This window comes from Lynx rufus, unplaced genomic scaffold, assembly GCF_022079265.1.
Source record: "Lynx rufus isolate CCGP_SWC_20201006 ecotype Redwood Valley unplaced genomic scaffold, mLynRuf1.p SCAF_14, whole genome shotgun sequence".
NCBI lineage: Eukaryota > Metazoa > Chordata > Mammalia > Carnivora > Felidae > Lynx > Lynx rufus.
The window spans coordinates 41,843,922-41,916,010 of NW_025814828.1; the positions used below are offsets into that span (position 1 = coordinate 41,843,922).

General features: G+C 41.5%; 2 protein-coding genes across 5 annotated transcripts; one reads left to right on the forward strand and one right to left on the reverse strand.

Moving 5' to 3' along the window:
• Positions 1-13,260: 13,260 nt before the first annotated feature.
• Positions 13,261-49,102, reverse strand: ZNF182 (zinc finger protein 182). 4 transcript variants are annotated; one of them, XM_047076160.1, is made up of 6 exons: positions 48,945-49,102; positions 48,521-48,603; positions 47,589-47,647; positions 20,207-20,333; positions 19,800-19,895; positions 13,261-15,310 (listed from the first exon to the last, which is right to left on the reverse strand). In XM_047076160.1, exons 3-6 carry the CDS (start codon positions 47,601-47,603, stop codon positions 13,680-13,682), a joined length of 1,869 nt encoding a protein of 622 aa, XP_046932116.1. In that variant the 5' UTR covers positions 47,604-47,647; positions 48,521-48,603; positions 48,945-49,102; the 3' UTR covers positions 13,261-13,679. The 4 variants fall into 4 exon arrangements, with proteins under 4 accessions (XP_046932116.1, XP_046932119.1, XP_046932115.1 ...); XM_047076163.1 differs by having other exon boundaries at positions 19,800-19,892; positions 48,521-48,608; XM_047076159.1 differs by having other exon boundaries at positions 48,521-48,608.
• A 5,653-nt stretch (positions 49,103-54,755) lies between these two features.
• LOC124509194 (sperm acrosome-associated protein 5-like) lies at positions 54,756-57,231 on the forward strand. The gene is made up of 4 exons (XM_047075756.1): positions 54,756-54,900; positions 55,322-55,480; positions 56,950-57,028; positions 57,132-57,231. The coding sequence occupies exons 1-4, from the start codon at positions 54,756-54,758 to the stop codon at positions 57,229-57,231; spliced, it is 483 nt and encodes a 160-aa protein (XP_046931712.1).
• The last annotated feature ends 14,858 nt before the right edge of the window (positions 57,232-72,089 follow it).

The window sequence follows — 72,089 nt, forward strand, 5'->3', positions numbered from 1 at the left end:
CTCACATTTAGGTCCTTTATCCATTTTGAGTTTATTTTTGTAAATGGTGTGAGAAAGTGGTCTAGTTTCAACCTTCTGCATGTTGCTGTCCAGTTCTCCCAGCACCATTTGTTAAAGAGGCTGTCTTTTTTCCATTGGATGTTCTTTCCTGCTTTGTCAAAGATGAGTTGGCCATACGTTTGTGGGTCGAGTTCTGGGGTTTCTATTCTATTCCATTGGTCTGTGTGTCTGTTTTTGTGCCAATACCATGCTGTCTTGATGATGACAGCTTTGTAGTAGAGGCTAAAGTCTGGGATTGTGATGCCTCCTGCTTTGGTCTTCTTCAAAATTCCTTTGGCTATTCGGGGCCTTTTGTGGTTCCATATGAATTTTAGGATTGCTTGTTCTAGTTTCGAGAAGAATGCTGGTGCAATTTTGATTGGGATTGCATTGAATGTGTAGATAGCTTTGGGTAGTATTGACATTTTGACAATATTTATTTTTCCAATCCATGAGCAGGGAATGTCTTTCCATTTAAATCTTCTTCAATTACCTTCATAAGCTTTCTATAGTTTTCAGCATACAGATCCTTTACATCTTTGGTTAGATTTATTCCTAGGTATTTTATGCTTCTTGGTGCAATTGTGAATGGGATCAGTTTCTTTATTTGTCTTTCTGTTGCTTCATTGTTAGTGTATAAGAATGCAACTGATTTCTGTACATTGATTTTGTATCCTGCAACTTTGCTGAATTCATGTATCAGTTCTAGCAGACTTTTGGTGGAGTCTATCGGATTTTCCATGTATAATATCATGTCATCTGCAAAAAGCGAAAGCTTGACTTCATCTTTGCCAATTTTGATGCCTTTGATTTCCTTTTGTTGTCTGATTGATGCTAGAACTTCCAGCACTATGTTAAACAACAGCGGTGAGAGTGGGCATCCCTGTCGTGTTCCTGATCTCAGGGAAAAAGCTCTCAGTTTTTCCCCGTTGAGGATGATGTTAGCTGTGGGCTTTTCATAAATGGCTTTGATGATCTTTAAGTATGTTCCTTCTATCCCGACTTTCTCAAGGGTTTTTATTAAGAAAGGGTGCTGGATTTTGTCAAAGGCCTTTTCTGCATCGATTGACAGGATCATATGGTTCTTCTCTTTTTTTTTTTGTTAATGTGATGTATCACGTTGATTGATTTGCGAATGTTGAACCAGCCCTGCATCCCAGGAATGAATCCCACTTGATCATGGTGAATAATTCTTTTTATATGCTGTTGAATTCGATTTGCTAGTATCTTATTGAGAATTTTGGCATCCATATTCATCAGGGATATTGGCCTGTAGTTCTCTTTTTTTACTGGGTCTCTGTCTGGTTTAGGAATCAAAGTAATACTGGCTTCATAGAATGAGTCTGGAAGTTTTCCTTCCCTTTCTATTTCTTGGAATAGCTTGAGAAGGATAGGTATTATCTCTGCTTTAAACGTCTGGTAGAACTCCCCTGGGAAGCCATCTGGTCCTGGACTCTTATTTGTTGGGAGATTTTTGATAACCGATTCAATTTCTTCGCTGGTTATGGGTCTGTTCAAGCTTTCTATTTCCTCCTGATTGAGTTTTGGAAGAGTGTGGGTGTTTAGGAAATTGTCCATTTCTTCCAGGTTGTCCAATTTGTTGGCATATAATTTTTCATAGTATTCCCTGATAATTGTTTGTATCTCTGAGGGATTGGTTGTAATAGTTCCATTTTCATTCATGATTTTATCTATTGGGTCATCTCCCTTTTCTTTTTGAGAAGCCTGGCTAGAGGTTTGTCAATTTTGTTTATTTTTTCAAAAAACCAACTCTTGGTTTCGTTGATCTGCTCTACAGTTTTTTTAGATTCTATATTGTTTATTTCTGCTCTGATCTTTATTATTTCTCTTCTTCTGCTGGGTTTGGGGTGTCTTTGCTGTTCTGCTTCTATTTCCTTTAGGTGTGCTGTTAGATTTTGTATTTGGGATTTTTCTTGTTTCTTCAGATAGGCCTGGATTGCAATGTATTTTCCTCTCAGGACTGCCTTCGCTGCGTCCCAGAGCGGTTGGATTGTTGTATTTTCATTTTCGTTTGTTTCCATATATTTTTTAATTTCTTCTCTAATTGCCTGGTTGACCCACTCATTCGTTAGTAGGGTGTTCTTTAACCTCCATGCTTTTGGAGGTTTTCCAGACTTTTTCCTGTGGTTGATGTCAAGCTTCATAGCATTGTGGTCTGAAAGTATGCATGGTATAATTTCAATTCTTGTAAACTTATGAAGGGCTGTTTTGTGACCCAGTATATGATCTATCTTGGAGAATGTTCCATGTGCACTCGAGAAGAAAGTATATTCTGTTGCTTTGGGATGCAGAGTTCTAAATATATCTGTCAAGTCCATCTGATCCAATGTCTCATTCAGGGCCCTTGTTTCTTTATTGACCGTGTGTCTAGATGATCTATCCATTTCTGTAAGTGGGGTGTTAAAGTCCCCTGCAATTACCACATTCTTATCAATAAGGTTGCTTATGTGTATGAGTAATTGTTTTATATATTTGGGGGCTCCGGTATTCGGCGCATAGACATTTATAATTGTTAGCTCTTCCTGATGGATAGACCCTGTAACTATTATATAATGTCCTTCTTCATCGCTTGTTACAGCCTTTAATTTAAAGTCTAGTTTGTCTGATATAAGTATGGCTACTCCAGCTTTCTTTTGGCTTCCAGTAGCATGATAAATAGTTCTCCATCCCCTCACTCTGAATCTAAAGGTGTCCTCAGGTCTAAAATGAGTCTCTTGTAGACAGCAAATAGATGGGTCTTGTTTTTTCAATGTTTATTTATTTTTGGGACAGAGAGAGACAGAGCATGAACGGGGGAGGGGCAGAGAGAGAGGGAGACACAGAATCGGAAACAGGCTCCAGGCTCTGAGCCATCAGCCCAGAGCCTGACGCGGGGCTCAAACTCACGGACCGCAAGATCGTGACCTGGCTGAAGTCGGACGCTTAACCAACTGCGCCACCCGGGCGCCCCATGGGTCTTGTTTTTTTTATCCATTCTGATACCCTATGTCTTTTGGTTGGCGCATTTAATCCATTTACATTCAGTGTTATTATAGAAAGATACGGGTTTAGAGTCATTGTGATGTCTGTATGTTTTATGCTTGTAGTGATGTCTCTGGTACTTTGTCTCACAGGGTCCCCCTTAGGATCTCTTGTAGGGCTGGTTTAGTGGTGACAAATTCCTTCAGTTTTTGTTTGTTTGGGAAGACCTTTATCTCTCCTTCTATTCTAAATGACAGACTTGCTGGATAAAGGATTCTCGGCTGCATATTTTTTCTGTCTAGCACACTGAAAATCTCGTGCCAATTCTTTCTGGCCTGCCAAGTTTCAAAAGAGAGATCAGTCACGAGTCTTATAGGTCTCCCTTTATATGTGAGGGCACGTTTACCCCTTGCTGCTTTCAGAATTTTCTCTTTATCCTTGTATTTTGCCAGTTTCACTATGATATGTCGTGCAGAAGATCGATTCAAGTTACGTCTGAAGGGAGTTCTCTGTGCCTCTTGGATTTCAATGCCTTTTTCCTTCCCCAGTTCAGGGAAGTTCTCAGCTATAATTTCTTCAAGTACCCCTTCAGCACCTTTCCCTCTCTCTTCCTCCTCTGGGATACCAATTATGCGTATATTATTTCTTTTTAGTGTATCACTTAGTTCTCTAATTTTCCCCTCATACTCCTGGATTTTTTTATCTCTCTTTTTCTCAGCTTCCTCTTTTTCCATAACTTTATCTTCTAGTTCACCTATTCTCTCCTCTGCCTCTTCCATCCGAGCCATGGTGGTTTCCATTTTGTTTTGCATTTCATTTAAAGCGTTTTTCAGCTCCTCGTGACTGCTCCTTAGTCCCTTGATCTCTGTAGCAAGAGATTCTCTGCTGTCCTGTATACTGTTTTCAAGCCCAGCGATTAATTTTATGACTATTATTCTAAATTCACTTTCTGTTATATTATTTAAATCCTTTTTGATCAGCTCATTAGCTGTTGTTATTTCCTGGAGATTCTTCTGAGGGGAATTCTTCCGCTTGGTCATTTTGGATAGTCCCTGGTGTGGTGAGGACCTGCAGGGCACTTCCCCTGTGCTGTGGTGTATAACTGGAGTTGGTGGGCGGGGCCGCAGTCAGTCCTGATGTCTGCCCCCAGCCCACCGCTGGGGCCACAGTCAGACTGGTGTGTGCCTCCTCTTCCCCTCTCCTAGGGGCGGGATTCACTGTGGGGTGGTGTGGCCCGTCTGGGCTACTTGCACACTGCCAGGCTTGTGATGCTGGGGATCTGGTGTATTAGCTGGGGTGGGAAGGCAAGGTGCACGGCGGTAGGGGGGGCAGGCTTAGCTCGCTTCTCCTTAGGTGATCCACTTCAGGAGGGGCCCTGTGGCAGCCGGAGGGAGTCAGATCCGCTGCCGGAGGTTTGGCTCCGCAGAAGCAGAGAGTTGGGTGTTTGCGCGGAGCGAGCAATTTCCCTGGCCGGAACTGGTTCCCTTTGGGATTTTGGCTGGGGGATGGGCGGGGGAGATGGCGCTGGCGAGCGCCTTTGTTCCCCACCAAACTGAGCTCTGTCGTCCGGGGGCTCCGCAGCTCACCCTCCCTTTGTCCTCCAGCCTTCCCGCTTTCCAAGCAGAGCTGTTAACTTATGACCTCCCAGACGCTAAGTCGCGCTTGCTGTCGGAACACAGTCCGTCAGGCCCCTCCGCTTTTGCAAGCCGGACTCGGGGGCTCTGCTTGGCTGGCGAGCTGCCCCTCCGCCCCGGCTCCCTCCCGCCAGTCCGTGGAGCGTGCACCGCCTCGCCGCCCTTCCTACCCTCTTCCGTGGGCCTCTCGTCTGCGCTTGGGTCTGGTGACTCCGTTCTGCTAATCCTCTGGCGGTTTTCTGGGTTATTTAGGCAGGTGTAGGTGGAATCTAAGTGATCAGCAGGACGCGCGGTGAGCCCAGCGTCCTCCTACGCCGCCATCTTCCCTTCACTCTCCGAGTGACAGCTTCTAAAGGTATACACAGCACTCCTTCAGGTAGAGCCTCTCATGAAGAAAAACATATCATGGTAAGAACTTGCCTCCCTATCGAAGGGTAGGTTGAGAGTATGCTCCATCTACCCACCTCCGCCATGGTTCAAACCCCCACTTTGACTAAGTCACATGCCTATTTGTGACAGAAGAGTATCCCGTCTCTCAGCCCACTGGTTCTAGAAATGCAGGTGCTACTAGGCCCTTTAGAGTATGTAGATCCTCCAAATGCCCATGCCCCTACTCCTGTGGCAACTCTGCAGCCTGTAGAGTGGGAGTGTGGGTAATTCCTGTCGATGCCTGGTATACAGATGCCTAAAAACAGGACCAAGCCACAGAAGCCATAAGGCTGAACTCAGAGTAGTTTGGTGATTGCTCATGAGCCCCAGCTGTTAACCCTTGGCACTGACAGTTGGGCTGTTCTAAAGGGGTTAACCCTATGACTTGGACAATGGGAAGCCAAGTAGTGGATGATCATGAATAACCCTCTTGGGGTCAGGATAGGTGGAAAGGCATTTAGATTCACCTTTGAGAACCTGAGGCAGTCTTTTCAGTCTTCTACATCCTAGGTCATAAGGCACTGACACCCCCTGGCATTCAGGCAGCTGATGCCCCAGCTTGAGTACAAGCTCTAACAACAGGCTCTTCAATAGATATAACAGATTAGGTGCATAGCAAGAGTGGCCACCATAGCACCCATGTGGGGTGGCATATTGCCCTTGAAATGCAGTGACTTGGTCAATGCAATAGCAGCATGTCCCTGTATGTTCTAAACAGTGCCCAAGGCAGCTGCTGATAAAAGTCTGAGAACATCCATGGGAGTTTTCAACTGGTGAGAGATTAGCAAATTGATTATATTGGTCTCCCTTCCTCTGAGTGAAGGTTCTAAATATGCCTTTGTTTGTATGGACACTGCATCTGGCCTAAGATTTCCCCCATCACTGTGCAAACCAGGCTGCCACCATTAGGGGATTAGAAAAGCTGCATAAGTACAGATACCCTCATTGACTAGACAGTTATGGGGGTCACAGTCCAAAGGTCATAATGTGCAAGATTGGGCAAAAGAATGTGTCATTCAACAGAGGTTCCATCTCCCCTGATGGAAGCAGCAGGACTGATAGGAAGAATGGAATATTAAAGCAGCAGATTAAATTACTAACAAGTAGGGGTGTGCCTGGCTGTCTCAGTTGGTGGAACATGCAACTCTTGATCTTGGGGTCATGAGTTCAAGCCCCACATTGGGCATGAAACCTACTTGAAATTAAAAAATTTTAAGTGAAATAAATTACTAACAGGTAAAACCACATTGACCAGGTGAACTAAAGTACTGTTGTAGCCTTTAAAACATTAATGATCAACCAGTAGGGCCTGTTGCCCCCTATGCCAGTCAGGGGACAATTTCTGAGGTACCCAACACTAATAAGGTATGGAAGTCATAGGAGACAGCCATTGCCCTAACTTTCACCATAGATCAGCATGCTGTGCTGCTCAGAACACACCTAGGAAAGGCATTACCTACTGGAATTTGCGATGGGACATTTCACCAGGATGGTCAAGTTCCTAAAATTTCCAATCTACCTTTCCTCAAGGCCAGGTGGGCACATTCTGTTTTCCACTAGTATGATCATCTGGCCACCATCCTTGTCCCCTCCATTGGTCTGGAGGGTGTTATAGCATGTATAGAAACCTTACTAAATTCACCCAACAAAATGATAGCAAAGTCTTCATTTTATTTAATACTGCAATGTCTCTAATGAAAAAACTGTCCTCCAGAAAAAGATTGCCTTGGACATTACTGCTTTGCAAAGAGGCACCTGTGCCATTATCCAGTGTTGTGTGTTCATACCTGATGAGTCTGCTAATGTATCACCCTTATTAAATCACATGAGTGTACAAGTGAATGTCTTGAGTGACCCATCCCCAAGCCCATAGGAATTAATAACTCAGTGGCTTGGGTCATGGGGTTCTTGGTGGAAAAAACTTGAGGAATTATCTTAATCTGGGTTTCCTTTTGCATGTGCCCATACTGTTGCTGTGGGTGTCTGCCTACAATGCAGCCAGATAGCCTCCAAAGGAGCCTCTTCCATGCTAGTGATACCTCTTGCTGACTGATCAGGGCCCATTTCAGAAGAGGGGCATGTGTAAGATTATAAGAGCCAGTCACAAGGGCTGGAATGTTGGAGGAGGTCATCAAGAGGACATGACTTCCAGTTGATTCGTGAGCTGGACCCAGGCAATGAGAGGCTCCTCACCTCTCCTGTCCTTGGAATGTACACTCTGTCCACCATTCTCACAGTGGGAGCCATTTTCAAGGATGCAGAATTCAGAGTAGTGTGTCAATATATGGCTGGTATATGTGACTGAACCTAGTTAAGGCCTCTGTAAACTTAAGATCCTGGCTGGCAGGTGTGGAGATCTACTCATCTTGCAGTCACCCAAGACAAGCCTCATAGGTAATTTCCCTTGCTTATTAAACTTACCACCTACCATTCAGAAATAGTCTGCCTCTTTCTTTGGTCTCTCCTTGCCCTCTGTGTACAGGGGCCAGCTAGCAAACCAAAATCATCCCTAAGTGATGAAAAGATATATGGGACCTTCTTGCCTGTAAAGTGCTGAAAATGTTCAGGGGTGAAAAGGTCCTGATCCCTTTTGGACGCTGGAGGTGCTTGTTCTCTCACCTCCCAAGAGAAATGGCTAGACTTCACCAGGATATATATAATTGGGCAGCTTTGTTATGTAGTCCATGAAGCTACCCCTTTCTCAGTATTCAGAGGCCCCCAAGTCCAAGCAGGTGCCGTAAATTCTGAATCATGTCCTCTTACAATTGATCAAGTTACCAAACCAGACCTGATCTTCACATTTGAGAAAGAAGAGCCTTGGATGGCAGAAAAACCTAAAGTTGCATAGGTAAGTGAGAACTAGGAAGACTAGGGATGGTGCATGGAAGGTTCCAGCTGGTGAGGGAGGTTTCTTCGACATGCCATCAACATACCTTTGGTCTTCCTTAAAGGAGAGGAGGTAGGCCTCCAATGATTGTAGGACGTGGGTGTGAACCCCTCACAGATTAAATGACCTTTCCACATCCATCCCTCCCCCCTCCCCCATATTCCTTACTTAGCTTTGAGAAAGAACCATGCCTGCCTTATTTGTCCTCAGAATCTTGTAGCTGCCTCTTTCAGCTGGAACAAGCCCTTCTAGGTCATACTCCCTTTCCCTGGCCTTTTCATTTTCTAACCCTCCAGTTATCACCTGTCCCTTTTCTTATGCATTCCAGCACCTATATATCTGTCCTTCACTTTGTGACCTTTGTTTCTTCTTCCTTCTCTCACCCTTGTGAGAAGCCCCAAGCTGTTTTCTCCCTGTTTTACAATCAGATTCCACCCCACCTACATGTAAACTCCTTTCAAGGATCTCCATTACATGGCCCCATCTGTTAGTCTTCTGTTCCCCAAAATTGAACCCATGGTGTTTTCTAGTTGATGGCAGTACAAAGAAAAAGTTTGTGTGTTTGAGCTTATATTTAGCAGCCTTGCAAAATTCACTTAAGTCTATTTCTAGATGCTTTTGGGTTTTTTTTTGTGTGTGTGTCATCTGTAAAAATTGAGAGCTTTATTCCTTTCATGACTCCTCTCCTGTCTTGCTATATTTCATGAAGGCCTCCAGTACAGTATAGTGTTGAATAGAAGTGGGCACAAGAAGCCCCCTAGTCTCATTCCTAATCTCAGGGGGAAAATTTTTACTGTCACCATTAAGTTTTTGTTTTCTTAATACACCCTTTATCAGACTAAGCAAATCCGTCCTATGCTAGTTTGCTAAGAATTTATATATGGATGGGTATTGAATTGTATGAGATCCCCTTTTCTGCATCTATAGAGATTACATGATTTTCTCCATGAATTACATTGACTAAATGATCTTCATTGGCATAAAGTTTTTTCATAATTTCCTAATTTTTTTAATGTTTATAAAATCTGTAGTGAAGTCCACTATATCATTCCTAATTTGAAAATTTGTGTTTTCCCATTTTTTTCTTGATCAGTCTAGGGTTTCTCACTTCTATTAATCTTTTCAAAGAATTCCCTTTGATTTTCACTTATTGCTTGTCCTCTAGAGGACATGAAAACAAGTATGATGGAGGAAACTCCTCAGTGTTAAGCATAGATAGGAAGCTAGAAGCTTGAGATATACCAAAACTCATAAGGTGTGAAGTATAAAGAATGAGTAAGCAAGCTGCTTTTGAAGCACAGGCAGAATTCATAAGATGTGTTAAATACAGTTGGCAAGTAAGTTAGTAGGTGATAGGATACACTAAAGATAAATAGAATGGAATATATGATGGAACAAACAAGTGTTAAAGATAGTAAGGAATGTAAAGACTAGGTCATAAGGTATCCTAACACCTGAGCCAACAGCTAAGTTTTACTTAAATTCACCACTAGTTGGTGACACTCAGTATTGTTCCATGGATCACAGATAAAACCCGGGACTGTGCAGGAAGCTATTGGTGAGTTACAGTGGAGGCAAACAGGGTATGTCAATGCCCCTGAGCATTTTCAGTCTGACCAGGCCCCTTGTTTCAACTTCAAACTCTGGTCCTCATAATCCAGGAGGCTGATGCAAGAGATAGGGAAACACAAAGGGAGAGCAAAGATAAGGTGTATGAACATTACATAACAAAGGATTCAGGAAATGTGGTCCTTCACCCTGTTTGTATCCTATTCTAAACTTACCCATCTCTTCCCCTTTGCTTCTTGGTGGGTTTTTAAATACATATATCTTAGTGTTTTTAAACTGACAATAAGCCACATGCCTTGAGCATTTTATTTTGGTCTGTGAGCCCTTCTATTCTAAGACCCCTGGGATAGCTTGCCTGGTAGTATATATTGGAGTCCATCACTGTATCAAGGGAATGTCTCATATTAACAATTTCCAAAGGATGAGGTGAGAAAAGATCATAATTCACAGCTGTGGACAGTTTGTCTTATTTAATAAAGAAATAAGACAATATGAAGTAACTGGTTAAAATATTGGGGGCCCAATACTGATCTGGGTGGTTATAGGGCCAATCAAGGGTCACAGGACCGATCTTAGGGATTCCAGGGTAGTCTTGAGGGTCCTAGGAAACAAGTTGAAGAAACATCATTATGTATATCATTTTAGAGATTTTAGCTAAAGCAAGAAGACAAATAACTGGCATAAATAATGGGAGACAGGATTCAGGGCTGGCCTATGGGCACAGCAGAGCTGATTTGGGGGTGCTATTGGGGATACATTTGTGATAGGGCCTCTCCCTCTCCCAATGTATACAAATAAGAACAAGAACATAGAACATGGAAGGGACATTTGTTGAGCACTGTGTCCCAAGCATGGGCTGTTCCCATCCTGTATACCTGTAATCACCGTGGGGTCCTCAGGGCAGCGCCTCTTTGTGCAGAAACCTGTGACCACCTCCTGCCTCCTCCACTCAGTCCTCACCAAACCCCTATCACCAATACCATCAGATCCCGCGTCACTGAGACCCCAAAACCCTACGGCCCAACACAAGTCCCTGTTACGACAGATCCAGTGGTCTGTCCCTCGCTGATACCCATATTCTTCCTCTTCACACTTGCTAATGGTCTGCCATATTTTGCCGCTTGCCTGACTGCTCTTTGCCCCGCTCACCATCATTCCCACTAGGTTTTCTATCCCAACTTACTCCACTCTATCCACATTTTCAACCCACTTTCTGCCCATTCACTCAAACTACTCACTCCCACTCTTCCCAGCATTGCTCATATTGACTTATATTCTACTCTTCTCCAGTAACTCACCCCACTGGCTATTTATACAATTTTCTCCTACTCTTCCCTGTTTGCCCCCACTCTGCCCCCTCATTACTCCATTCCTTCACACCTGGCCCTTCCTTACCCTCTTCTATTTTCCCCTAATTCCAACCCACTTATCCACATCCTGCTGTTCACCCCCACCCTTTCCCCCTAGGCCCATGCCCCATTCACTTCCACTCACACACATGGCCCATTCGTTTGCCATCTGTGCCCCAGGAAGCAGTTCATAATCAACCTGGAATGGTAAGATCTGACCCCTATCCACGCCCCACTTCAGGATGACCTGAAACCCCAGGAATATTCTTTATTTAGCGGGAAGATGAAATGCTTCATTTTTAGTGCCTTTGGGCATCATTCTCTCAGCAGACTACCAGAAGCAAGTAAGTCAGTCCCACATTTCTTCCAAGCTCTTTCTCCCTGGAAAGGCACTAAATGTGACATATCTGACTCACATAGCTCGTAAAAAGTGAGTCCATGCTTCATTTTCTTGCAGGATAATTTAGGGGAAAAAACAAGGCTTGGAAGGGCACAGGCATGGTCCCAGAGGTCTGATTCATTCACCTGTTTTGTTAAATCCAAACACTGACCATGCCCAGTTTTACATAGCTTGGGTTACCCAGTTCCACCAGAGATAGCCCCAGTGAAAAGCCACAGAATCATGAGGGCCACAAATATGGTCACACAGTTGGACCTCTTCTTCTGGAGCAGACATACTGTTACCTGGTCTTTGGCTGTGTCCATTCAGACCATGGTTCTCAATATGTCACCAGCAGCAGTCTGACCTAGGGGGCAAGCTACCCAATTTCCTTGTGTACTCATGATTTTATCACTTATAATACAAATACGCAAACACAAATGAAATCTACATCATTGTGGTAAGATATGGAAAGACAATGGTGGGCTTTGTTAGAGAATATTTTCAGATGTCTCTGTGCACACTAAATAAGAACATATTCCAGTCTTGGGGTGCCAGAGTGGCTCAGTCAGTTGCATGTCCGACAACTGACTTCGGCTCAGGTCATGATCTCATGGTTTATGAGTTCAAGCCCCACACTGGGCTCTGTGCTGACAGCACAGAGCCTGCTTTGGATTTCAGTCTCAATTATTTCAGGTTTACATGATGTGCTCCCAGCTGACCTAAGAATCACCTTATTTGACCCCCTCAGGAAAGTAATGCCTGTGTACCTTTGGAACTGGCTAGATATCTGTTTTTCTGACAGATTATTCACTCAAAAAATTTAACTCCACATTGAACATATATGTATTAAATGCTATGAAATTCTGGGGTGCTTAGGTGGCTCAGCTAGTTGAATGTCCAACTTCGGCTCAGGTCATGATCTCATGGTTTGTGAGCTCGAGCCCCACATAGGGCTTGCTGCTGTCAGCACAGAACCCGCTTCAGATCTTCTGCCCACCCCCGGCCCCTTCCTCGTTGGTTCTCTCTCAAAATAAATAAGCTTCTTTAAAAAATGTTATGAAATCCTATATTTAGAATATAACTTCATTATCACAGCTGTGGAACAAAATATGCATTTTAAAAAGTTTTATTTATTGAAAAGGTAGTACATCCACATAGCACGATTTTCAAAAATTATGAAAGGACATACACAGTTGTCTCCCTCCCAACTCCATTCCCCCAGCCACCCATTTCCCCTTCCCTTTCCCAGAGGTAATAGGGTTGCCAGCTTCTCATGTATCTTCCCAGAGATAGTTTATGCATATATGCTCAATTATGTACTTGCCATTTGTTCTTTTTATGTACGAATGGTAGCATATTATATTCACTGTCCTGCACCCTGCTTTTTGCACCTAATGATGTATGTTGGAGATCTTCCACATCACTGCCCAAATGATGCCCAGGTTCTCTTTCTACATTTATTCATTTTGTCTACCTGGGAGTTTGTTATATAAGCATGCTGAGATTCCAGGATCCAGACCTGTCATCTGGACAGCTTCCAACCTCTTGTTTTCACAAACAGTGCACCAGCGAGTATCTGTTGTGTTCATCGTTTTGTACATGCATGAGTATATACATTCCTAGAAGTGGAACTGCTGGCTCAAAGCCATTGCATTTGTGGTTTTCATTACTTTGGAATCATTTTTGTTTGAATAGGAGTTTTTCCTGGACGTGCTGTTTGATAAGAAGCCAGGGCCACGTTCTAGGCAGGTAAGAGTTTTTCTTACAATTGGGATGTTTTTTTTTTCTCCATTTGCTATTTCTTTTAGAGTTGATTTCTCCAGTCAGTAAACAGGTGCAGCTGAAGGGTTCTTCACAAGGAACACTCCCTTCTCTTGCCCCAGCCCCTGCCAAGTGCTCCTCTCAGGAGTACAGACTACTTTCTACAAATATGGCTTGTCTGAGCGATTCCTTGTCGAGGCCTCTGTCTCTCCTCAGACCCCAAGTGGGTCTAGGAAATATCCTATCTCCCACCTGCCCATGCCCTCTGCTACTCTTGTGGATGTATGTGGTCTTACACTCAGAGTATATCCTAAACCTCAACTAAGAGTCCTTCCCAGTGCTGTCTCACATCTGCAGCCTTGAGTGTTCTCTCTAAAATCTGCTGCACCACTGCTTGCTTCCCTCTGCCTCTGGCAGCACTCCCATCAAGGTTTTAGCTATCTCCTCATTTTGTTAGATACAGAGATTATACTTCTGCTTTTCATCCTGGTAGTTTCTGGGTGAAGAATGAGATGAAAAAAAGAGAGGCTGGCTTTATTCCCCATATTTAAACCAGAAGTCCGAACATACTTTTAAAATGTTAACTAAACTGACAAAAACTTCCTTCAGTGAACATTAACATTTAACAGGCACCACTGATATACTCTCTAATGTGCAATGAGCTTTGACTTCCGGCCGTGGCCTTTTCCGTGGGCTTTCTTTCCCGTATGTGTTCTCTGATGTACGATAAGGTTTGATTTTTGGGTAAAGGCTTTCCCACATTCTGTACACTTGTAGGGTTTCTCTCCAGTATGAGTTCGCTGGTGTACAGTGAATGTGGATTTTTCTCTGAAGGCTTTGCCACACTCAGAACATGCATAGGGTTTCTCTCCTGTGTGTGTTCGCTGATGTATTATGAGCTGTGACTTTTGACTAAAAGCTTTCCAACATACGGGACATTCGTAAGGTTTCTCTCCTGTATGAATTCTCTGATGTATAATGAGCTTGGACTTTTCTCGGAAGGCTTTGCCACATTCATTACATTTATATGGTTTTTCTTCTGTATGAGTTCTTTGATGTATAATGAGGTATGATTTCTGGGAAAATGCTTTTTCACATTCACTGCATTCATAGGGCTTCTCTCCTGTGTGACCCCTCTGGTGTAGCATAAGATAGGATTTCTGAGAGAATGCTTTCTCACATTCATTACATTCAAAAGGTTTCTCTCCTGAATGGGTTCTCTGATGTACACCAAGGTTTGATTTTTGGGTGAAGGTTTTCCCACACACATCACACTCATAGGGTTTCTCTCCTGTATGAGTTCTCTGATGCACGATGAGGGTTGACTTCTCATTGAAAGACTTCCCACATTCGGTACATTTATGAGGTTTCTCTCCTGTATGAGTTCTTTGATGTATAATGAGAGTTGACTTATCACTGAAAGTTTTCTTACACTCATTACATTCATGTGGTTTCTTTCCTGTATGAGTACTATGATGTATAATTAGATCAAGCTTCTGTATGAAAGATTCCCCACATTTAGTGCATTCATAAGTTTTCTCTCCTGTATGGGTTTTCTGATGGACAATGAGGTTTGACTTCTGTGTGAAGGCTTTTCCACATTCGTTACATTCATAAGGCTTCTCTCCTGTATGAGTCCTGTAATGTATGATGACAGTTGACTTTTCTCTGAAGGCTTTTCCACATTCTGGACACTCAAAGGGTCGCTCTCCTGTATGACTTCTCAAATGTATAATGAGCTGAGATTTTTGGCTAAAGGCTTTTCCACATTCAGTACATCCAAAGGGTTTCTCTCCTGTGTGAGTTCTCCAATGTACAATGAGGTGTGACTTCTTGCTGAATGTTTTCCTACATGCAGTGCATTCAAAGGGTTTCTCTCCATTTTTAATTCTCTCTTGTAGACTAAGACCTTTCTTTCGCCTCAGGGCCTTCCCACATTCTTTATATCCATGGGGTTTTACTCCAGGAGTTGTTTTCTCATACTCAGTGTGGAAGAATAATTTTGCACATCCATTATCATGTTTCTTTCCTACAGAACTTCTGGTAAATAGGTCTAAATTATCTACCATATTATTTCCAAATGACTCATGTTTATGGGATCTTTGTATTGAAGCCACAAAGTTTGTACTAAGATGAAGTATATTTCCAAATTCATTATAGTCAGGGCCAGTCCTGGTGAAAATTGTTGTCTTGTCAGGGAATCCAATTTGCATCAACAAATACCTATCTTGGTCATCCTGGTGCTGTCTCTCAATCTGTTCATCAACTTGATAGGCTTCTAGAAGGAAGTACAATAAACCATTTTTGTAACTTAACATTATGTAATGGAACTTCTTTAAAAATCCCCTACCATATAAAAGCCAATACTATTTTTGTTTGGGTGCAAAAACGTGATTTTATTAAAGCATGGGGAGAGCTGATATAATTATCTCATTTTATGAGTTCCTAGAGAGAATTTTGATGGTCAAATCCTGTTCTTTCACTAAACTCCCACCTCCTAGTCTTTTTGTTACCAAAAACAATCTTACCTTGATATCTCAGTCTTTCTTACTTTTACTTCATCTTCTACTTTTACATCATCTCTGATTTCCATCAATTCTGGGGACTTTATCACCCTTCATTTATCATATGAACTCTTAACTGTACCAACTTACACTATTTCTAACTAGGTAGAAATACAACAGTGTGATTAGTGGACTCAAATTTTACAATCCTGCATCCACATTCTTAGTGAATAGGATAAAAAGATCTAGAAAGATTAGCCTTACAAAAACAGAGATCACCTTAAAGATCTCTGCCCAATCTGGAGTCATCCAAGCTTGCAGTTTGTCAACACCACCTTCTGCTCCTATCTACATTATTTTCACTAAAAACCCTTCCTCATGTTCTATCACTCACATAGCCCAGTCTTCCATATTTTGCTATGATCAGAATATCGATAACTTTCAAGGAGCAATTCAGTCTTTTCACAAAAGCTTACTCTGACCTTCCTATATAATTTTTGTTAATTTCTAAAGTAGTCATCTGTACCACTCATTTAGACAGTTAAAGTTGCAAAGCCTTGCCTTAAATATACCATATTTCACCAATTGCAAGATGCATATTATTTCACATTTTAACATCTCTGAATCCAGATGTACCTTATAATCAATGACATGTCATAAATTAATTGGTGGCAATTTTTCTTAGTGGTATGTATTAAATTTAATTGGATCTTGGGGCACCTGGGTGGCTCAGTCAGTTGAGTGGCTGGCCAACTCTTGATGTGGGCTCAGGTCATGATCCCAGGGTTGTGGGATCAAGACTCGTGTTGGGCTCTGCACTGAGCATGGAGCCCACTCAAGATTCTCTCCCTCCCTCTAGCCCTCTCCCTCACTCACACACTCTCTAAAATTAAATTTAAAAAAATCAACTGGATCTTGAAGTCAATAAAATATGGTAAATACTTTTTGCATATATACTGAATTTTAATCATTTTTGTAGTTTAATTTTTTCCTACCTTCTCCTAAAATTCTGTATGAAAATTATCAAATGTACAAAAAAGATGAAAGAGTAAAAAAAGACTCATATTACCATTTAGATTTAACAACGATAACACTTACAACAGTAATACTGAAGTTTAAAATGGATCATGTTCCTATGACATCCTTAATTATATTAGCAAAGCACTAGTTCTTAACCAGGCATGAACATCAGAATCACAGGAAAAGCTTTTATAAAATACATCTGATGGGACCCAAGCTCCACCAAGCATCTACTGAATCTGGACCTCATTAGGTGGTAAGAAGCAGCATAGTTAGGGTCATAAGCTCTCTAGCCCAGGATCAAATCCTGGCTCAACCATTCACTTGCTCTGTGACCTGAGCAACTTACCTAATCTACTTGTATTTTATTTCCCATCTGGAAACAGGAGTTGTAATAGTGCTTACTCAAATGTTGATAGGATTAACCTGCTTATAACAGGGCATGCATGGCACATAGGAAGTACTTTCAACTGTTTGCTAGAACAACTGATGCTACTACTACAATAACAACTACTATTATGATTAAGAGCCACTATACTCCTATAAGAAGAAATAAGGAATATGTCAATATATTCAACATGTTCTTCACCATTAAGTGAAAAAAAGGTGAATAAAACTGTACATAATAGGCTACCATTTTTCTAAAGAAAGAAATATATAAATATATATTTATATGGGCTCATCATATAAACAATGGAAGACTATACCTTTAAATTTTAATAAATGATTACTTATAGGAAAAAGGAAGGAAGAGAATGAGATGGAGGGAAAGCAGCTGAACTTCTTTAAATATACCTTGTTTTCTAGATTTGACTTTGGAACCAAGGCAATATTTTATATAATCATAAAGCAAAACTGAATTTAAAAGGCTTCCATAATAATAATTATACCCTCATCTGTATTTCCAAACAACCATGCTGAAAAGTCTTGATTCTTAATGGCACCAACGTGATTACCTCAATTAATTGAAACCACTATAGACATTTAGCAGTTTCAGAATAATACTAATAATATTACCATCAGATGTTAAGATTAACAAAGTAAAAACCTTTAAGCAGAGAATTTGATTTGGAAATACCAATTTGAACAGATGATATACTTTAAAATCTTTTTTTTAAAACATAGTTCCTAGCTTTGTCAATAAAAAGGCCTAGAAACAATTCCATAATGTCTAAATTGTGGTCTGAAAACACTTTTTACCCCTAAAAAACCAGGGATCCTTAGAGAAATGGCTGATTCCAGGCCGGAGATGGAAAATATATAAAATGAGCCTGGAACATCTTGTAACAGAAAGCAAGGAAGCAAAGACTCAGGAGCCAACTTGAAAGGGTTTCCACTGGCCAGAGACAGGGCAGTTTGATTCACAGTAAGAATAAGGCAGTGGATTAAAAAATAAAATATGGATCCTCAAAAAGGACATATTAGTCACCTTTTGAATGATGCTACAAAACCAACTCCTTATTTTTTAAAACTGGTAAATATATGGAAAAACATATGCAACTCATATGGAACTCATGGAACTAACATGTAACCAAATAATAGATGAAGGGCAATCCTCTTTATAGAAATATTCCAGCTAATCAACAAAGAAGGAATGATAGAATATCACCACCTTGCAAACATTAATGAATAGATCTGAGCAATAATCACCGATAACTCATCATTACAATAGACAACCATGCCTCCTGATGGAAGGATGTTATACCAGCTAGGAAGTAAACTTGCTAAAAGAAAACATAAAACCCTGAATCTGATCAAATTTCAAAATCTAACCACCAATTTACAAGAAAAACAAGGGACAGAGGAGTATGTTAAATACCACCATAGGGGACTTAGCAAAGTCCAGAATGTGGGAAACTAAAAGACAACCAGTTACTTTATAAAAATAAAAGAGGAGGGGCGCCTGAGGTGGCTCAATTGGTTAAGCATCCAACTCTTGGTTTTGGCTCAAGTCATGATCTCATGGTTCATGGGATCAAGCCTCATATCATGCTGTGCGCTGATAGCACAGAGCCTGCTGGGGATTCATTCATATTCTTTCTTTCTCAGTTCACACTGTACTTTCCCTGTTTCAGACCTAGAATCAGCAGCTTCTCCAAGGATGTTCGATTCCTTTTTAGTGGGGAATGGTATTGAGAAATCAGCATCTAGGTGCTGGGTGTGCTTATAGCTACTTGGATTCTTATTTCTTATAACCTACAAATGATTCCTGTCCATCTTTTTTTCCCTTTTATTTCTTTAAAGTTTACTTATTTACTTTTGAGGTATAGAAGAGATAGTGCACCACATTTTGTATGGTTCCATTTATATGAAATTTCCAGAATAGGAAAAACCATAGAGGCAGAAAGTAGATCAGTAAGTGCCAGGGGCTGGGGGAAGGAAGAAATGGACACTGACTGATAAGGGGTAAGGGTTTCTTTTTGGGGTGACGATAATGTTCTAGAATTAGATAGTGGTGATAGTCTCATAACTGGGTGAATATCCTAAAAATCACTGAATCTGCAGACTTCAAAAGAGTGAATTTTATGGTCTGTGCATTATATCTCAATAAAGCTATTTTTTAAAAAAGATAATCAAGGGGCGCCTGGGTGGCGCAGTCGGTTAAGCGTCCGACTTCAGCCAGGTCACGATCTCGTGGTCCGTGAGTTCGAGCCCCGCGTCAGGCTCTGGGCTGATGGCTCGGAGCCTGGAGCCTGTTTCCGATTCTGTGTCTCCCTCTCTCTCTGCCCCTCCCCCGTTCATGCTCTGTCTCTCTCTGTCCCAAAAATAAATAAACGTTGAAAAAAAAATTAAAAAAGATAATCAAGATTTTTTAGGAGAGCAAATGTGATAGGAATATCTAAAATGAATGGAATCAGGTAATCCAATATGGAATTAGAGCCTTTGTTCCTAGGCCTGTGACTAATGTGGGTCCGGCTTTAGACAAGGCAGCAAGGGAAATGAGAATGGGAGAAGTGGCAGGGCTTAGGGGCAGGGACATGCAGCTAAGACACTTCCATGCCGGGAAAAGGAGCTGTGCAGAAATTTGTGGGTGAGCACCAACTTAAGGGGAGTGGTCTGATGAGTATGGGATAAGGGTGAGGATGTCAGTCTTATGTCTGAGATATTCATGTCCCTAACTAACAACATCAAATGGTCACAACCTTTCTCAAGACATTCCTGAAAGCCCTTTCAGAGGTCCTTACTCCTGGGTGACAAGGTGGCACTTAGTGTCACCATCGTCTGAGTCAATCGCCCGCTTACCTGGAAAGTCCCAAATTGAGATTTTTGTCTCTGCCAGGCATGGCTCTTCTACCTCCAATTTGAGGATGAGGTCTGGTTTGGTAACCTGCTGCCCTGCTAATGAGAAATGACAGTGACACCTTCTTGGTCTTCAGAGCCTCTGAGAAAGAAGAAGGTGGAGTGTGGGGCAGCACAAGAGACCTATCAATTGACATAATGGTCAAGTCAAACCACTTCACCTGGGTTTTGAGTTCACAAACACCCTGTCAGGAAAGCAAAGGGGGGAAAAGGAACTTTGATCCCCAGAATTCAATGTCAAACTTTTCAAGCAGTTCAGAGGTCTTACAAGATTTCAAAATTGAGAAAGGATACACCCTCTGTCAGAGACAATCACAAACAGCAAAGTTACCTGAGGAAGCCATTCTTACCCACAGAGACCAGGTTGCTATAGGTCTCTAGCATCACTTCTCTGTACAGAGACTTCTGTGAAGGGTTCAGGTACTGCCACTCCTCGTGGGTGAAATCCACAGCCACATCCTCAAATGTCACGAGTCCCTGTAATTGTACATTCCTTTTATTCTAAAATACTGACCACCGGGTGAGGAGGATGAAAGGAACTTCTGATTGGGTTCCCAGTTCATGGTGATGACTTAATACAAGAGGCCTACATTGTTGGAAAATCACAAATCATGGTAGAAAAACTACTCCATCAAATATATGGAATATTCTCTAAGTATATCGAATATACAAAAGAGATTGTGGTATTCGCACAAGGATAGACAAATAGTCCAGTAGAACTAAAAATAGAATCCAGGGGCACCTGGGTGGCTCAGTCGGTTACGCGTCCAACTTTGGCTCAGGTCATGATCTCATGGTTCTTGAGTTCGAGCCCGATTCAGGTTCTATGCTGACAGCTCAGAGCCTGGAACCTGCTTCAGGTTCTTTGTCTCCCTCTCTCTCTGTCCCCCCCTCCAAAATAAATAAACATTAAAGAATTTTTAAAAAATCCAAATGTGTATGGATACCTGAGTTATGAAAAAGTTGGCCCTACAAAGCAGTGGGGAGAGGATGAGCTTTTCAAATAAATGTGGATGGATTACTGGATATCTACATGGGGGGAAAAAAATCACACTTAGCCACTAACTCACTATACACAAAAATCAACTACAGATAAATTGTAAATCTAATGTGAAAGATAATACAATAAGGTGGCTAGAAAACAATAAAGGAAAATGTTTTCATAGTCCTAGGGTAGGGAAAGAATTCTAAAACAAGATGTGAAAAGAGCTACTCATAAAGAAAAGGCTTTAAAATGTTACAAGATTAATAGCACCGCAGTCAGGGAAATACAAATCAAAACCACAATGAGATATCACCTCAGCCTGTCAGAATGGCTAAAATTAACAACACAAGAAACAACAGGTGTTGGCAAGGATATGGGGCAAGGGTGGTAGGAATGTAAACTGGTGCAGCCACTCTGGAAAACAGTAGAGAGGGTCCTCAAAAAGCTAAAAATAGAACTACTCTATGATCCAGCAATTGCACTACTAGCTATTTACCCAAACAATACAAAAATACTAACTTGAAAGGGATACATGCACCTCAATGTTTATACCAGGATTATTTACAATAGCCAAATTACGGAAAGAGCCCAAATGTCCACTGACTCATGAATGGATAAGGAAGAAGTGGTGTGTGTGTGTGTATATATATATATATATATATATATATATATATATATTCTGTCATATATATATATATATATACATATATATATATATGTATATATATATATATATATATATGACAGAATATCACTCAGCCATAAAAAAGGATGAAATCTTGCCATTTACAACATGGATGGAACTAGAGTTATGCTTAGTGAAATAAGTCAGAGAAAGATAAATACCATATGATTTTACTCATACATGGAATTTAGAAAACAAAATGAATGATGAAAGGAGAAAACAAAAGAGGGAAAGAGGCAAGCCAAGAAAGACTTTTGACTATAGAGACCAAACTGACGGTTATCAGAGGGGAGGTGGGTGCAGGGATGGATGAAATGGGTGATGGGGATTTAAGGAGTGCACTTGTGATGAGCACTGGATGTTGTATCTAAGTGTTGAATCACTAAATTGTACACCTGAAACTAATATTACACTGTATGTTACCTAACTGGAATTTACATTTTAAAAAGGTACAGGGCACCTGGGTGGCTCAGTTGGTTAAGCATCCGACTTTGATTCAAGTCATGATCTCATGGTTTGTGGGTTCGAGCCCTGCATCGGGCTCTGTGCTGACATCTCAGAACCTGGAGCCTGTTTCAGATTCTGTCTCCCTCTCTCTCTGCCCCTCCCCTGCTTGCACTCTCTCTCTCTCTCTCTCTCTCTCTCTCAAAAATAAAGAAACGTTAAAAAAATGTTTTTTAAGTACAAAAGTAAAAAGGCAAGCTTTAAATGGGAAGACTATCTGCTACACTCAAAAGTGATAAAGGGGGCGCCTGGGGGGCTCAGTCGGTTAAGCATCTGACTTCAGCTTAGGTCATGATCTCACGGTTCATGAGTTTGAGCCCCACGTCGGGCTCTGTGCTGACAGCTCAGAGCCTGGAGCCCACTTGGATTCTATGTCTCCCCCCCTCTCTCTGTCCCTCCCACACTCACTCTCTGTCTCTCACTCAAAAATAAATAAACATTAAAAAGTGATAAAGGGATCTTATCTGGAACATAACAAAAGTCCTACAAATCAATAAGAAACACACAACACAGAAAACCAGAGAAGAGATGTGAATATGTACTTCACTAAAAAGAAAACCTCAATGACCTATGAACATAAGAAAACGTACTCAACCCCATTAGCACTCAGGCAACCACTTAAATGTACTCAATGCAATTAGCACCCACATAAATGAAGTTTTAAGCATGCTGAGACACTACTATGCCCCCACTAGAAAGGTTATATAATTAGGGGCGCCTGGGTGGCTCAGTCGGTTAAGCGTCCAACTTCGGCTCAGGTCATGATCTTGCGGTTTGTGAGTTCAAGCCCCGCATCGGGCTCTGTGCAGACAGCTCAGAGCCTGGAGCCTGTTTCAGATTCTGTGTCTCCCTCTCTCTCTCTGACCCTCCCCCGTCCATGCTCTGTCTCTCTCTGTCTCAAAAATAAATAAACGTTAAAAAAAAAAATTTTTTTTAAAAAGAAAGGTTACAATTAAGCAGACTAAAATATTGTAAGATTGTGTTGAAATGAGAACTCTCACATACTTAGTAGGAATATAAACTGGCAGAGTTGCTTGGGGAAACAGTTTGACACTGTTTACTAAAGTTAACAATTTCCATGTTATGACCCAGCAATAGTAGAATTTACTTCTAGGTACACGGCTTAAAGAAAATCATGCACATATGCTCTAGAAAACAAGTACAGGGATGTTCACACAAGCACTACTTCTAAAACGAAAACTGTGGAAAAAATTCAAATGTCCCTCAATACACAACGGGTAAATTGTGGCACAGTCACTTAATGGGATCCTGGGTGGTAATGAAAATAAATGAACTACAACTACACATCCAACAAAGATGAATCTTGCAGATGTACTGATGAACAAAAGAATCCAGACACAAGAGTACATGCTGCATGATTCTATTTAAAAATAGTAAGAAAACAGGCAGGGCCAATCCATGATGCTAAAAATCAGGAGTGACTGATTATCTTTGTGGGTGGTACTGATTGGGAGAAGGCATGAGTGTGGATTGAGGTCCTCGTTATGTTCTAATCTTGACCTGGAGGGTGACTACACGGTGTGTTCACTTTGTGCTAATGCATCAAGTTGTTCACATATAAACTGCATTTCACATATAATTAAATGTACTTTATCTCTTTATACTTAAACATTATTTTTGACAAAAGTGCAAAGGTAGGGGCGTCTGAGTGGCTCAGTCAGTTGAGTGTCCAACTCTTGATTTCGGCTCAGGTCATGATCGCACAGTTTGAGGGTTTGAGCCCTTCCCTGGATTCCATGCCGACAGTGCAGAGCCTATTTAGGATCCTCTCTCTCCCTCTCTCCCTGCCCCTCCCTAGTTCCGTTCTCTCTCTCTCAAAAATAAATAAACTTTAGAAAAAGTGCAATGGCAATTCAATGGAAAATGGGAGTTCCCATTTCAACAAATGGTGCTGGAACAATTGGATATAAATACGCAGAAAAAACCTCCAGTAAATACCTCCAATATATATAAAACTTAGACTCAAAATAGATCACAGACCTAATGCAAAATCTAAACCTATAAAATTTCGAGAAGAAAATAAGGAGAAAACCTTTTTAACATTAGGGTAGCCAAATATTTCTTAGGTGGGACAGTAAAATTCAAAGACACTGTTAAGAGAAGAAAAAGCTGGGGAGCCTGGGTGGCGCAGTCGGTTAAGCGTCCGACTTCAGCCAGGTCACGATCTCACAGTCCGTGAGGTCAAGCCCCGCGTCGGGCTCTGGGCTGATGGCTCGGAGCTTGGAGCCTGTTTCCGATTCTGTGTCTCCCTCTCTCTCTGCCCCTCCCCCGTTCATACTCTGTCTCTCTCTGTCCCAAAAATAAACATTGAAAAAAATTTTTTTTTAAAAAAAAGGAGAAGAAAAAGCCACAGAATGAAACAAAATATTTACAAATCACATTCTGGCCAAAAAAAAAAAAAAGTTATATTGAGAATACATAAAGAACTCTCAAAACTAAAAAAACGCAAAAGATATTAAGCCAAAACAGATATACAAATTACAAATAGGTACATATAAAGATACTTAACATCAGGAAACTGCAAAATAAAACCACAATGAGAGAGGAGTTCAAGATGGCCCTGTGGGAAGACCATGAAATCACCTCTTCCCATGGACACAACAAACTTCCAGCTATATGTGGAATAATTTTCCTCTAAAAAGGACCTGAGAACTAGATGAACAGCACATCCATAACAAAAGACAAGGAGACACACTGAGAAGGGCAGGAGAGGCAATGACAGACCAGAGCCTTGCCTGGGAACCCACCCATCACAGACGTGGTGACCCCACAATCAGAAGGGATCCCAAAAATATGGAACTCTACTCAAAGAGTAAAGGGATTGTGCCCCACTTCAGCAAGCCCCAACCCTGGGGGCCAGCATCAGAAAAATAAGACCCCAACATGTCTAGTTTTGAAAACCAATGGGGATTAAGATCAGGAGAATCATAGTACTACAGGGAACATATAGATCCCACTCAAAGCAGCTGTCACAGAGGCAGGAACTTACAAGGACTTTATCTGGGGATGGAAGCACTGGACAATGGCATTTTAGCAATCTCATCCTAATTTGATGGTGATGAAACCAACAGGCACCATTTTTGGTGCTTACTAGCACCAGAGGCCATGCTCTGCCCACCCCATGCCATAACTGGGCTGGATTAGCACCCCACGCACCCTGCATAGTGCCCAACCCACAACAGGGCTGGGCTAGCACCCCAAGCACCATGCAACCTTCGCAGAGACCAAGCCACAGGAATGACAGGTGAAGCATCCCAAGCCCCATTCTCCCTGCTCAGTGGCCAAGATGCAAAGAGGCCAGGTCAGTGACCCATCCCCACCTTCCCACATAGTGGCTAAGCTGTGAATGGATAGGGTGAGTGCCATGAGCCCTGCCCTCCCCATGCAGAGACCAAGCCACAATGGATGGGCTAACAGCTTGAATCCCACTCTCCCCATGAAGCAGTCCAGTCACAACAAAGCCAGGCAAGTGTTCTGAGTCCTGACCTCCCCACACAGCAGCTATGGCCGGCCCTATCAGAGCCAGCATGCACATGCAGCCCACACAAGAGACACCCACAGAGTGCCAGACTCTGATGGCCAAGGGAGAATTCTGGGCCACATGGAACATTTCCTACACAAGACTGCTCCTTCAAGACTGAGGGAGGTAGCTGTTTTACCTAATATATACAGACAAACGCAGAGAGACATGCAAAACGAGGAGACAGAGGAATATGTTCCAAACCAAAGAAGAAGGCAAATCCTCAGAAAAAGACTTTAATGAAATAGAGATTAGCAACCTACCCAATAAAGAATTCTAAGTGATGGTCGTAAAGATACTCACTGATCTCAGGAGAAGAATGGATGAACACAGTAAGAACTTCAACAAAAAGAAAAATATATATAAGTACCAAACAGAAGTTATAACTAAACTGAAAAATACACTAGAGGGGTTCAAAAGTTGAATGAATGAAATGGAAGCACAAATCAGAGGACCATAAGACAAAGCAATGGAAAACAGTCAGAAAGAGCAGCAAGGTAAAAAAAGAACTAAAAGTCAGGATATCTTAAAGGACCACAGGCACAACATTAAGCAGAATAATATTTGCATTGTAAGAGTTCCAGAAGGAGAAGAGAAAAAGGATCATAAAATTTCATGAAGAAATAGTGGCTGAAAACTTCCCTAACCTGGGGAAGGATACATACATTCAAGTTCAAGAAGCCCAGAGAGTTCAAATTAAGATGAACCCAAAGAAAAACACACCAGGACACATTATAATTATAATGGTAGAAGTTAAGGATAGTGAGAAAATATTTTTTTTAGGTTTATTTATTTATTTAGAGAGAGAGAGAGACAGAGAGTGCATGAGTGTGCACGAGCCAGGAAGGGGCAGAGAGAGAAGGAGAAAGAGAGAATCCCAAGCAGGCTCTACACTGTCAGCACAGAGCCTGATGTGGGGATCAAACCCACAAACCATGAGATCATGACCCAAGCCGAAACAAGAGTCAAAGGCTCAACCGACTGAGCCACCCAGGCACCCCAAGGATAACAAGAAAATCTTAAAAGCAGTAAGAGAAAAGCAACAATACTATGTACAAAGGAGACCCCATAAGGTTTTTAGACTTTTCAGCAGAAACTTTGTAAACCAAAAAGGAGTGGGGTGACATATTTAAAGTACTAAAAGGGGAAAAAGTGCCAACCAGGAATTCTCTACCCATCAAGGTTATCATTCAAAATTGAAGGAGAGATTAAGGGTTTTCCAGATAAGCAAAATCTAACAGAGTTCATCACCACTAAACTGGCCTTACAAGAAATGTTAAAGGGACTTCTCTAAGCTAAGAAGAAAAGGCACTAATTAATTTTAAAATACATACAAAAGTGAAAATAGAAAAGGTAGGTAAAAATTAAAGGTAGTAGATCAACCATTTATAAAGCAAGTATGAAGGGTAAAAGACAGAAGTAGTAAAATTAATTGAAAATAAAACAGTTAAGGGATACATAAAATAAAAAGTAAACTGTATCATCAAAAATCTAAAATGTAGGAGGGAGGAGTAAAAATTTAAAGCTTTGGAATGTGTTCAAAATTAATTTACTGTCAATTCAAAAATGAGTTACATACATGTTATATGTGAACCGAACAGTAACCACAAAGAAAAAAATTACAGTAAATACACAGAAAGGAATCTAAACATAACACTATAGAAGACAAACCATAAGGGAAGAAAGAGAAGAAGAAACAGAGGGGAACTACAACAGCCAGAAAACAATTAACAAAATGGCAATAAGTACATATCTATCAATAATTAAATGTAAATGGACTAAATGCTCCAATCAAAAAACAAAGGGTGGATGGATGGGAAAAAAGCCCTTTTATAGGCTACGCACAAGAGACTCACTTCAAACCTAAGGACACACACAGACTAAAAGTAGAGGGGCACCTGGGTGGCTCAGTTGGTTAAGCTTCCGACTTCAGCCCAAGTCATGATCTCGCAGTTCATGAGTTCAAGCCCCGTGTGAGGCTCCGTACTGACAACTCAGAGCCTGGAGCCTACTTCAGAGTCTATGTATCCCCCTCTCTCTCTGCCCCTACCCTGTTCGTGCTCGCTTGCTCTCTCTCTCTCTCTCAAAAATAAACATTAAAATTAAAAAAAAAGAAAGTAAAGGGATAGAAAAGGATATATCATGTAAGTGGAAATGAAAAGAGAGCTGGGATAGGAATACTTGTATCAGAAAAATTAGACTTTAAAACAAAAACCATAACAAAAGACAAAGAAGGGTACTACATAATGATAAAGGGGTTGATCTAACAAGATGATATGACATTTGTAAATATGTATGAACTGAATATAGGAGTACCTAAATATATAAAGCAAATATTAACAGCAATAAAGAGATAGACAGCAATACAATAATAGTAGGGGATTTTAACACCTCACTTAAATCAATGGAGAGATCATCCAGACAAAAAAATCAAAAAGAAAACATTGGCCTTAAACAACACACTAGACCAGAGGGACTTAATAGATATATACAGAACACCCCATCCAAAAACAGGAGATGGGGCGCCTGGGTGGCTCAGTCGGTTATGCATCCTACTTGAGCTCAGGTCATGATCTCACAGTTCGTGGTTTCAAGCCCCACGTCAGGCTCTGTGCTGACAGTTCAGAGACTCAAGCCTGCTTCGGATCCATCCTGTGTTCATTCTCTTTCTCTCTCTTTCTCTTTCTGTCTCTCTCTCAAAAATAAATAAACATTAAAAAAACAGGAGAATACACATTTTTCTTGAGTGCACAGGGAACATTCTCCGGGATGGACTACGTGTTAGATCACAAAACAAGTCAATAAGTTTAACAAGACTGAAATCATATCAAGCATCTTTTCCACAACTGTATGAAACTAAAAATCAATTACAAGAAATAACTGGAAAAACACAAACATGGAGACTAAACAACATGCTATTAACAAATGAATGAATCAAAAAGAAATCAAAAGATAACATGAGACAAATGAAAATGGAAACACAATGTTCCAAAATCTTTGGGACACAGCAAAAGCAGTTCTGAGAGAAGTTCATAGCAATACAGGTCTACCTCAGGAAACAAGAAAAACATCAAATAATCTGTCTTAACACTTAAGGAAATAAAGAAAGAACAAAGCCCAAAGTTAGTATTAGAAAGGAAAGAATAAAGACCAGAATGGAAATAAATGAAATAGACACTAAAAAAAAAAAAAAAAAAAAAAAAAAGAATAGAAAGGATGAATGAAAGTAAGAGATGGTTCTTTGAAAAGGTAAACAAAATGAACAAACTTTTAGCCAGACTCAAGAAAAGAGAGCCCAAATAATAAAATCATAAACAAATGAGAAATTAAAACTGATACCACAGAAATACAAAGGAAAAGAGAATACAATAAACAGTTATATACTACCAATTAGACAACCTAGAAAAAATGGACAAATTCCTAGAAACATATAATCTTCTAAGACTAAATCATGAAGAAATAGAAAATCTGAATAGACCAATTATTAACAATGAAATTGAATCAGTAATCAAAAACTCCCAATAAACAAAAGTCCAGGTCACGTTGGCTTCCTCAAATTATTCCAACTCTTGAAGAGGAAGGAACACTTTCAAACTCACTTTACAAGGCCAGCATTACCCTGATACCAAAACCAAAGACACTACAAAAAAATTACAGGCCAATATCCCTGCTGAACATAGATGCAAAAATCCTCAACTAAATATTAGCAAACCGAATTCAATGTCAATAATAACATGTAAAGGATCATACCCCATGACCAAGTGGGATTCATTCCAGGCATACAAGAATGGTTCAACATCCAAAAATCAATGAGATACACCAAAAAAAGCATTTGACAAATTTCAACATCCATTTATGATAAAAACCCCCAACAAAGTGGATATGCAGAGAAGGTATCTCAACACAATAAAGGCCATATATGACAAGCCCACACCTAATTTCATACTCAACAGTGAAAAGCTGAAAGCCTTTACTCTAAGATCAGAAACAACCCAAGGATGTCTACTCACCACTTTTATTCAAAAGAATACTGGAAGGCCTAGCCACAGTAATTACACAGAAAAAAAAAGAAATAAAAGGCATCTAAATAGGAAGAAGTAAAACTGTCACTATTTGCAAATGACATGCTATTACATTAAAAACCCTAAAGACACCACCAAATAACTACTCAAATAAATTCAGTAAAGCTGTAGGACACAAAATTAATAATCAGAAATCTGTTGTGTTTCTCTACACTAAAAACAAACTATCAGAAAGCCATATTAAGAAAACAACCAGATTTACAAGTGCATCAAAAGGAACAAAATACCTAGGAATAAACAAGGTAAGGCCATGGCCAGAGATTTAAGCAAAACAGATATAAGTAACATGCCTGATGGATAATTTAAAGAACAATCAGATGGGGGCGCCGGGGTGGCTTGGTTGGTTAGGCGTCTGACCTCGGCTCAGGTCATGATCTCACGGTCCGTGAGTTCGAGCCCCGCGTTGGGCTCTGTGCTGACAGCTCAGAGCCTGGAGCCTGTTTCAGATTCTGTGTCTCCCTCTCTCTCTGCCCCTCTCCTGTTCATGCTCTGTCTCTCTCTGTCTCAAAAATAAATAAACGTTAAAAAAATAAAATAAAAAAATAAAGAACAATCATATGGATATTCACTGGGCTTGAGAAAAAAATAGAAGACATCAGTGAGATGCTTACCAAAGAGATAAAAGAGTGAAAAACAAATCAATCAGAGATGAAGAATGCAATAAATGAGATCAGAAACATGCCTGGTGCAATGAACAGCAGGTTAGAAGAAACAGAAAAACAAATTAGTGACCTAGAGGACAAACTAATGGAAAATAATAGAGCTGAAGAAAAGAAAGAGAAGAATTATGCAACATGAGAAATAGACTTAGGGATCTCGGTGACTCCATCAAACATAACATTCGTATTATAGGAGTCCCAGAAGAGGAAGAAAGAGAAAAGGGGGCAGAAAACTTCTTTAGAGAAATAAGAGCCGAAAACTTCCCTAACCTGGGGAAGGAAACAGACATCCAGACCCACAAGGAACAGAGATCTCCGATCAAAATCAACAAAGGTGGGCCAACAGCAAGACATATTGTAATTAAATGTGCAAAATATAGTGATGAAGAAAAAATCTTAAAAGCGGCAAGACAAAGTCTTAAGGGGTGCCTGGCTGGCTCAGTCAGTACAGCATGTGACTCTTGATCTTGGGGTTGTGGGTTTGAGCCCCAGGTTGGGTGTAGAGATTAGTCAAGAAATAAAATCATAAAAAAACAGTCCTTAACTTATAAGGGAAGACCCATAAGGCTACCTGCAGATTTACCAACAGAAACTTGGCAAACCAGGAGGGAGTGGCATAATATATTCAAATTGCTGAATGGAAAAATCTGTTGCCAAGAATACTCTATCCAGCAAGGCTATCCTTCAGAATAGAGAGAAAAAGAATTTCCTGAACAAACAAAAACTAAAGGAGCATGTGACCACTAAACCAGCCCTGCAAGAAATATTAAGGGGGAGTCTTTGAGTGGAAAGGAGAGACAAAAGTGACAGTACAGGGGTGCCTCGGTGGCTCAGTTAATCATTTGACTTTTTAATGTTTTTATTTATTTTTTAGAAAGACAAAGCGTGAGTGGGGGAGGGGCAGAGACAGAGGGAGACACAGAATCCAAAGGAGGCTCCAGGCTCTGAGCTGTCAGCACAGAACCTGACATGGGGCTCAAACTCACGAACCATGAGATCATGACCTGAGCCGAAGTTGGCCGCTTAACTGACTGAGCCACCCAGGCGCCCCAATCATCCGACTCTTGATTTCAGCTCAGGTCATGCATGATCTTGCAGTTCCTGAGATTGAGCCCCACGTCAGGCTCTGCACTGACAGCACAGAGCCTGCTTTAGATTCTCTCTCTCCCTCTCTGTCTCCCCCTCCCCGGTGCATGCACTCACTTTCTCTCAAAATAAATTAAAAAAAAAAAAAAAACTTAAAAGGGATGCCTGGGTGGCTCAGTCAGTTAAGTGTCCAACTTCGGCTCAGGTCATGATCTCACTGTTCGTGAGTTTGAGCACCACGTCTGGCTCTGTGCTGACGGCTCAGAGCCCAGAGCCTGCTTCAGATTCTGTGTCTTCCTCTCTCTTTGCCCCTTGCCCACTCACGCTTGGACTCTCTCTCAAAAATAAACAAACATTAACAAAATTAAATAAACAAAAAAATTCAAAAGTGACAGTATAAAGGCAGGAAATACAAAAGCAGTAAAAAATATTTCTGCATATTTCTGCAAAATCAGATCATTTCTGTAAAATTCAGTGAAGGAACTCAGACAAAAAAAGGATATAAAATATAATAACATACCTAAAATGTGGGGAGGAGAAAAGAATGGGTTCAAACTGGTATGACCATCAATATATATTGCTATTTGCAGAAGATGTTATACACAAACCTAATGGTGACCATCTATCAAAAACCACTAATAACCATGAAAAGAATAAAAAGAAATACAAATATATCACTAAAAGACAATGAGCAAAATGGGGGGCCTGGGTGCCTCAGTTGGTTAAGCATCCAACTTCAGCTCAGGTCATGATCTCACGGCTCATGAGTTCGAGCCCTGCTTTGGGCTCTGTGCTGACAGCTCAGAGCCTGGAGCCCACTTCAGATTCTCTATCTCTCTCTCTGCCCCTCCCCTCCTCACACTCTGTCTCTATCTCCTTCAAAATAAATAAACATTAAAAAAATTTTTAAATTAGCAAAACATGAGAGAAAGACAAGAAAGGACCAGAGAAAATCTCCAGAAACAACCACAAAACAAGTAATACAAATAAAATACATATCTACCAATAATTACTCTGAATGTAAATGGACCAGAAGGGAGTGGCATGATATATTCACAGTGCTGAATGGGAAAAATCTGCAGCCAAGAATATACTCTATCCAGCAAAGCTGTCATTCAGAACAGAAGGAGAGATAAAGAGTTTTCCAGACAAACAAATATTAAAGAGTTTGTGACCAGTAAACATGCCCTGCAAGAAATACTAAAGGAGACACTTTGAGTGGAATGGAAAGGCCAAAAGTGACAAATACCAGAAAGGAACAGAGAAAATCTCCAGAAATGATGACAAAACAAGAAATAAAATGGCAACAAATACATATCTATTAATAATTGCTCTGAATGTAAATGGACTAAAAACTCCAATCACAAAACATAGGGTGTCAGAATGGATAAAAAAATAAGACCATCTATATGTTGCCTACAAGAGACTCATTTTATTTTTCACTTTTTGAAGATTTTATTTTCTCAGTAATCTCTACATCCAATGTGGGGCTTTAACTCACAACCCCAAGATCAAGAGTCACATGCTGTACCCACTGAGCCATCCAGGCACCCAATACAAGAGACTCATTTTATTTATTTTTTTAATCTTATTTTTGAGAGACAGAAAGACAGAGTGCAAGCAGGGGAGGAACAGAGGGAAAGGGAGACACAGAATCCGAAGCAGGCTCCAGGCTCTGAGCTGTCAGCACAAAGCCCAACATGGGGCTCAAACTCATGAACCGCGAGATCATGACCTGAGCCAAAGCTGGATGCTTAACCAACTGCTTACAGGAATTAATTGATAATGATACAAAATAGTAGGGAACTTTACCATCCCACTTACATCAAGGGACAGATCATCTAAACGGAAAATAAATAAGGAAACAATGGTTTTGAATGACACACTGGACCAGATGGACTTAATGGATATACTTAGAACATACTATTCTAAAACAGCAGAATACACATTACTTTCAAGGGCACATGGGACATTCTCCAGAATAGATCACATATTAGGTCACAACACAGACCTTAACAAATACAAAAAGACTGAAATCATACCATTCATACTATGTGGTTCTCTAAACCACAACACCATGAAACTTGAAGTTAACCACAAGAAAAAATCTGGAAAGACCATAAATATATGGAGGTTAAACAATATGCTACCAAACAATGAATGGGTCAACAAGAAAATCAAAAAATTAAAAAATACATAAAACAAATGAAAATTAAAACACACTTCTCCAAAGCCTTTGGGATGCAGCAAAAGCTGTCCTAAGAAGAAAGTATGCAGAAATACAGGCCTACCTCAAGAAGCAAGAAAACTCTCAAATAAACAACCTACCCTTACACATAAAGGAGCTAGAAAAAGAACAAATGAAGCCTATCACCAGCAGAGGGAAGGAAATAATAGAGATTAGAACAGAAATAAATGATACAGAAACTTAAAAAATAATAGAACAGGGGAACCTGGGCAACTCAGTCAGTTAAGCATCCAACATTGGCTCAGGTCGTGATCTCAGTTTGTGAGTTCAAGCCCTGAGTTGGTCTCTGTGCTAACAGCTCAAAGCCTAGAGCCCACTTCAGATTCTGTGTCTCCCTCTCTCTGCCCCTCCCCTGCTCACACTCTGTCTCTCTCTCCTTCAAAAATAAACATTAAAAAAAATTATCCAAGGGATACAGGTATGCTGTTTTGAAGGGGCACATGCACCCCAATGTTTATAGAAGCACTATCAACAATAGCCAAAGTATGGAAAGAGCCCAAATGTCCACTGATGGATGAATGGATAAAGAAGATGTGGTGTATATATATACAATGGAGTATTACTCGGCAATCAAAAAGAATGAAATCTTGCCGTTTGCAACTACGTGGATGGAACTGAAGGGTATTATGCTGAGTGAAATTAGTCAGAGAAAGACAAAAATCGTATGACTTCACTCATATGAGGACTTTAAGAGACAAAACAGATGAACACAAGGGAAGGTAAACAAAAATAATATAAAAACAGGGAGGGGGACAAAACAGAAGAGACTCATAAATATGAACAAACTGAGGGTTACTGGAGGGGTTGTGTGAGGGGGGATGGGCTAAATGGGTAAAGGGGAACTAAGGAATCTACAGCTGAAATCAGTGTTGTAGTATATGCTAACTAATTTGGATATACATTTTAAAAAATAAATAATTAAATTAAAAAAAAAACAGAACAAATCACTGAAACCAGGAACTATTTCTTTGAAAAAATTAATAAAATTGATAAACCTCTAGCCAGACTTATCAAAAAGAAAACAGAAAGGACACAAATAAATAAAATCACAAATGAGAGACAACACAGAACAACCAACATCACAGAAATACAAGTAATTATAAGAGAGTACTATGAAAAACTATATGCCAACTAACTGGACATCCTGGAAGAAACAGATAAATTCCTACAAACATATAAGCTACCAAAACCAAAACAGGAAGAAATAGAAAACTTGAACAGACTGATAACCAGCAAACAAACTGAATCAGTAATGAAAAAACTCCCAACAAACAAAAGTCCAGGGCCAGACAGCTTCATAGGCTAATTCTACCAAATATTTAGAGGCTTTTTAAAAAATTAATTGCCTAATTAAAGTTTATTTATTTATTTGGAGAAATGGAGAGAGAGCGAGCGAGAGAAAGCACAAGTGGCGGAGGGACAGAGAGCAAGGGGGAGAGAAAGAATCCCAAGCAGGCTCCACACTATCAGTGTGCAGCCAGACACAGGGCTTGAACTCATGAACCATGAGATCATGACCTGAGCCAAAATCAAGAGTAAGATGCTTAAATGACTGAGCCACCCAGGCTCCCCTATTTCCACCAAATATTTAAAGAAGGGTTTATGCCCATTCTTCTCAAACTATTCCAAAAAACAGAAAAGGAAGGAAACTTCCAAATTCATTCTATGAAGCCAGCATTACCCTGACACCAAAACCAGATAAGACACCACTAAAAAAGAACTACAGGCCAGGGGCACCTGGGTGGTTCAGTCGGTTAAGCATCTGACTGCGGCTCAGGTCATGATCTCACAGTTTGTGAGTTCAAGCCTTGCATCGGGTTCTGTGCTGACAGCTCAGAGCCTGGAGCCTGCTTCAGATTCTGTCTCCCTCTCTCTCCCCCTCCGCTGCTCATTCTCCCTCTCTCTCTCAAAAATAAATAAACATAAAGAAAAAAATGTAAAAATAAAATGAAATAAAAAATAAAAAAAATAAAAAAGAGTACAGGCCAACATTCCTGATGAACATGGAGGCAAAAAATTATCAATAAAATACTACCAAACCAAATCTAAAAATACATGAAAAATATCATTCACCACAATCAAGTGGAATTTATTCCTGAGTTGCAATATTTGCAAATCAATCTACATGTTACAGCACATTAAGAAAAGAAAGGTTAAGGGGCATCTGGGTGGCTCAGTTGGTTAAGTGTCTGACTTCATCTCAGGTCATGATCTTGCAGTTCGTGGGTTTGGGCCCCACGTCTGGCTCTGTGATGACGGCTTGGAGTCTGGAGCCTGCTTTGGATTCTTTGTCTCCCTCTCTCTCTGCCCCTCCCCCAACTCATGCTCTGTTTCTCAAAAATAAATAAATGTTAAACATTTTTTAAAGAAAAGAAAAGAAAGGTTAAGAACCATATGATCATTTCAATAGGTGCAGAAAGAGCATTTGACAAAATACAACATCCATTCATGATGAAAACTCTCAGGAAAGTAAGTTTAGAGGGAACATACCTCAACCTTATAAAGGCCATATATGAAAACCCCAAAGCTAACATCATACTCAATGGGGAAAAACTGAGACCTTTTCCTCTACAGTCAGGAAGAAGACAGGGATGTCCACTCTCACCACTTTTATTCAACACAGTACTGGAAGTCCTAGCCACAGTAATCAGACAACAAAAAGAAATAAAAGGCATCCAAATCAGCAAAGAAGAAGTAAAATGTTCACTGTTTGCAGATGACAATATACCATACATAGAAAACCCAAAAGACTCCACCAAAAAATTGCTGGAACTGATAAGCAAGTTTAGTAAAGTTGCAGGATATAAAATCAACATACAGAAATCTGTTGCATTTATATATTCCAATAATGAAGCAGAACAGAAATTGAGCAATCAGTCCCATGTACAACTGCACCAAAAACAATAAGATATTTAGGAATAAACCTAACCAAAGAGGTGAAATATCTGTACTCTGAAAACTATAAAACACTGATAAACTAAAGATGACACAAAGAAATGGAAAGACAATCTGTACTCACAGATTGGAAGAACAAATATTGTTAAAATGTCTCTATTATCCAAAGGACAATCTACACGTTTAATGCAATCTGTATCAAAATACTAACGGCATTTTTCACAGAGCTAGAACAAACAATCCTAACATTTGTATGAAACCACAAAAGCCCCTAAACAGCCAAAGCAACCTTGAAAAAGAAAAGCAAAGCTGGAGGCATCACAATTCCAGACTTCAAGTTATATTACAAAGTGATCAAAACTGTGTGGTACTGGCACAAAAACAGAAACACAGATCAATAGAACAGACTAGAACCCACAACTATATGGTCAATTAATCCTGGAGAAAGCAGGAAAGAATATCCAATAGGAAAAATAGTATCTCTCCAACAAATGGTGTTGGGAAAACTGGACAGCAATATGCAGAGGAATGACACCGGACCATTTTCTTATACCATACACAAAAATAAATTCAAAATGGATAAAAGACCAACTATAAGACCTGAAACCATATAAATCCTAGAAGTGAACACAGGCAGTAACTTCTCTGACATCTGCCACATCAACTTCTTGCTAGATATGTCTCTGTGCCCAGGGAACAAAAGCAAAAATAAGCCCCTAGGACTATACCAATATAAAAAGCTTCTGCACAGCAAAGAAAACAATCAACAAAACTAAGAGGCAACCTAGAGAATGGAAGAAGATATTTGCAAATGACATATCCAATAAAGGGTTATTGTCCAAAACATATAAAGAACTTATAAAACTCAACATCCAGGAGGGAAGATGGCGGCGTAGGAGGACGCTGGGCTCACCGCGTGTCCTGCTGATCACTTAGATTCCACCTACACCTGCCTAAATAACCCAGAAAACCGCCAGAGGATTAGCAGAACGGAGTCGCCAGACCCAAGTGCAGAGGAGACGCCCACGGAAGAGGGTAGGAAGGGCGGCGAGGCGGTGCGCGCTCCAAGGACTGGCGGGAGGGAGCCGGGGCGGAGAGGCGGCTCGCTGGCCAAGCAGAGTCCCTGAGTCTGGCTGGCAAAAGCGGAAGGGCCTGACGGACTGTGTTCCGACAGCAAGCGCGACTGAGCGTCTGGGAGGTCATAAGTTAACAGCTCTGCTCAGAAAGCGGGAAGGCTGGAGGACAAAGGGAGGGAGACCTGCGGAGCCCCTGGACGACAGAGCTCAGTTTGGTGGGGAACAAAGGCGCTCGCCAGCGCCATCTCCCCCGCCCATCCCCCAGCCAAAATCCCAAAGGGAACCGGTTCCGGCCAGGGAAATTGCTCGCTCCGTGCAAACACCCAACTCTGTGCTTCTGCGGAGCCAAACCTGCCGCAGCGGATCTGACTCCCTCCGGCTGCCACAGGGCCCCTCCTGAAGTGGATCACCTAAGGAGAAGCGAGCTAAGCCTGCCTCCCCTGCCGCCGTACACCTTGCCTACCCACCCCAGCTAATACGCCAGATCCCCAGCATCACAAGCCTGGCAGTGTGCAAGTAGCCCAGACGGGCCACGCCACCCCACAGTGAATCCCGCCCCTAGGAGAGGGGAAGAGGAGGCACACACCAGTCTGACTGTGGCCCCAGCGGTGGGCTGGGGGCAGACATCAGGACTGACTGCGGCCCCGCCCACCAACTCCAGTTATACACCACAGCACAGGGGAAGTGCCCTGCAGGTCCTCACCACTACAGGGACTATCCAAAATGACCAAGCGGAAGAATTCCCCTCAGAAGAATCTCCAGGAAATAACAACAGCTAATGAGCTGATCAAAAAGGATTTAAATAATATAACAGAAAGTGAATTTAGAATAATAGTCATAAAATTAATCACTGGGCTTGAAAACAGTATAGAGGACAGCAGAGAATCTCTTGCTACAGAGATCAAGGGACTAAGGAACAGTCACGAGGAGCTGAAAAACGCTTTAAATGAAATGCAAAACAAAATGGAAACCACCACGGCTCGGATGGAAGAGGCAGAGGAGAGAATAGGTGAACTAGAAGATAAAGTTATGGAAAAAGAGGAAGCTGAGAAAAAGAGAGATAAAAAAATCCAGGAGTATGAGGGGAAAATTAGAGAACTAAGTGATACACTAAAAAGAAATAATATACGCATAATTGGTATCCCAGAGGAGGAAGAGAGAGGGAAAGGTGCTGAAGGGGTACTTGAAGAAATCATAGCTGAGAACTTCCCTGAACTGGGGAAGGAAAAAGGCATTGAAATCCAAGAGGCACAGAGAACTCCCTTCAGACGTAACTTGAATCGATCTTCTGCACGACATATCATAGTGAAACTGGCAAAATACAAGGATAAAGAGAAAATTCTGAAAGCAGCAAGGGGTAAACGTGCCCTCACATATAAAGGGAGACCTATAAGACTCGTGACTGATCTCTCTTTTGAAACTTGGCAGGCCAGAAAGAATTGGCACGAGATTTTCAGGGTGCTAGACAGAAAAAATATGCAGCCGAGAATCCTTTATCCAGCAAGTCTGTCATTTAGAATAGAAGGAGAGATAAAGGTCTTCCCAAACAAACAAAAACTGAAGGAATTTGTCACCACTAAACCAGCCCTACAAGAGATCCTAAGGGGGACCCTGTGAGACAAAGTACCAGAGACATCACTACAAGCATAAAACATACAGACATCACAATGACTCTAAACCCGTATCTTTCTATAATAACACTGAATGTAAATGGATTAAATGCGCCAACCAAAAGACATAGGGTATCAGAATGGATAAAAAAACAAGACCCATCTATTTGCTGTCTACAAGAGACTCATTTTAGACCTGAGGACACCTTTAGATTCAGAGTGAGGGGATGGAGAACTATTTATCATGCTACTGGAAGCCAAAAGAAAGCTGGAGTAGCCATACTTATATCAGACAAACTAGACTTTAAATTAAAGGCTGTAACAAGAGATGAAGAAGGACATTATATAATAGTTACAGGGTCTATCCATCAGGAAGAGCTAACAATTATAAATGTCTATGCGCCGAATACCGGAGCCCCCAAATATATAAAACAATTACTCATAAACAGAAGCAACCTTATTGATAAGAATGTGGTAATTGCTGGGGACTTTAACACCCCACTTACAGAAATGGATAGATCATCTAGACACACGGTCAATAAAGAAACAAGGGCCCTGAATGAGACATTGGATCAGATGGACTTGACAGATATATTTAGAACTCTGCATCCCAAAGCAACAGAATATACTTTCTTCTCGAGTGCACATGGAACATTCTCCAAGATAGATCATATACTGGGTCACAAAACAGCCCTTCATAAGTTTACAAGAATTGAAATTATACCATGCATACTTTCAGACCACAATGCTATGAAGCTTGAAATCAACCACAGGAAAAAGTCTGGAAAACCTCCAAAAGCATGGAGGTTAAAGAACACCCTACTAACGAATGAGTGGGTCAACCAGGCAATTAGAGAAGAAATTAAAAAATATATGGAAACAAACGAAAATGAAAATACAACAATCCAACCGCTCTGGGACGCAGCGAAGGCAGTCCTGAGAGGAAAATACATTGCAATCCAGGCCTATCTGAAGAAACAAGAAAAATCCCAAATACAAAATCTAACAGCACACCTAAAGGAAATAGAAGCAGAACAGCAAAGACACCCCAAACCCAGCAGAAGAAGAGAAATAATAAAGATCAGAGCAGAAATAAACAATATAGAATCTAAAAAAACTGTAGAGCAGATCAACGAAACCAAGAGTTGGTTTTTTGAAAAAATAAACAAAATTGACAAACCTCTAGCCAGGCTTCTCAAAAAGAAAAGGGAGATGACCCAAATAGATAAAATCATGAATGAAAATGGAATTATTACAACCAATCCCTCAGAGATACAAACAATTATCAGGGAATACTATGAAAAATTATTATGCCAACAAATTGGACAACCTGGAAGAAATGGACAAATTCCTGAACACCCACACTCTTCCAAAACTCAATCAGGAGGAAATAGAAAGCTTGAACAGACCCATAACCAGCGAAGAAATTGAATCGGTTATCAAAAATCTCCCAACAAATAAGAGTCCAGGACCAGATGGCTTCCCAGGGGAGTTCTACCAGACGTTTAAAGCAGAGATAATACCTATCCTTCTCAAGCTATTCCAAGAAATAGAAAGGGAAGGAAAACTTCCAGACTCATTCTATGAAGCCAGTATTACTTTGATTCCTAAACCTGACAGAGACCCAGTAAAAAAAAGAGAACTACAGGCCAATATCCCTGATGAATATGGATGCAAAAATTCTCAATAAGATACTAGCAAATCGAATTCAACAGCATATAAAAAGAATTATTCACCATGATCAAGTGGGATTCATTCCTGGGATGCAGGGCTGGTTCAACATTCGCAAATCAATCAATGTGATACATCACATTAACAAAAAAAAAAGAGAAGAACCATATGATCCTGTCAATCGATGCAGAAAAGGCCTTTGACAAAATCCAGCACCCTTTCTTAATAAAAACCCTTGAGAAAGTCGGGATAGAAGGAACATACTTAAAGATCATCAAAGCCATTTATGAAAAGCCCACAGCTAACATCATCCTCAACGGGGAAAAACTGAGAGCTTTTTCCCTGAGATCAGGAACACGACAGGGATGCCCACTCTCACCGCTGTTGTTTAACATAGTGCTGGAAGTTCTAGCATCAGCAATCAGACAACAAAAGGAAATCAAAGGCATCAAAATTGGCAAAGATGAAGTCAAGCTTTCGCTTTTTGCAGATGATATGATATTATACATGGAAAATCCGATAGACTCCACCAAAAGTCTGCTAGAACTGATTCATGAATTCAGCAAAGTTGCAGGATACAAAATCAATGTACAGAAATCAGTTGCATTCTTATACACTAATAATGAAGCAACAGAAAGACAAATAAAGAAACTGATCCCATTCACAATTGCACCAAGAAGCATAAAATACCTAGGAATAAATCTAACCAAAGATGTAAAGGATCTGTATGCTGAAAACTATAGAAAGCTTATGAAGGTAATTGAAGAAGATTTAAAGAAATGGAAAGACATTCCCTGCTCATGGATTGGAAAAATAAATATTGTCAAAATGTCAATACTACCCAAAGCTATCTACACATTCAATGCAATCCCAATCAAAATTGCACCAGCATTCTTCTCGAAACTAGAACAAGCAATCCTAAAATTCATATGGAACCACAAAAGGCCCCGAATAGCCAAAGGAATTCTGAAGAAGAAGACCAAAGCAGGAGGCATCACAATCCCAGACTTTAGCCTCTACTACAAAGCTGTAATCATCAAGACAGCATGGTATTGGCACAAAAACAGACACACAGACCAATGGAATAGAATAGAAACCCCAGAACTCGACCCACAAACGTATGGCCAACTCATCTTTGACAAAGCAGGAAAGAACATCCAATGGAAAAAAGACAGCCTCTTTAACAAATGGTGCTGGGAGAACTGGACAGCAACATGCAGAAGGTTGAAACTAGACCACTTTCTCACACCATTTACAAAAATAAACTCAAAATGGATAAAGGACCTAAATGTGAGACAGGAAACCATCAAAACCTTAGAGGAGAAAGCAGGAAAAGACCTCTCTGACCTCAGCCGTAGCAATCTCTTACTCGACATATCCCCAAAGGCAAGGGAATTAAAAGCAAAAGTGAATTACTGGGACCTTATGAAGATAAAAAGCTTCTGCACAGCAAAGGAAACAACCAACAAAACTAAAAGGCAACCAACGGAATGGGAAAAGATATTTGCAAATGACATATCGGACAAAGGGCTAGTATCTAAAATCTATAAAGAGCTCACCAAACTCCACACCCGAAAAACAAATAACCCAGTGAAGAAATGGGCAGAAAACATGAATAGACACTTCTCTAAAGAAGACATCCAGATGGCCAACAGACACATGAAAAGATGTTCAGCATCGCTCCTTATCAGGGAAATACAAATCAAAACCACACTCAGGTATCACCTCACGCCAGTCAGAGTGGCCAAAATGAACAAATCAGGAGACTATAGATGCTGGAGAGGATGTGGAGAAACGGGAACCCTCTTGCACTGTTGGTGGGAATGCAAATTGGTGCAGCCGCTCTGGAAAGCAGTGTGGAGGTTCCTCAGAAAATTAAAAATAGACCTACCCTATGACCCAGCAATAGCACTGCTAGGAATTTACCCAAGGGATACAGGAGTACTGATGCATAGGGGCACTTGTACCCCAATGTTCATAGCAGCACTCTCAACAATAGCCAAATTATGGAAAGAGCCTAAATGTCCATCAACTGATGAATGGATAAAGAAATTGTGGTTTATATACACAATGGAATACTACGTGGCAATGAGAAAAAATGAAATATGGCCTTTTGTAGCAACGTGGATGGAACTGGAGAGTGTGATGCTAAGTGAAATAAGCCATACAGAGAAAGACAGATACCATATGGTTTCACTCTTATGTGGATCCTGAGAAACTTAACAGGAACCCATGGGGGAGGGGAAGGAAAAAAAAAAAAAAAGAGGTTAGAGTGGGAGAGAGCCAAAGCATAGGAGACTGTTAAAAACTGAGAACAAACTGAGGGTTGATGGGGGGTGGGAGGGAGGGGAGGGTGGGTGATGGGTATTGAGGAGGGCATCTTTTGGGATGAGCACTGGGTGTTGTATGGAAACCAATTTGTCAATAAATTTCATATATATAAAAAAATAAATAAATAAATAAAACTCAACATCCAAAATCCAAATAATCCAATTAAAAATGGGCAGAAGAAATGAATAGACATTTTTCCAAAGAAGACATCCAGATGGCAAACAGACACATGAAAAGAGGCTCAACATCACTCCTCAAATCAAAACTACAATGAGGTTTCACCTCACACCTGCCATTATGGTTAAAATCAACAACACACGAAACAACAGGTGTTAGCCAGGAAGTGGAGAGAGGGGAACCCTCTTGCACTATTGGTGGGAATGCAAACAGGTGCAGCCACTTTGGAAAACAGCTATGGAGGCTCCTCAAAAGTTAAAAATAAAACTACCCTATGATCCAGCAATCGCACTATTAGGTGTTTACCCAAAGAATACAAAAATACTAATTCAAAGGGAAACATGCACCCTGATGTTTATAGCAGCACTACCTGCAAAAGCCAAATGATGGAAGCAGCTCAAGTGTCCATCAACTGATTAATAGAAAATGTGGTGTATACAATGGAGTACTACGTGGCAATGAGAAAGAATGAAATATGGCCCTTTGTAGCAACATGGATGGAACTGGAGAGTGTGATGCTAAGTGAAATAAGCCATACAGAGAAAGACAGATACCATATGGTTTCACTCTTATGTGGATCCTGAGAAACTTAACAGAAACCCATGGGGGAGGGGAAGGAAGAAAAAAAAGAGGTTGGAGTGGAAGAGAGCCAAAGCATAAGAGACTCTTAAAAACTGAGAACAAACTGAGGGTTGATGGGGGGTGGGAGGCAGGGGAGGGTGGGTGATGGGTATTGAGGAGGGCACCTTTTGGGATGAGCACTGGGTGTTATATGGAAACCAATTTGACAATAAACTTCATAAAAAAAATTAAATAAATAAATAAATAAAAACTTAAAAAAAAAGAAAGAAAAGAAAATGTGGTGTATATATATATACAATGGAATTTTACCCAGCCATTTAAAAGAATGAAATCCTGCCATTTGCAACGACATGGATGGAGCTAGAGAGTATTATGCTAAGTGAAGTAAGTCAGAGAAAGACAAATACCATATGGTTTCACTTATGTGGAATTTAAAACACAAAACAAACAAGCAAAGGGGAAAAAGAGAGAGTCAAGTCAAGAAACAGACTCTGAACTATTGAGAACAAACTGATGGTTACCAGATGGGAGGTGGGTGGGGGGGACGGGTTAAACAGGTGATGGAGATTAAGGAGGGTACTGGTTGGGATGAGCACAGGGTGTTGTATAGAAGTGTTGAAATACTATATTGTATACATGAAACTAACATTACACTGTATGTTAACTAACTGGAATTTGAATAAAAACTTTAAAAAAGTGTGGTACTGGCAGAGGGTTAGATCTATAAATCAACAGAACAGAGTCCAGAAACAGATCCACAAACACAGCCAATTTATTTATGACAAAACTGCACACGCAATTCAAAAGAGAAAAATTATACTTTCAACAAATGGGGTTAGAACGAATGGAATTCCATATGCAAAATAATGACCCTCAACTTAATCCTTACACCTTATATAAAATTTAACACAGAAGAGATCACAGATCTAAATGGAAAACCAATAACTATGAAACTTATAGAAGAAACAGGAAAAAATCTTCATGACTTAGGATCCAACAAAGAATTATTTTTTAATGTTTATTTATTTATTTTGAGACAGACAGAGCAAGCAGGGGAGGGGCAGAGAGAGAATCCCAAGCAGGCTCTGCACTGTCGGCGCAAAGCCTAATGCAGGGCTTGAACCCACAAACCCTGAGATCATGACCTGAGCCAAAATCAAGAGTCAGATGCTCAACCCAATGAGACACCCAGGCACCCCAGACCCAGCAAAGAATTCTTAAACGTGATGTTGAAATAACCGTGAGTGAAGGAAATAATTCATATATTGGCCATTTTCAAAATTAAAAATTCTTGCTCTGTGAATAACACTAAGCGAATGAAAAGACGTGGCTTGAAGAAATATAGACAAAATATTTACAAACGTATCTGACAAAGGACTTGTAAACAATATACATAAATAACTCTCCCCAATTTCAAGAGCGAGAAAACAATCCAATTTTAAAATGGGCAGATGACAAACTGAGGGTTGATGGGGGGGTGGGAGGGAGGGGAGGGTGAGTGATGGGTACTGAGGAGGGCACCTTTTGGGATGAGCACTGGGTGTTGTATGGAAACCAATTTGACAATAAATTTCATATATTGAAAAAAAAATAAAATAAAAAAAAATAAATAAAACGGGCAGATGACTTGATTGAACACTTCGCCAAAGAGGATATACAAAAAGTAAAGAAACATATAGAGGTCTTAAACATCATCAGCTATTAGTGAAACACAAATTAAAGGCATGATGAGACAATAACTATACTACTAGGATGACTAAAATTAAAAATACTAACAATACCAGGGCGCCTAGATGGCTCAGTTGGCTACGTGTCCAACCCTTGATTTCAGCTCAGGTCACGATCAACCTGCTTGGGATTCTCTCTCTCCCTCTCTATGCCCCTCCCTCGCTCACGCTCGTGCTCTCTCAAAATAAATAAATAAACATTAAAAAAATACTGACAATACCAAGTGCTGGCAAAAATGTGAAGCAACTGGAATTCTTATACATTGCTGGTGAAAATGAAAAATGATTCAACTATTCTGGAAAACAATTTGGCAGATTCTTAAAACGTTAAGCGTACAGTTACCAAAAGACCCAGAAATCCAGTATTTATTCTAGAGAAATGAAAACATATGTGCACACAAAAACCTGTGTATGAATATTAAAGTGGCTTTACTCGTAATTGCCAAAACTGGAAATAATCCAAATGATTTTCAACAGGAGAATGGATAAATAAGCTACGGTACATCTATACCATGGAATACCACCCAGCAATAAAAAAGGAAAGAACTGACAACTTGTCTGAATCTCCAGGGAATTATGATGAGTAAAAATTTCCTCCGACTTAGGCTCAGGTCATGATCTCACAGTTTGTGGGTTCAAGCCCCGCATCAGACTCTGTGCGGACAGCTCGGAGCCTGGAGCCTGCTTCATATTCTGTGTCTTCTCTCTCTGCCCCTCCACTACTCACTCTTACTCTCTCTCTCTCTCAAAAATAAACATTTGGGGTGCCTGGGTGGCGCAGTCGGTTAAGCGTCCGACTTCAGCCAGGTCACGATCTCGCGGTCCGTGAGTTCGAGCCCTGCGTCAGGCTCTGGGCTGATGGCTCAGAGCCTGGAGCCTGTTTCCGATTCTGTGTCTCCCTCTCTCTCTGCCCCTCGCCCGTTCATGCTCTGTCTCTCTCTGTCCCAAAAATAAATAAACGTTGAAAAAAAAAATTAAAAAAAAAAAATAATAAACATTTAAAATTTTTTTAAAATTTTTTAAGTGAAAGAAAAACATTGGTTGGCTGTGAGCACCTGTAGGACTTTGTCTCTTGGCTAAATGAGAATCCAAAGTCTGACCGATAAAATTACTTCAGAAAAATGATCTCAAGAAAAGCAAGTTCCCTGACATATTTCATTCCCAAAGGATACTCTGACACCATGTCTCCAGCTCAGTGAGAAATGCTGTAAGAAATATCTGCAGGAGGGGCGCCTGGGTGGCTCAGTCGGTCAAGCATCCAACTTCAGCTCAGGTCATGATCTCACTGCTTCAGGTCATGATCTCACTGCTTATGGGTGTGAGTCCTGTGTCAGGCTCTGTGCTGACAGCTCGGAGCCTGGAGCCTGCTTCAGATTCTGTCTCTGTCTCTCTGCCCCTCCCCTGCTCACACTCTCTCTCTCTCTAATATAAATAAAAAATAAACATTAAAAAATAAAAAAAAAAAAAGAAATATCTGTAGGAAACCAGCGACTGCATTTATCACTAGGCTGTGGTTGAAGACAATTCCACCAACCACATGAAGACTCAGAAAAGAAATGCCTTGGAAGGCAAACACAGGAAACCTTTACTTCCCTGAGAACTCAGTGCACTCTCTCCTGAGGAGTAAGGTGAACCAGGTTCCTGGTTACGTTTCCCTCTGGCTGCCAGAAGCTCAAAGAGAAATCTGTAAGTCGATGTTAGTATCTGTCACACCCTAATGTCTACATTCTAACTTGGCCTTGCTGTCTCTCATTTTCCCTGATCCTAATGCTTATTTACAAATAATTTCCTATTTTAGGTCAGAGATTCCTAAGTATCTCGTCACGTCCATGGTAAAAAAAAAAAAAAAAAAAGGAAGAAACAGCATACTTACCTGGGGTTTGGCCATTTCCTGCTTTTCTTGGGAAAAGGCAGAGATGTGTGAAAGCTGAGCTGGAAGAATGGAAAAGTGTACAGTATATGAGAGAACCCATAAGGTTTATATGCCCAGAATTATCTGCCTAGAAATTCCCCTCACACTAGCGGGCCATGAGGCCATTCTGTGGAAGTTTGGGCAACCATGTAGTTTTCAACAACCACCTGTGTATTCTTGACTCTCTTCCTCACATGAGCATCTAACACAAAAGGGCTTTTTTTCTATATATACTTGTGTACTGACCCAGAAATTGTAATTCTAGGCATTCTACCTAATGAAATAATGTATTCTAATGCATCACAACTTCTCTGTAAGTACCTTCACCTCAGCACTGACTTTCTGAATGCCGAAGTTAATCCTGTGACTCATAATAAGCGATTAGTAAGGAAATACAAGGAGTGAAATGTTACAGACCTATTAAAAATGTTGTATGGAACCGTATGCTTTAGTATTTGTATATTTCTCTGTACGTATATCTAAATTAAGTTTTTTAAATGTTAGAGAATAAATTTTTAAGCTGAATCACAGTAAACTTCTAAATGAAAATAAGGTAGGTTATAAAATTGCAGGAACCCATTTCAAACTGTTAAAAGTTTAAAAACGCACACCCCGAATACCCACTAAAAACTTGCTAAGAATGGACCGGACATTTAAATGCAGGGGGATAAAAATCAATTCCTTTTGATTTTCTTTTCTTCTATTTTTAATCTGTAATTCAAATGTGTTAGTATTTATCATACACCAAGTAAAATTAACTTTTAAAAACTATCATCCCCATAACGTTTTAAGCCCCATGATCCCCCCAAACCCCGCGGCACCAGGCCTCGCCCACCCCAACCCCCAAGCCCCGAAGTGAGTCCACTCAGGTACCTCTTCCTTCTCCTCCTCACCTCACTGGGGCCGGCTTGCCCAGGAGCCAGAAGGAAGCCTTCGGGTGCAGATTCACTTCGGCTGGAGCATTCACACCAGGCCCCTACGCTGGGGTGTGGGAGAGGGGAGAGGGGAGAGGAAAAGGTAGGGCGCGCCTAAGGAGGTGCCTGATGAGGAGTGCGTAAGAACCCTTAGCGCAAATCACTGTGCCGGAAAACGTGTAAAAGTCAACGTTTAATAAGCCCCATTCAACCCTGACTAGTCCCGTAACTTTGTCCACCATCATGCCCCAGAGACCTTCATTCAGTCTCCCATCACCCCACAACTCCCCGCATCAATGATCCTCCCAAATCCCCCTTCCTTCGTTCCTCCAGAACTCCCCATCACTTGGCCCATCACCCCTAGCACTCGCCCTCTCAACCCATCCCCCCTCCTCTTTCTCACCCTCTCGACAATAGATTTTCTGCTCACTGCAGAGGAGACCATTACAAGAACTGGCCCTGAGCAACACTTCCGCTTCGGGACGACTCGGGCTCCGCAGCCTACAGGGCTGCAGCAGGCTGGTGTGCGCACGCTCAGCGGGGTCTTTGAGCCCGCGTCAGCCAATAGTCACCACCAGGCCCCCTCCCGCCGGCGGGACGCGAAAGAGATGGGGCTGGGGCGCGTGCGCCTGCGTCTGCGCCTGCGCCTGCGTCTGCGCCTGCGCCTGCGTGGAGAGAAGATGGCTGCGCCCGCGCGGCTGCTTTGAGGTGGCCGTACCCACCGTGTCTCTTCACCTCGCTGGCTGCCATCACCTATGGAGCAGGTGTTTATTTTGTTCTGCAGAGGCTGTCATTCCTGAGATTTCAAAAACCATTTTCCTTATGACGGGGAGGGGAATTGCCCAATTAAGAAAAATTCTGGCAGGCAGGAATTTGGTGTCTTGAACCCGAAGGGCAGCATCAGGTTTACAGGTGTAATTGAACAGTTAGACGGGATGCGTGGCAGCATTGCCCAGCGTGCACAAAGGCTGGGAGGTAAGGAAAGGTCACACTGGCTCCATCCAGTGGCTAGAGCTGGTGGTTTGAAGGACAGTATACAAACAAACTAAAGATAAATAAACGGCTACCTAGAACACACCCACCCCGGGGTATAAGGAATGTGTTAAGTAGTGACTGACGAAAGGATGCTTTCTTTGGATGGGCAGGATCGAACTCCTTTCGTTGGAGGTGACAGATACGCCGACCAAAAGGAGCCGGCCACACGAATAGCTGAAGCAAAGAGCTTTCTGGTGGAGGGCACGGCAGTTCCAAAAGCCCGGAAGTGAAACCTAAATTGGTGTGTTAGAGGAACGGAAACCGTGGCAGCTTGTTGGGAGTGTAGGAGTTGTGAGGGTGGGAGAGGTGGGTGGGGCCAGATGCTGTAGGGCCTCCTCTGGCAGGAACAGAGCTCATGCTTCATTCTAGACACAATGGGAAGCCATAAGAAGGGAAAGATTTTTAAAAGACCCCTCAGAAGTAATCAAGAATTCTTGTTGATCGTGAGTCTTGCACCACTAGAACATGAGCTTCACAGGGATTTGCTTAAGCACCTCCTGAATGACACATAGTATTCTAGACGTTGGCAAGGGACGAAGACAGAACTAACCAAACAAACATTTATGGAGACAGTCTGGTTTCGAACACCCACCTACCAGCTTTGTAACCTAGGGCAGAACTCCTCTGTGCTGTTTCCTTATCTATAAAATGGGGACAATGACAAATGAATTGATACTTATCAAGGGTTTAGAACAAGACTTGGCACATAGTAAGTACTGCATGTTTTATTATTATTTAAATAAAAATAGAAATGTATATGCATAAAGGTTTTTTTAGTAAGAAGGAAAAAATGGGGCACCTGGGTGGCTCAGTCGGTTAAGCCTCCGACTTCAGCTCAGGTCATGATCTCACAGTCCATGGGTTCGAGCCCCACGTCGGGCTCTGTGCTGACGGCTCGGAGCCTGGAGCTTGCTTCGGATTCTGTGTCTCCCTCTCTGCCCCTCCCCTGCTCATGCCCTGTCTCTGTCTCAAAAATAAATAAAAACATAAAAAAAATAAGAAGGAAAAAATTAAAAGATAATCTACAGGCTACTTTGGAGAACAGGCCACAGAGGGCAAGGGCAAAAGCAGGAAAAATACTGTGGCTCCTGCCAACAAGCCCAGCAAGTGATAATGGGACTCAGACCTAGCTCAGTATCTCCTGAGTGCCACACACCGTGTGAAGCATATGACATGACCTGCCTCAGACAGTCCCCACCATCTGTGAACAGTCCCATGGCCCCCACTTATCAGATGAGGAAACTGAGTCCCAGAGAGACTCAGTAACTTGCCCAAGGTCACAGAGTTTCCCAGGGTTGGATTCTTAACTTCTACCCAATAATATTTTTTCTTTTGTTTATTCAATATCCCCCAGAACTTTTGGAAAGTATCTGAGGGTCCTCATCCCAGAACCATTAAAACTAACCAAGGAACATTTTTACCAGAAATATAGGTGGAGCAGAGTGCTTGGGTGGTTCAGTAAGTTAAGTATCTGACTCTTGATTTTGGCTCAAGTCATGATCTCACGGGTTTGTGAGTTTGAACCCTGCATCAGGCTCTGTGCTGATGGTTCGGAGCCTGCTTGGGATTCTCTCTCTCTCTCTCTCTCTCTCAAAATAAACTTTAAAAAATGTAGGGGGGGAGGGTGCCTGGGTGGCTCAGTCAGTTGAGCATCTGACTCTTGATTTCAGCTCAGGTCATGATCTCTCAGTTTGTGAGATGGAGCCCCCAGTCGGGCTCTGCACTGACAGCACAGAGCCTGCTTGAGATTCTCTCCCTCTCTGCTCCTCCCTCCATCTCAAAATAAATAAATAAGCACTAAAAAAAAGGAACTATAGATGGAGCTCCCTAGCAGACAAAGAGAAAAAACAGAGGAGTAACTCCTATCTCTTGCTCCCTGAAGGATCAGCACTTATCAGGTACAAACATGTCAGCTCTCTAAATGCATTAGAAGGTGGGAAGTTGGAAGGGTTGGACCTGTAGGTCCCATCCCAACCTAGCCTCTTCCATCTTAGAAGCCCCATTCCCCACCACCTTGTACACACACACCCCTGTGTTTAGGGAGAATCCTTTGGGTTGGTGGGTATTGGGGTACAGTGATTGCCAGCTCCAGAAATGTCCCTAAGGCAGTGATACAGCCCCTCAAAACTGTTTCAGAGTTCATAGTGCACATCCATAAGCTATGTGAGACCAGCTTTTCTGCGCTGAAGAACTCAGACTCCCACTCTTTCCTGAGCATCCTCTGCCATCAGTCCCTGCAGATGAAACCTCCTCATACAGTGGTCTAAGCAGCAGGTAGCTAGGTAAAAGGGTGTGGAAAGCTAACAGGAACTGGTCCCAGCACAGAGTCTGTACAATGTGATGCTCCCACCCACAGGCCCCCCACCTCACCAGTTAGACATCATTACAATTGCTCTCAATACACATTTTATCAAGGGGTGCCTGGTTGGCTCAGTTGGTAGCATGTAACTCTTGGTCCCAGGGTCATGAGTTCAAGCCCCACATTGGGTGTAGGGCTTACCTTTAAAAAAAAACATTTCATCGGGGCGCCTGGGTGGCTCAGTCGGTTGAACATCCGACTTCAGCTCAGGTCATGATCTCACTGTTTGTGAGTTCGAGCCCCGCATCGGGATCTGTGCTGACAGCGCAGAGCCTGGAGCCTGCTTCAGATTCTGTGTCTCCCTCTCTCTGCCCCTTCCCCGCTCATGCTCTGTCTCTCTTTGTCTCTCAAAAATGAATAAACGTTTAAAAAAATTTAAAAAATTTCATCAAAACTATGGAAGTGTGGCTAATTGTGAGCAATCATTTTGGACCATAAGGTGGCAAATGAGTTTGTCAGAGAAACAGCACAGGAGCCAGTTTTCTGGTGATCTTGAAGCTGCCATGCTAGCTCTGAACTACCTGAGGGGAAGAGGAATCCCCTTCCATCCTTTTGAAGCCACTGGTATTTGTAGTATATACCATCACTGGTAATATGAATCCTGAACAATAGATCAGTCTTTTCTGTCTTGGCCAATCTGAGTGTCATTAAATAGGAGACCTATGGGACTGGTTGGGGGTGGGGGTGGATAATGGTGAATGAAGGACAAATTGGGAGTGAATGGTAGCAAGGAGAGACAAAGGGTGATGGGAGGGAAGTGAACGAGTAGAGTGGAGTGAAAAGTGGGCAGCGTGGAGCAGCATGAGGAAATGACTGCATTAGATTTTGAATTAATTTGAGATTATGGATGAGACTGAGTAAATGATGGGAAAATGAGGCATGGTCTAAAGTGACAGAAAGTGAAAGTGGAAGCAGACTGAGTGACTGCAGCAATTCAAGGCAGTGAATGTGAATGGAGTTGATAAAGCAGTAGAGTGCAAGTTGTTTTGAGTACTAAGGATCAAAGTGTGAATAAATGATGGTTCATGGAGCACGTAAGAGTGAGAGGTGGATTCAGGAGGAGAGTGGGAGTGAATGGAGGTAACGTGAGGCATAGAAGGAAGAATGGAGAGCACGAGGGACAGAATAAGAGGGACTGAAGATGTATATGTAGTAGAATGTGAATATATGAATCAGGTAGATTTGAGTGGTGACACTATGAGGGAGAAGGAGAATGGCTAGAGGTGAATGAGGGGTAGACTTGGACTAGATAGGGGTGATTTGGGGCTCCAGGAATGTCCAGGGTTCCCAGTTTCAATCAGCCCAGGTGAATGAGCTGATGCATGTGCATGAATGGAGCTAATGTTGGGCAGAATGAGAGGGAATAGAAGCAAAAAGCAGAAGGTGAGTAACTGTGGTTATTATAAGCCAAAGAGAAAGATGAGGGTCACATGGCCCCAAGTGAATGAAGTCGGGGGGCGATGGATGAATGGGGCCCAGTATTAGCAAAAAGTGGTGAATTCAAAGGCAGAGTGTGACTGAATGAAGGTACTATGGGGCAGAATGGAAACAACTAGCCATGAAATCATGAGCCAAACAGGAGTGATAAGTGGGAATGGGGTTACATTGGAAATGAGTTTAAATGAATGAGAGGCAGAGTAAGAGTCAATGGAGTCAATGAAGAGAAAATGAGGAATGGGGGTGACCAAGCACAGAATGAGTATATATGGGTAATTTGAGCTAGTGTTTGGGAGTATTACAGGGCAGAGTTCCAGGAAACGGGGGTAACAAGGGAATAGTATTTGAGAGAAGAGAGGTGAAGAAGGGGCAGAGAGTGAATGAGAGAAAGAATGAGGCCCAGAGTCAATTAACAAAGCTGAAGGATGGGCCATGTGAGAATGAATGGGTGTCATTTCATGCACTGTCAAGAAGTGGAGGAGAAAGTAGAAAATGAGAGCCTGAGAGTGAATTGAGGTGAAGGAATATGATGTGAGAGAACTGAGGTAATATAAGGAGAAGGTTAAGAAATTGTGATAATATGAGGCATAGTGTGAATGAATGTAAGTGGATGAGAGACAGTATAAGTGAATGGGGCAATAAAAGAACAAGAATGGAGGTGGAAAATTAGTAGAGTGTGCATATATATGTAATGTGTCATGTGTAATACATAATGCAGGGCAGAGTGTGATTGAATGGGGGTAATGTGGGACAGATTCCAGTAAATTAGGATGGAACAATGCATAAAAGTAAAGGAGGAGCCAAGAATGGGTAAATGGAGGTAATGAGGGTCAGAAGATGAGGGCATGGTGGCCATATTGCACAGAGCATGAGAAATCGAGGTGGTAGTAGACACGATGTAGTGAACAGAGCTGACTGCTGAGCAGAGTAGGAGGAATGGAGGCGATGAGGGGCAGAGTGAGTGGATATGGAGGTAATCAAGTGGTACAGCATGATTAATGACAGCAGAGTGTAACAGTGTTAAGGAATGTGGGGGGATGTAGGCTGATAGTGAGGCCCAGTGCCTGAGTCCTATCTGTCCTTTGTGTCACCAGTTCCTCTCTTCCTGCGTCTCTTTGTGACATCTCAGGGTTTCTCCCTGTTTTTGTCTCCTCCCATCTTTATGCATATGTCAGTATCTTTCTCTTTTCTTGTGTGTATGTCTCTAACAGAAATGGCACTGGGAAAGGCGGTGAGGTGTCTAACCCTCTGGCTTCTCTGTTCCAGAATCTATTGCATAGCCATTTGCTCATACAGCCCAGAGTTCCAGAATGCCCTTATTTCTGGACATAGCAGGGTGAGTCTGGAGCAAAGAGTTGGCCAGGAGGGCCTGTGGGTGTTATAATGAAGGGCTTTGTTACTGTGAAGGTCACCTTAGCCATGCTTATGGCTGCTATTGTGGATGCCAAGATCTATGAACGCTGTGAACTGGCACTGAAGCTGGAGAGGGCAGGCCTCAACAGCTTCAAGGACTACACCGTTGGAGACTGTGAGACCCCAGCTGCCCCAAGTCCCACCTACACCCCGAGCTGCCCACCACATTCAGACCCAGTCCCCCCTTTGTCATTTATCACCTCCCCAGCCCAGGGCATGATCCTCTCGGTCACCCCATGACTGACTGTGATGGCTGGTTTAACTTACTCTAATGTCATTACTATCATTACCTTCACAACAATCATCCTCATCTCCACCATCAATACCATCACTACCATCAAAGTCATCACACATACTATCACCACTGCCATCACTGATATCTCACCAGAATCACCAACATCAAAACCACCACACCAAACCAAGATCCTCACTCCCACAACTGAGATGACAATGATCCCTGTCCCCTCTCCCTCATTCTACCATCCCCTATTTCCAGGACCCATGCCTACCTGATACCTATTCCTTATTTGACCCAGGGCTGTGCATGGCACACTATGAGAGTGGTTTTGACACTTCCTTCGTGGACCACAATCCTGACGGCAGCAGTGAATACGGCATTTTCCAGCTGAACTCTGCCTGGTGGTGTGACAATGGGATTACGCCCACCCAGAACCTCTGTCACATGGATTGTCGTGGTAAGGCAGCACTGGGGACACCCTGAACCCCTGCCTGCCCCACTGCCCAACACACCAGAATGCAAGGCTGTTAAACCATGATCTCTAGTAACAAGCAGAAAAATGACAGGGAAAGGAGCAGAGTTGCCTGGGCTGTTAAGAGACACCATCCTGTATCCTTACCAACTACATTTAGATGTTGTCCAGGTCAGGAGGGCTCAGAACTCCTATACCTCACCCAGAATGGAGGCTGCAGTTTTCTGTGACTCAGGAGATAGGAAACGTAGCTCCATGCAGAATGGAGGGGGAGATGTTCCTGATTTGTGGATGAGGTTGTTCAGGCCCTGGGGGAAGAAGCAAATATCTGGCTGTAGGAACATAAATAAGTTACCTTCATGCAGAAAGGAGAGAACTTTCCAGACAAGAGTGTGGTGTTATTGAGGACAAAATTTAATAGCAATAGTTGTTCAGGGTTGGCCAAAATGGTGCTTGAGGTCATCCAAGACAGTCCAAAATGGAGACTGAGGTTACTGAGGGCCAGACCAAATGGAGGTTGAGGCAGCCCAAGTCCTGCTACAGTAACAGGTGAGGTAACCCCAACAGGATTGGCCAGCTTGAAGGTTGAGGTTGTCTAACACCGGCCACCATAGAGGTTGACGTTATCTAGGACAGGGTAACATGAATAGTAAGGCTTTTCAAGACTAGCTAAAATAAAGGTTAAGGTTCACTTTGAGTCAACATGGAAGTTGAAGTAGTCCAGGATCAGCTATAATGGAAGTTGAGGTCCTAGACTGGTTAACATGGAAGTTGGAATTATTTATAACCAGTCAAAATAGCAATTGAGGCTGTTCAGGACTGGTTAACACTGTGGTTGAGATCATTAACCTGTCAGAATGGCAGTAAAGGTCACCCTGGTTGAGCAGTTGAGATCATCTGGACCATGATGGCTGAGGTTGAATGGAACTAGTCAACATGGAGATTGAGGTCATTTGTAACTAGTCAAATGGGAGTTGAGGTTATCCAGGATCTGACAACATAGTGTTTGAAATCACCAAGACTGACCAACCTTGCAGTTGAGTAGCTTTCCAACCAGCCAAGATGGTGGTTAAGGTGATGTCAGACCAGCTGCCATTGCAGTTGAGATTATCCATAACCACGCAAAATTACAGCTGAAGTCATCCAGACCTGGCCAACAAGGAGTTTGAGGTCATTAGGACCAGCCAATATGGTGGCTGAGGATATTCATAACCAGTCAATATGACGGTCAAGTTCATCCAGGATCAGTCAACATGAGTTAAGGTTCTACAGAAACAGCCAACATAGTAGTTGAGGTCATTCATAACCAGCTGACAAGTGAATCAAGGACAGTGAGAATCAGTCAATGTAGTGATTGAAGTTATTCAAGCTCCCTGGGCCCACCATACACTGTCACCCTGTCCCCAGTGCACCAGATCACTATATCCCTCTCTTCTTCCCCTCCTCCCTACCAGACCTGCTCAACCACCATCTTCTAGATGATATCTTGTGTGCCAGGCAGGTGGTGTCCTCACAGAATGGTATGACTGCTTGGTAAGTTCATGGAGGTGTCTTGGACCCTGGGGAGCTGGGATAATGGCACTGCCACCCCACAAGCCTGTCCACTTCATCCTCCCTCCCTCTCTTCATTTCCCAGGGATTCTTGGATCCGGCACTGCTACGGGCATGATTTATCTGAATGGCTCAAGGGATGTAATATGCATGCAAAACATGACTCAAAGAAAATTAAGTCATGACTCATTCCAAGAGATAGAAATTTTATTTTCTCCTTTCTTTTCTTTCTTCTGTGGATTTAATAGTGCTATCTAGATTTAATAGTGCTATCTATAAACAACATAAGAGGCCTCGGATGCCCAGCTCTTCATTTTCCCAATGGAGGTACCCCATTTAATCACTTCCTCCGGATCACTTGGGGTGAAGGTAATAGCATAGTTTCTCCTGGGTTCAAATACCATCTTTACTACTTACTAGCTGTGTTGCCTTGAGCAAGGCATTTAATTTCTCTGTGCCTCAGTTTCCTCATTTGCAAAATGAGGATGATAATGGTAGTAACTATTTCATGGGATTATTGGGAGCATTAAGTGAATTAATGTTTGTAAAGCTCATAAAGTGCTTCATACACAAGGCAGTTACAGGTCTGGAGATAGAAGGGTGGCATGAGGGGCTATGAAAAGTGGCTTCCCTTAAAAAAGCATCACCCAGGGCACCTGGATGGCTCAGTCAGTTAAGTGTCCAACTCTTGATTTCAGCTCAGGTCATGATCTCACAGTAGTGGGATTGAACCCCCACATCAGGCTCCGTGCTGGGTGTGGAGTCTGCTTAAGATTCTCTCTCTCTCTCTCTCTCTCTCTCTCTCTCTCTCTCTCTCTCTCTCCCTCTACTCCTCCCCCACTTGCTCTCGCTCTCTCTCTCTCTCTCCCTCTACTCCTCCCCCACTTGCTCTCGCTCTCTCTCTCTCTCTCTCTCTCTCCCTCTACTCCTCCCCCACTTGCTCTCGCTCTCTCTCTCTCTCTCTCTCTCTCTCAAAAAAAAGCATCACTCTCACTCGAAGTCACTACAGGGTCTTCAATTAAGGTAGATACAACTTCTCCAGGGAAAATAAGATTGCTTCCACTTTACATGAGAAGATCAGTGGGAATTAGTTGAAAGTATTCATACTGTCCTGCATCTTCCCATTCTACACTCAGCCCCCTACTCCCTCTTTGACCATAAGTACCCTAAATTTCAAATGATAGACTGGGAATTTAGGCCAGGAATTCAATGGATGCCCAAAGTAATAATTTCTTTAGACAGAATACCTGGATTTTGGTCTGTGTCTTGGGCAGAGAATTTTAGGAATTTAAACTTGCCATTCTTTCTCTTTGTACCAGCCCCATAAGAAGCAGCCACTCCTGGTCAGGGAGCGGGGGGTGGGGGGAAGCAGTCCCTTATGTCTTTTGTACTCTTTGGTTGGGGGTGGATACTCAGCTACCCAAAGCCTTGTTTTCAGTGTTTACTTTATCCAAGGTAAGCAGATGATCATTAAAGCAGATATCCACCAATGTAAGAATGACCAAGCCCCCTTCCTTAATGCCAACTTGATTTCCCCTACCTTTGGCCCCAATCAGATGACCAAATTTCGCATTTCCCTGGGGATCCATCCATAAAAGGTGCCGTCACGCTGGGTACCAATTTTTGTATTCATTAAAAGCAGCAGAAATAAACTCTGGTAGACTTAAGTAAAAAGCAGATCTCCTAAAAGCGTATCAGGTAGTTCCATAGTATTTCTGGAAAGACTGAATTCATGACCAAGCCCAGAATGGGGCAGGCGGGAGGAGGTCCACACATAGAAATAAAGCCAAAATCTTGACTGTAGAACAGGCTGGAACAGAAATACTGGCATTATCAACTGTTACTACTTCTGGAACCTGGATTTGATGCCCTAGTGTTGTTTTCTTTACATTATTCTGATTATGCATCCTTTCTAATAACATAACATTTATAGTATATTTATAATCACTGTTTCTTTAGTGGTTATCTTTACATCTGTAACTTTGGTTACAGATATCACCTGGTAAACCCTTTTTTTCTTGTGGATGGCACTTACTCCCTATCATAGGAGACGTCAAAATAGCTATTCTTAATAGATTTTATAGGGGTGCCTGGGTGGCTCAGTCAGTTAAGAGTCTGACTTCATCTCAGGTCATGATCTCATGGTTCATGGGTTCAAGCCACGCATCGGGCTCTGTGCTGAGAGCTCAGAGCCTGGATCCTGCTTCAGATTATGTATCTCCTCTCTCTGTCCCTTCCCCATTTTCACGCTCTCTCTCAAAAATAAACATTCAAAAAAAGTTTTAAATAGATTTTATTATTTTTTTCTATGAGAGTTTGGTATTAAATTTGGAATATTTCCCTCATATCAGTCTCAGGGGACTATGTTTATTGAAATTAACTAAATTGGGTTCCTCTTGATATCTGTGCCCAAATTTACAGTGTGGTTTGGCTTCCAGCTGAAGCCTCTCATATATTCAAGGCCCTGTAAACTTAAAAGACCTCTCTGTTGTAAAGTAGTCATTCAACATACACCCATGATAGCAAGTACAGAGGGCAAGTTTTTTGCATCAAGATCTTGGCTCATGCTATTCCTTCCTCCTAGAATATTCTTACCCCTAGTATGGCTGGCACCTCATTTTCAGATCTAAACTCAAATGTCACCTCCTCGGAAAGACCTTCCCTGACCATCTTAGCTAAATCAGGATCCCCTCCCAACCTGCCTTTTTCTTTTCATTTGACTTTATGAAGGATTTCCCATGTTCAGTTCTGTCCCAAAGTTTCTCTTCTTTCTGAGGTCTTTAATCCATGATGACCTTTAACCTCTAGAAGAAAGTTTTTCTCCTATTCAAGAGGAGTCAGAGGGTTTCTCTCCTCTGTGGGTTCTCTGGTGTACAGTGAGTTTTGGCTTCTCTCTGAGGGCTCTCTGAAACTTATCACACGTATAGGGTTTCTCTCCTGTATGAATTCTTTGATGTATAATAAAATATGATTTCTGGGAGAAAGCTTTCTCACATACATTACACTCATAGGGCTTCTCTGCTATGTGAATAATGAGATGTGATTTCTGGAAGAATACTTTATCACATTCATTGCATTCATAGGATTTCTCAAATTTCTCTCCTATATGAGCTCTCTGATGCAATGTGAGATAGGACTTCCAGGAGAGGACTTTTCCACATATAGCACATCCATCAGTTTTTTTTCTCCTGCATGGATTCTTTGATGTCTATGCAGTGTTGATTTCTCTCTGAAGGACTTGCCACATTACCTTCAAAAGGTTTGTCTCCTGAATGCGTTCTCTGATGTACATGGAGAAGTGCCTTCCTTTTTTAATTTTTTTAATGTTTATTTATTTTTGAGAGATAGTGTGTGTGTGAGTGTGTGTGTGCGCGCACACACACGGGGAAGGAGAGAGAGAGGAGACAGAGAATCCCGAGCAGGCTTCACGCTGTCAGCACAAAGCCAAACACAGGACTCAAACCCACGAACTGTGAGATCATGACCTGAGCTGAAGTCGGACCCTCAACAGACTGAGCCACCTAGGTGCCCCACAGAGATGTGCATTCTTGGTGAAGGTTTTTATGCCTTCTTTACATTCATAGGGTATCTCTCCTGCATGAGTGATCTGATGAAGCAATAAAGAGTGAATTCTTGCTGAGAGTTTTTCTACATTCAGGAAATTCATAGGTTTTCTCTCCAACTTGTGTTACATTATGCTGAACAAAGGCTGGGTTATGATTAGACCTTTCCCACCCACATTATAGTCAGGGGGTTTCATTCCATTATTTTTTCTCATGCCTGCCATGAATTAATAATTTCCCACATCCATTACATTCATAATACCTCTGTGTTGCAAAGCCTCTATTGTGACTGATTAAGCCTAAATTATCTTTAAAACTTTTCCCATAGGAGATACATGTGCATATATATATATATATATATATATATATATATATATATTTCATGACCTCGCTCCTTAGTCACCTTTTTCTCTTTAAGGGCTATAGCTTGCCTCAGGTGTCTGCTCCAGTTTTTCTGGTGCCTCTTCAGCTGGTCAACTTGCCCGACTTCTAGAAAGAAGAATAATAAACCATACCCTGTAAATATACCTTTTGTTAGAAGGATAACTCTGATAAGGTTGACTTGTTTTCTTTTAGGTACAGATACCAGGCAGAAAGAAATTCCAAATACATGTCTCCTATACTCTGAGCTTGAGGGAAAGAAAGCACACATTGCTCTAACAGAAATTGGAACAAGAAAGGAACAATAAATATAAGTGACTCTGTTTAAGAAAAATGCCTTCAAATTGAGGAAAGACTGTGAAAATAGGTTTAGAGAGCCATAAATAAGAAAAAGGATTTTGAAAAGGAGCAGATCCAGGAGTTTGAGGGAGGGGACTCAAATAGAATGGGAAGAATCTTTCAGGAAGGCTGAAAGCAATGAATGTGACCAAGAGAATGAGCAGAAGTACAAGGCAGATTGTAGTCTGGTTCCTCACCGCTTCATTCCAAGATTACCATGAAACAGCAACCCACAAGACTAACAATTTGGAGTTAACAGAAAAAGTTCATATGCTTAAGGAAGATATTTCCCAGCTTTTAAAGATGTCTGTTCCTCACTGACCCACTGGGGTCTTACTCATCATCTCCATCTGTCCCTTTCTTATTTATCTGTATAACTCAAGCTTGGAATTTCTCTCTTTATGATCCAGAGTCCTCCCTTCTCCAAACAGGTAATCACATCTGGTTTGATAACAGGATACCCTGCTATGGAAATGATATATGATTTGGGCACACCCATGTGGGCTTCAGGGCCTCAGAGTAATTAGGAAGTACCTGTTGATAAGCATAAATTTCACATGAGAGATGAAAATACACTCTGTTCAGTATAAGAGGGATTAGGAACCTTTAATCCCTGGAACTTGAGGTCAAAGTATTGAAACACTTCAGAGATGTAATGTTATCCTATTTGGTACACTGTAAATTACTCAGGGAAGCCATCCTCACACACAGTGACCACATGACTATAGTTCTATGGCATCACATCTCTGTAAAGTGTACACCGAGAGGAGTCCAGATGATTCCACTCCTCCTGCGTGAAGTCCATAGCCACATCCTCAAATGACACCAATCCCTGGAGTTGCATACTTCTGTTCAATAAGTTTGATAGAAATTTAAATGATAATATATTTTAAGATAAAAGGAATATTCTTCAGAGAGAGGCTACTGTTTAATAATTTCAAAAAAGCCTTCTCTGAGATGTTTGCAATACCTATCGCTAGTGAAGGGCTTTTATATTCTAGAAACCATAAAGAACTCCTACAAATCAAGATGATAAATACAAGCAATCCAATAGAAAAACCAGAAAAATATGTGAACAAATACTTCACAAAAGATGATGTCCAATTGGCCAATAAATATATGAAAAGGTGCTCAACAGCTTTAGTCATCAGGGAAATGCAAATTTAAACCACAATGAAAAAAGTTAGAGAGGGAGAGAGCCAAACCATAAGAGACTCTTAAAAACTGAGAATAAACTGAGGGTTGATGGGGGGTGGGAGGGAGGGAAGGGAGGGTGATGGGCATTGAGGAGGGCACCTGTTGGGATGAGCACTGGGTGTTGTATGGAAACCAATTTAACAATAAATTTCATATTAAAAAAAACGCACAATGAGATACAACTATATACCAAGAGAATGGCTAAAACTAAGACCAAAAACCCAAATGTTGGCAAGGGTGTGGAGCAGCCAGACTCTCATATATTGCTGGTGACAGTAAAATGTAAAGTAGTATAGCCACCTTGGAAAACATTTTAGCTGAATCTACTAATGCTGAGCGTACATCTAACCTGGGACCCAGCAGTCCCACTCCTAGGTATATATCCATTGGAAATGCACACATATCAAGACATGTACCAGAATATCCATACAAGTATTATTTGAAATAGCCAAAATGGATAATCAGCTGTAGAATGGGTAAACTGTGATATATGTATACCATAGAACAGTACACAGTAATGGAAAGAACAAACTAATGATACATAAAATAACAAGGATGAATCTCAAAAACATTATGATAAGTGAAAAAAGCCAGACACAAAAGAATAAATGTATGGTTCCATCTATATGACATTCAAGAACAGGCAAAAATAATCCATGATTATAGCAATTAGAAAGAGGTTACCCATGAGTCAGGGGTTAGTGATTGGAAGTGGCATGAAGGAGGCTTCTGAGCGGCTTCTCACTTTCTGTTTTCTTGATTCAAGTACTGGTTACACAAGTATTTCCAATTTGCAGTTCATGAAACTATACACATTATACACTTTTCTCTGTATGCTATGCTTCAATAAAATGTCTACCAATGTCTACTTCCAAAATTTTTAACTAATATTTCCACAAAAGTTTTAAAAATAGTAAGACAAAGATTTAAGAAACATGCAACTCTTGATCTCGGGGTTGTGGGTTCAAGCCTCATCTTGGGGCTTAAAATTTTTTTAATTAAAAAAAGAAACCACAGGAAAAAGACCAATGTATGTAAAAGAACAATTCACAAAAAAAGGAAAGAATATGAAAAGCTGCTCCACCTCACTGCTAACTAAATAAGCACAAACAAAAGAAATGAGATATCTTCAACTAGCAAATGACAAGGATTAAAAACATGACAAAAGGATTAGAAAGGGTATTTTCATTCAGAGATAGAGCTAGAGTATTATGGTAAATGAAATAAGTCAGTGAGTCAAAGACAAATACCACATGATCTCACTCATATGGAGAATTTAAGAAACAAAACAAAAGAAAAAAAAAGGGAAAAAAGAGAGCCAAACCAAAAAACAGACTCTTTTTTTTTATATGAAGTTTATTGACAAATTGGTTTCCATACAACACCCAGTGCTCATCCCAAAAGGTGCCCTCCTCAATACCCATCACCCACCCGCCCCTCCCTCCCACCCCCCATCAACCCTCAGTTTGTTCTCAGTTTTCAACAGTCTCTTAACTATAGATAACAAACTGAGGTCACCACAGGGAGGTGGATAGGGCAATGGGAGAAATAGGGGATGGGAATTAAAGAGTACACTTCTCGTGGTGAAAAAAAGAAAACAGAATAAAATAAAATAAAATAAAATGGAAAAAATAAAATAAAATGAAAAAAATTAAAAATAAATAAAAGTATTGAAAGCAAAATATAATGAAGAAAACAAAAAATAAATAAAAAATAAAATGTCTCTTTCCTCCAAAAATAAATAACATAGAATAAAATAAAAACATGACAATAGGATTAGAAAGGGTATTTTTATTCATTACTAGTGGGAGTATAAACTTGCACTAACTTTTCCAAAGGCAATTTGGCAATGTCTTTGAAAGTTCAAATGCATGCCCACCTTTTGAACCAAAAATTCTAGAAATGCTCATCACAGTATAAAAAGACAGGACAAGAAAGGTTACTGCCATGCCATGCATCGTGGCACATACATACAAGGGAAAAACATGCAGCTGTCAAAAATGTCTTGATAGTGAAATATCTTCCAACAACAAGTATTCATGGAGCAAGGACTATCCCAGCTAAGCAGGTAACCAACTCTGCAACCCCATGCCACTTGCTTATCCACTCTGGGACTCAGTTTCCTCATCAGATGTGGATAATAAAGGTACCCACTTCTTAGGGTGGCTGTGAGGATTAAGGTGGTCATGTGTATAAAGTACTTGGTAGAGTGCCAGTGCAATGCAAGTTCTTTACGTGTTAGCTCCTGTTACTAATATTATCATCCTCCTCCTCATCTGTATTATCATGACCATTACTCCTACTACCTTCACCAATATTATTATGTAAAGGAAAGACAGGGAGTTGCAAACAGTTTGTATATCATGAGCAAATCTTAGCAAAGCAAGGTTTATATCAACTATATATTTTCATGTGTATGTAAATATAAAGAACAAGGGACAGAGAGAGGTGTATAGATGGAAATTAAATTCACCATAGAATTAGTTATCTGGAATGAGTGATGATAGGAAATCTTGAGATATTTTGCTTGTACATTCCTAAAAGAGTTTGAATTTTTGGTGCCACTTCTTTGGTAGCGAGAGGAAAAAAAGACAAAACAATATAGACATTTGTTTAAAAGGGCAAAAGGTAAAGAACTGAATATAGTCAGGGACATCATGAATTCTCAGCCTGAAAAGGAAAAGGGCAGACCTTTGGATTGCTCAGGCTGTGCTGAAATCCCAGATGAGGAAAAAATATATATTGGGGGGAGGTGGGCTGGGGGGGGCGGCGGATGGGTGAAATAGAGAAAGGGGATTAAGAGATACAAACACCCAGTTATAAAATAAAGAAGTCAAGGAGATGAAAAGTACACCATAGCTAATATAGTCAATAATATTGTAATAACGTTGTTTGGGGACAGATGGTGACCACACTCACTTTGGTGAGTGTTGCGTAATGTATAGAATTGTCAAATCACTAGGTTGTACATCTGAAACTAATATAACATTGTATGTTAAATTATACTTCAATTTTAAAAAATTGGAAAACAATTTGAAGGGCATGGGGTTTATTGGTTCTTTCCTGACCATCAAGGTTTTATCCCTGTATTGAGCCAGAACATAAGACAGCTGCTTGTGCTGACATGGCTTGGGTTTCCTGAAGAGTCATATCCCCTTAGTTCTGCCCCATCAGGACACCTTTGGCTGATATGAAGACATATTTTAAGTCACACGCATATTTTAAGTCGCATCCCTGCAGTTATCACAAGATTACTGATGAGGACATGGCTGACCCATTAGATAAATATCTTGAAACTTCAACATCAGAAATCTCTGCTGCTGAGGAAGTGGCTTACTTTTGTTCTATGGGTAACATAAATAAAACAAGTGAGTGTTTCTCCCCTTTATTGTCATGGCTTCCAGGAAGCTCAGAAAAATAACTGTAGCTCCATATAATTATGTAGGATCCTATGACCTACATATACAGATTTCAACCTTGCTTTGGTATTGCTCTACTTCTCTAATCCTAACTTTCTATGTGTTTATACATGTACATTTTATGGTATAAATAATAGTGTCAAACCAATATATAAAGCTTATTCTGTGTGTACCAGGCATTGTTCTAAACACTTAATATTAACTCAATTGATCTTCACAACAACCATAAAGGCGTAGGTATCATCATCACCATCATCACCATCACCATCATCATCATCATCATCATCATCATTTTTACAGATGGGGAAACTGGGGCCCGGAGAAGTTAGAGAATGCCTAAGCTCACAAAGCTATTATGAGCATTTTGGCCCCAGAGCTGTTAACCGCTACACATTACTGCTTCTTTGCTTCTGTTTTAACATAGATCTGGAAGAGAGGAGCAAATAACAATCTGCCTGGAAATTAGCCATGTCTGACTTGTGGAGACAGGGCAGTGACCTAAAAAAGCAAAGCTGTTGAGAGAGGGGCGAAGAAAAGAGAAGAGTTTGTAATGACATGGAAAACTCAAATGGACAGTTCACCAAATCATCAGGCTAGCAATCCATAAATGCCAACTGGTTAAATGACCATGTTGTAGCCAAGAAAAATGGGAAAGAACATTTGTTTACCCCCAACAGAGCCCCATCATTCAACAACAATGCTTTATCACTGACTTCACGGACTTCCCAACACTCACCCTCACCCATCCCTCACTCTAGACACCACCCTATCACCCCAAATACGACCATTATTCTCCCCACGGACCGCATCACTCACCCCTCAGATCCCACCATCACTGACTCCAGAGACCTCCCATCACACCCTACAGACCTTATCTCTCACTCCACAGACCCAGTCCTTGACTTCCACAGACCCCATCCCTCAGCTTAGAGTCCCCCCATCCCATACCCCCAGATACTGTCATTAACCATCTCAGAGCCCCCCTCCAAGTACTCACCCAGCAAATTTGCTTCTTTACAAAATCCACACTCGAACATGTCGCTCTGCCCACAGACCACCAGCTCTGTCTCACTTCTGCTCCAAGTGAACCCTCTGCCTTCCTTCATCCCCTACTCTCATGTTTCCACCAGGATGCTTATTCTGGCGAGGTCCGCCTGGAGTTCCCAAATCAGTCACAACTTCCTCCGACAACCACTTTCTTGATCCTTTACCCTTACCGTCGGTACAGTTCGTCACCATTACTCCTCACGCGCAGTTGCCCTCCCTGAAGCCATCCCAGTAACCAGTAGCATCGCTGTGCGTGTGGTTCTGTAACTGCCACGACCGTATTGGGGGGCCAGAGAAATGGCCGCGCCAATAAACCGGTTTGTACGGGAGGAGACATCTTTCAAAGGTTCCCATTCCGTACAGCGGAGAAATGTGCCTCTTAAAGTTTAGAAGAGATGGGACTTCGGGAGGACTTTGAAAACCTGCGATGAGTAGGGCCCTTTGCCAAAGGCTAGTAATGGGCGAGTTATGCGCGTGATTGGGGGTTTGATGCGAACTGATATAAACAAACGTAGAGCTGAGGACAAGACCACCCCCTCTGTGGGAAGATACCACTGAGGAGTTGTGGATGGGGAGACCGGGAATGGCACAAATATCCCTGAGAACTATTAGTGGGAAGAAAGGAGGCAAACTAGGAATTATACCTTCCTCTACAGATCAGTAATACTGGTTAGATGGGGATAAAGTGTAGGGATCTTAGTCCTCCAAGAAGGTAACACTGGGGAGACGGGTGGGGCGATCCTGGGGAGTACAGTCCTTGTGATAGATACTATTGGGCTATCTGTCCTCTGTGGGAGACACCACTAGCGCAGATAGGGGAAGTCAGGTGGTACAATTCGGCCCTCAGAGAAACAGATGTGTGAAGAGAATGGCAAAGGTAAACATAAGTACAAGGAGAGCCAGAGACAAAAGCTTGGGGAGACTGGGGCGACATGGAGGTCCTAAACAGAAACTAGATAAGAAACCGAAACTGATGGTGATCCGCCGGGCCCACATTCCATCCACCTTCTGAGGAATCTGCCCCAGAAAGTTGTGGGACAGTTGGTCCTTCGAGTTGCCAGGGTCAGAGTCCTACACCACAAGGTTCCAGGCCAATAGGCCTCAGTAATCTGGAGGAACAAATGGGATACAGTGGTCAGGTTCTGGACCTCAAGAACTCTACCCTATTAATCACACCCTACCACCTAGTCCTGTCAAAGGCAAAATGCACTAGATAATTAAGGAGACGATTTTTTTTTTCAGGCTATTGCAATAGGGAAAACTCATTAATGAGGAACATCTCAAAGGCAAGGAAAGGGACCTGGGGTTTTATAGAGTGTTAAATAACAAAATTTAACCAAGTGAATTTGAAAATCTGATTGGTTTTATTAAACGGTTCATGAATTTACATTCCCAATATGTAAGGAATTGCACCTGAGATTGCACACCTAGCTTGGTTCTTCCCCAATGTCTCCTCTTGAAGCTGTACCTGATTTTATTACCAGCTTTCATTCAAACCCAGTGATGAATAAGATAATAAGATAATAAGCAGAAGCTTATGTTTCTTGGGCAGGAATTGCTTGATCCTGAAAGTCTTGTGGGAAGAAATGGTGAGGAACAAACCCAATCACACACACCATAATGCCAGAGAAAGGGAGAGATAATTAGCAACTTTTTTATTGTGGTAAAATACATATAACATGAAATTTATTATTTTAACCATTTTAAAGTGTACAATTCAGTGGTAAAATACATATAACATGAAATTTATTGATTTAACCATTTTAAAGTGTACAATTCAGTGTCATCTAGTACATTCACAATGATGTGCAACCATTAACACTGTCTAGTTGCAGACTATCTTCATCACCCCAAAACAAAACTCTACCCATAAAGCAGTCATTCTCCATTCCCCCCTGCCCTCAGCCCCTGCTTAACACTAATCTGTTTTTTGTTTCTATGGATTTGCCTATTCGGGATATTCCATATAAATAGAATCAAACACTATGTGACTTTTTGTGTCTGGCTTCCTTCACTGAGCATAATATCTTCAAGATACGTCCATGTGGTGGGGTGCCCAGGTTGCTCAGCTGGATAAGCATTCCACTCTTGATCTCCACTCAGGTCATGATCTCATAGTTCGTGAGATCGAGTCCTGCATTAGGCTCAATGCTGACAGCACAGAGCCTGCTTGGGTTTCTCTCTCTCCCTGCCTCTCTGTCCCTCTCCAGATGGCTCTCTCTCACACACACACAATAAGTAAATAAATAAAAAGATACATCCATGTGGTATCACGCATTGGTATTCATTCCTTTTTATGGCTAAGTACTTTATTGTAGGGATATACCACATTTGGTTTATCCATTCATCTGTTGGTAGACATTTAGGCTGCTTCCACCTTCTGGCTATTGTGAATACTGCTGCTATGAACATTTGTGTACAAATTTTTACTTGAATACCTGTTTTCAACTTCATTGGGTATATACCTAGGAGTGGGATTGCTGGATCAGATGGTATATCTATGTTTAATTATTTAAGGAACTACCAAACTGTGCATCCTTTGAAATTTGTTGAGACTTTCTTTATATATCAGCATTAGATCTATTTGGGCACATGCTCTTTGTGCACCTGAAAAAAATGTGAATTCTTGCTAGATGGTTTCTGGGTGTGGTGTTGTCTATGTACCAATTACATGAAATTTGTTAATTGTGTTGTTCAAATCTTTTATATCATTTCTGATTTCTTTTCTGCTTGTTCTATCACCAAGAGAGGTATGTTACCGTCCCTATGTTTTGGATTTCTCCTTTTAATTCTATCAACTTTCACTTTTTATATTTTTAACTTATGTTATTAGGTGATATACTAGGCAGAATAATGGACACCCAAAGATATCCTGTCCTAATTCCCAGAAACTGAATATGATAAGTTGCCATGTACATGAATATGTTTTGTGACATGACAAAAGGGATTTTGCAGATTTAGTTAAAATTATTAATCAGTTTATCTTAATTTATCTTAATCCAGAGATTATCCTGGATTTCCCATATAAACCTAGTGTAATTACATGAGCCCTTTAAAGATAATGTTGGGGAGTGGAGGCAGGAAGATGGCCACAGAATAGAAGGACCATAGGCTTGCCTCATCCCACAAACAGGACTAGATAACAATCAAGTCATCCTAACTACCCCAGAAGACTGACACAACAAACTCCACAACTAAAGCAAGAGAAGAGGCCACATGGAAGAAGGTGGGAATTGCAGAGACCTGGCTGAGCAGAGAAGCAGATCAAGGGTGCAGCAGAGGGGAGGAAGCCATGGTTGCAGAGAGACTAACATACAGGGGAACACTAAAGGTTTCCCCAAAGCCATTGGCTCGGAAAATGAGAGGGGCTGAATGTCATGAGTTCTTGCAACCAGTGGGGCTTAAAGTCTGGAATATTAAAGATCAGTGGGCTTTGTTGGGATAGAGCCCAGGGGGCACTGTACTGCTCCTGGAGAGAAGGCAAGCAAACATCCCGAGGCAGACGGTGTGGAAACAGTGATCAGAAGAGCTTCTGGGGGACACGGTGGGGAGATTATTCACTTTGCTCAGAGGGCATCCTTGAGAGGCAGCATTCACAAACACTTATCTGGGAACAAAGAAGTTGGCTAGTGCCACTTCCCTTCCTCACCCCTCAACATAAACACAGAGCCACCTGTGGAAAGCAGCACAGTGCTGACACTGGCTGCCTAGCTTGCTTTCACCAAGTCTCACCACCCTGTGGAACTGCCTTTCTGAGTCACACTTGCCTCAGTCCCAATGAGTGGGTCCCTCCAAGAGAATACCAGAATAAACCCCTGCTCACATCATGTCTCCAAAACAGAGTTTTGCAAGGCCTCAGTTCTGCTGGAGATGATGACAGGTCTCATTTCACAAGCAGACCAGAGCACACCTAGTTCAAACTCACTACATTCAGGCCAGGGACCAAACACTGCCTACAGCAGGCAAGGAGAACCTCTGCAAGTGACTGGCTGAAGGATACAGCAGCCAGAATACAATAGCAGAGCAAATACAGCACACACAGGAGACACTCCCTGAAGCACCAGGCCCTGGGTACTACATGACCTCTTCTTCATATGGCCATTACTTTCAGGAGCAGGAGATGTAACTGGCTTCTCTAACACACAGAAAAAGGCAGAGACTTAGACAAAATGGGAAGACAGAGGAATTTATCACAAATGAAAAAATAAGATAAGGCAATGGCTGGAGATCTAAATGAAATAGATATAAGTAGCATGCCTGGTGGACAATTTAAAGCAACAATCATAAAGATACTCACTGGACTTGAGAAAAGAGTGAAAAACATCAGTGAGACCCTTACCACAGAGATAAAAGAGTTAAAAAAAAGAATCAATGAGAGATGAAGAGTGCAATTAAACAAGATTAGAAACACGCTTGATGCAATGAATGACAGAGGAATGAATTAATGACCTAGATGACATAATAATGGAAAGCAATGAAGCTGAACTAAAGAGAGAAAGAAGAAGTATGCAATATGAGAATAGACTTAAGGAAGTCAGTGACTCCACCAAATGTAATAACATTTGTATTATGGAGTCCCAGAAGAAGAGAGAGAAATGGGTGCAGAAAATTTGAAGAAATAATACCTGAAAACTTCCTTAATCTGGAGAAAGAAACAGACCTCCAGATCCAGGAAGCACAGAGAACTCCCATCAAAATCCAAAAAAAATAAAGGCCCAAAACAAGACATTTTAATTTTTTTTTTCAACGTTTATTTATTGTTGGGACAGAGAGAGACAGAGCATGAACGGGGGAGGAGCAGAGAGAGAGGGAGACACAGAATCGGAAACAGGCTCCAGGCTCTGAGCCATCAGCCCAGAGCCTGACGCGGGGCTCGAACTCCCGGACCGCGAGATCGTGACCTGGCTGAAGTCGGATGCTTAACCGACTGCGCCACCCAGGCGCCCCGTAAACAAGACATTTTATAATCAAATTGATCAAATTGGCAAAATATAGTTGCAAAGAAAAAAATCTTAAAAGCAGCAAGACAAAAGAGGTCCTTAACTTACAAGGGAAAACCCATAACACTAGCTGGAGTTTATCAACAGAAACTTGGCA

What these genes read in the sequence shown, in the direction of transcription:
- ZNF182 (XM_047076160.1), bottom strand. An exon ending in TAGCAACCTGGTCTCTGTGG is followed by an intron (nt 19,896 to 20,206) that starts GTAAGAATGGCT and finishes ATTTCTCATTAG; the next exon opens with CAGGGCAGCAGGTTACCAAA. An exon ending in CTCAATTTGGGACTTTCCAG is followed by an intron (nt 15,311 to 19,799) that starts GTAAGCGGGCGA and finishes ACTTCCTTCTAG; the next exon opens with AAGCCTATCAAGTTGATGAA.
- LOC124509194 (XM_047075756.1), top strand. Translation starts at nt 54,756, where the DNA reads ATGAAGGGCTTTGTTACTGTGAAGGTCACCTTAGCCATGCTTATGGCT. An exon ending in GGACTACACCGTTGGAGACT is followed by an intron (nt 54,901 to 55,321) that starts GTGAGACCCCAG and finishes TATTTGACCCAG; the next exon opens with GGCTGTGCATGGCACACTAT. An exon ending in CAGAATGGTATGACTGCTTG is followed by an intron (nt 57,029 to 57,131) that starts GTAAGTTCATGG and finishes TTCATTTCCCAG; the next exon opens with GGATTCTTGGATCCGGCACT.